The sequence below is a fragment of the Amblyomma mixtum genome, chromosome 7, assembly GCF_055824585.1.
Source record: "Amblyomma mixtum isolate Tamu chromosome 7, ASM5582458v1, whole genome shotgun sequence".
Lineage (NCBI taxonomy): Eukaryota > Metazoa > Arthropoda > Arachnida > Ixodida > Ixodidae > Amblyomma > Amblyomma mixtum.
Genome location: NC_143018.1, coordinates 113,689,739 through 113,761,827, shown reverse-complemented (window position 1 = coordinate 113,761,827; position 72,089 = coordinate 113,689,739). Strand labels below are relative to the sequence as shown.

The 72,089-nt window shown below is 48.5% G+C and overlaps 1 long non-coding RNA gene across 1 annotated transcript; it reads left to right on the top strand.

The window, feature by feature from the left end:
- Positions 1-39,254: 39,254 nt before the first annotated feature.
- Positions 39,255-45,793, top strand: LOC149337253 (uncharacterized). Its single transcript, XR_016284608.1, has 3 exons — positions 39,255-39,467; positions 40,298-40,480; positions 44,800-45,793. It is a non-coding gene; the product is annotated as an uncharacterized LOC149337253 (long non-coding RNA).
- The last annotated feature ends 26,296 nt before the right edge of the window (positions 45,794-72,089 follow it).

Below are 72,089 nucleotides of genomic sequence, written 5' to 3'. Positions count from 1 at the left end.
GGAAAGAAAAAAAAAGAGCCACGGCATGCTTTGAGGGCAAATCTAAAGCGAGGGCCGCAAGCAACGCATACGATATTGGCTGGCGCGCATGATGAAAGCCATTCGACAGGTGCCAGTAAGCAAAATAAAACAACCAAACGCGGTAAATTAAAGAGCTAGGAATTTAGAAGCAAACTCAGGTGACAAGTTAGGTTTTTAAAACGCCAGCTGAACTCAAATCGTGCGAAAAAAAAATAAATAACAAAAGAGAGCAGCGAGGAGGTAGGCAACAAAGAAATAACAAGTTGGAAGGGGGGGGGGAGAGGGAGAGCGTAGAGATAGGCAGTGACTAATTCCGCTTTACGAAAAAGCAGGCATCACACCCTCCACCTACGTCTGTGGGCCCTCCGCAATAAGACTAATCGCCGGACAACGTAATGAAGGCAAAAAGAAAAAAAAAACGTATGCCATCCGGATGAGTGCGAGTGCGGCTACACTCAAGGCCTGTACTATTCGTCACTGGAACTACTTGTTTCACAGGAGCGCATATGCGTGCATTACAGATAAGGAGTTGCATTATCATACATGGGAAAATACGTGGATAGGATGCAGTGCATTTCACTACCAATATGCGGCGTTAGAGCACAGTTACGAGAATGGCAAGCACGTCCACAAGGACACTTAATGTCAGGTCGGAGTTCAAAAATGATACAGTAAAAAGGAAAACGACCATGGGTATGAAATGAACGATGACTTGTGGCGCAGGGAAGGATGATCGAATGTGGGTGACGTCGAGATCAAGCAGTAAACTTAAGCGACAATTTGAGAGGGATGACAATTAGCCCCGAGAGCGAACACTGGCGGCGCTCCGATCGCCGCAGTGGGATGTCACGGCAAGGACTCCGTCAGCCTGACTGCCAGTGTGCCGGTTGTTTTTGTTCTTGTTCACGCGCCTATTCATAATCATGATGAATTACTTCTCAGTGCCGCGGTGCAAATCACAGAAAGAAGACGATGTTGGCTTTCCCTTCTGACCAAAGTTGTCGAAAATGAGGAAAGCCTGAATGGTTAAGTTAAGAATGGGAACGCAGCCGTCAGTTTCGGATCGTGTGTACAGAAAACATTTTGAAGAGGATGACTCTGTGTTCTCGGCTTATAAGATACTAGGTACGTCCTTTATCGGCGCTTTTCCATGCTGTCTTTGGTTTGGTTTATTTGGTTTATTAGAATTTAACGTCCCAAAGCGACTCAGGCTATGAGAGACGCCGTAGTGGAGGGCTCCGGAAATGTAGACCACCTGGGGTTCTTTAACGTGCACTGACATCGCACAGTACACGGGCCTCTAGAATTTCGCCTCCATCGAAATTCGGCCGCCGCGGCCGGGATCGCACCCGCGTATTTAGGGTCAGCAGCCGAGTGCCGTAATCACTGAGCCACCGCGGCGGGGTGTTTTTCAGTAAGTCTATCATAATTATCAGGTTACTAGCACAGGAAGTTGTCGCCGGAAGCTAGTCAATCCGTGAACCTTTCTTTGTATCCCAGCGAACCGCGCCAGCGACTTGTCTCGCACGCATTGTCCACATCAGTTGCTGTTGCTCAGTGGCAGGGCGATTAAATAAACACTGATAAGTTAGTGTTAGTGAGGTTCATTACTACCGTGGGGAAAACACGGTACCTACGGTAACTGCTACCGTACAGCTAATGGGGTCTGGCAAAGCTGGCAACGGTAGTAACGGAAAAGCGCAACCGTATTTGTCGTATAACTGTCCGGCTACGCTGAAGCTGTTTGTTATCACCGTTACAGCGATACGCTTGTGTCGCAGCACGGACAGGCTAACGAAATGCCGGAAAGATTGATCCTTATAAGGTATCATCGATGAAATCCCTGGCCGCCAACGCTTCAAGCACAATTACCCATCCGCGTTGCCTTCGGTAAGTTGTACGCACCTATACTGCGAGCACTTGAAGGCATAGGCTCTCGCTGCGACGTGCTCCGTTTTTCTGCTTTGAAAACGGCAGGGACCGTGACTCAATGAAGTTTTGCTTGTCCGAGGCTCTATCTTTTCTGTCTGTGTGTTTTCTGGGGCTGTAGTGATGAACAACAAACGTGAAAACGAATCTGAACCTACACCAGGAGACGAACCAGCTGGAGAGTTGGCATCGGCTTAGGGGAGCCTTTGCCCTGACGACACATTCGCTGGCAGTGATAGGGTGCCTCTCAAACCTCTCGTAGCTAATTGCCTATGGACAAAAGCTAAAATGGTGGTGCGGACACAATGACATAAGATTGAGGGGAACGCGAAAGTCTGAGGCGTGGAGTTGATGCCACTGGGATGTCCGGAAGTTCATTACCGGCAACACCCGGTGACCCGGGACGGCAGCCAGCTTTTAAAGAAACCATGTTGCGAAGAAAATGGGCTTCGGGGTCATAAGAGAAGTTACCCAACGTTGCACTCATATATCGTTTTCTTGGCGCCATACCGGCGCCACACAGGGAATAGAGAAGCGGGGGCCCCAGCGCAACTTCAAGACCAATTTTGAAACTATATAGATAATACATTTTTCAACCTGCATTAAGGTAATCGCATTTGTAGTTCACCGAAAGTGCATGTGGTGTGTGAAGAAATTCGAGTTATGAAATTCTAGACATTAGTTATAATGGGAATTGTTCCATGAGCTCGTTCAATGAGCACTTAGCTTTGAACAATGGCCCACAGATAAAAACCTTTCCTAAAAAGCAGCATTCAGGGTACATCCAAAGCTACATCGCGCCAAAGACAAATAGAGAAGCATAAGCTTATCTTTCTGAAAAGCACATCTGATCGACACATAACAAGTAGCTCAAATACAAGGAAAGAAATGCATTCAGCAAAAACGTTTTCAAAGTGGCAACAATGTAGAGATAGTAAACTAAATAATCAGAAAATAATAATATTCAGTTTGAGAAACATGCATGCTGACATGTGGAAAAAGTAATACAAACGACAGACGATGAGCTTTACCAAATTTTTTTCCGTCGCACTCTCTAAGCATCGAAGCTATTATTCCGTACAAACTGTGCCGAGAAGTGGAGCGATATGTATAATGAAGACACGCCTGTGGGCGTATGTTTCGCTGTCAGCATCAGCCGCTTGCCTTCTTTCGACTATGATTAATGAGTTCGTTGAGATTTTTGTAACTGAATAAATGTCAAGGCTCAATGTCTCTACATTGTTTTTTCTTTTTACATCGCATCTGTTCATTTGAACTTAACATACCAGCTGCGCACTTGTGTCATGGCTTTGTATTTTAATAAAGAAGGAGCCAAGAACATCATCTGTGCCGCAATTCAGGCGTATTCGAGGAACCCAGTTCCTATCATACAATACAACGTTTTTGGCGACGGCGCTCTCTGAGATGAGAGTATTCGAGATGCCTCATTTTCTCTTTGTTCTTTTGTGGGTTGGGCTTGTGTAGGTATCTCATTTTGTAACAAAGGTCTGATATGTGCTGTGCTTGATTCTTGCGTTATAAAATAATCACTTCATTCTGATTTTTCCTCCAGATGGGCACCCCATCCCCGAATACCGAAAGACGTTAAGGAGAACTTTTGTCCGGGGCAAGTAAGTATATTTCAAACAAATGCAAAATAACTTTGTCAAACCATAGTTCGCTTTAAAGCGGTCATATAAAACAGGGCTCAGATATCTAGTACGGGGAAACCATACCGGATAAGAAGAAGGTGGCTGCTTGAGGCCTTATTTGCCGACGTGGCATGGTATCCTATTAGCCTCCAATGAAGAAGCGATGAATGATTAGTGAAGCAGAAAAGCTTGACGTAAAATACCCACTGTGGTGCAAACACTTCCTTTTTCCCAGACTTCGGAGCTATTTTCCATATAAAACGAATCTGAAACCTAAGCCGGAAAAACGTTTCAACTAATGGCAGCACCATAACATATGGGAATATACCGGGAGCACCATGATATATCGGAATATATCAGAAGCGCCATAATAGATCAGAAGACCGCAGGAACACCTTGACCACCAACTCTTTGTAGCGCAATGCTTCCACAGTAGCCTCCCATGCATGAAAGCATTGAAGCTGGCCGCGTCAGCCCAACGTCTGTTGCGATCAGCTTTAATGCTACCACGCGCTTAACCTCATTGTAAAGTCTTACATGAAGCTCCACGCCCCGTTGTTGCTCTGTGCTCTGCGAGGAAAACTTCGAGTTGCCCTCTGCCCGTATGCCCTCTGCCTTCCTCCGCTTTCGCAGGCACTTCAATTGGGGCACCCTAGTGGCAGGTAAGTTGCGGCGACGTCCGGATATGATGACGCGCGATGCTTCTCCGCAGCGCGTCCGTTGTCGCTGTCATGAAAAGAACATCCTCGCCATCTCCACCGGCTGTTTATTTATTTATTTACATTTCTGCAGGGCCATGAAGCCATAATTCCAGGGGAGAATACATACATACACAATCAATCGTACAGCATGTTCCAATCTCTTGTACAGGACAGGAAAGAATCGATGGCAGATGATGAAAATAGCGCCAACAGAGCATTCGTATCAGTCAATTGTTCAGGAAAAGGCAAAGAGAGAAAACCGGAAAAACAGCAGCTGAGCATGCGTGCACATCACAACTGCCACAACAGTGCGCGCGCGCACGCACGCGCACGCGCACACACACACACACACACACACACACACACACACACACACACACACACACACACACACACACACACGCATGCACACGCACGCACGCACACACACACACACACACACGCACGCACGCACGCACGCGCGCGCACACACACACACACACATTTCTTTTCCTCAAAAACCAATTTTTAATTTTTCTAGCTGACGCAGCGAACGGTCCTCCTTTCAGCACGCTCGAACCTCTCGACGTCGACCCATGCTACTCTCGGTTGCACGTAGGGCACTTTCGGCAATTTTTTTGTTGCTCATAGACCTGCAGTTGCACTGCCAAATTGTTATGGTTTTAGGATTGGCCATTTTGCGGGGGTAGATGGATTGGCGCACGTTGAGCTGACGGGGGAAGCCGAAGTGAAATTTCCTGTAAAATGCTGTCGATTACCCCGAACTTGTGATTCACATCCTGTATGTGTTCTTCGAGTCTTTGTGTTAAATTGCCAACTCTTTGTGTTACGTTATCGAGTTTCTGGCTGTGCTCTTCCACATTTTGTCCCAGTTTCTGGACTCTATCCTCAAATGATGGAGTTCTGACGTCAGCTACTGCTCGCTTTTGCGAAGTGTCTCTTCCTTGCTTGCTACGGTTACCGGGGTTTCGACTGATGCAGTCACAGTAGTTTCCATTTCTGTGACTTCCTGAATTAGGAGTGGTTTTGGAGAAGAGTCCTTAGATTTGGCGGGCGCTTTTAGCTTACTATATTCCTGTTCGAAGTGTTTTATTCGTTTCGTGAGTATTTGAATGTGGTGGAGTGCCTGATCGAGTTTAGACTGCAATGAATGCAGCTTTCTGTGAGAGGCCACTCCTGCCCAGCTCACCTGTTTCGTTCCGAGGCTCTGAGTGCGGCTGCTGGTGCTGCTGCCACCTCGATTTCGGCTACTACTTGCGCTGCGGCTGCTGCTGCGTCCGCTGTCCAAGGGCGGGAACGAGCTCGACCGGTTTTTCCTTTGGGTGGATGTTTTTTGGGCGGGTTTTGATTTTGACTGGGGCTCCGGCGTTTTAGTGTGGGGTCGTTGAAATCTTCCAGCTGTTATCGCTTCTGCGGTGCCCTCCTCTGCAGGCAATGCAGATTGGGTCGCAGATTTCTTCCTTGAGGTGCTGGTTGCCGCAGTACGGGCACCGTTGTTGCGGTGGCTCCGGACATAAGTCTCTTCTGTGTCCGACTCGTCTGCAGTTCGTACACGCCTCTACTTTTGGGAGGAAGGGGTAGACCAGGTACAGGACTCCGAGGTATACGATGCTTTCTCCCAATTCGTCCGCGTCGAAGTGGAGCAGAAGGGACTTTGATGTTCGTCGCATGGTTCGTGCTTGGACGATTTCAGGGTTTCTTTTTCGGAATTCTGTCATCATTTCTTGTTGAGTTTTGCAATCGTAAGCCCGATAGATGATGCCCTGCAAGGCCCTGTCAGGAGGGGTGATGTACGACATTATGACGATTTCTTTGCCTTCCATCTTGATTTGCTTGACTGCGACGTAACACAGTCCGTTTGCCTGCACTGGCGTCGATATGGTGAACACATTCTTTCTAGAGTTAGTTCTAGATTTGTCTTTATCAGGCTCGGTCGCGGTGATGCCGCTCGCCGTTGCGATCGCTTGCCTCATGGACTTCTCAGTGTAGCGCGTGATGTCTTCGCCACCAGTTGGTCGGTAGATGATTTTATAGACCTCCTCCGGGAGTCGGGGATGCGGGTTCTTAGGATAGAGCGGAGGGAGAGGCTTCACCTTCGGCTTTTCGGTCTGCTGATTCGGCTTCTGAGCTGTTAATGTCCCTGCGTAGGGTCCTGATCACGGTAAGAAAAAATCGTTTTCCAATCGGCAGTTTCGAATTCCTCTGGGGAGGCGTTCGTCCCAAGTACAGCGTACTCCATGACTGCCGCCGTCGAGTTCACGCCGCGCTCGGCCTGGCACTCGGGTAAGCTAGGGCACCGCACCGACGCTGACTTTAGACAGTCGGACCTCGGTCGCCCGAGCTTCGATTGGCTTAAATGAGGTCTTGAAATGTGCCTTATAGACTCACGCTTCTTGGCCGGTTGTCGGATCCGAAGTATCCCGGTGTTTTCCCTTGCAGCAGGTGTTCGAACGCGGAGCCCATACGAAGCCCATGCGTCTCCGTTGGCACTGTAAAACACGGCAGAGGAAGCCAACTTATAAAGAAACCAAAACAGGCGCGATGCAACGAGAATAAGCGGAGCTAGCGGCGCGCGCACCTCGCCATTGTCTCGCTATTATGGATCTTTTTCTGTTTTCGCGCGGGACATTAAAATCTTTTGCTTTTTTTTGCATTCGTAAATAGCTTTGAACTGCGGTATTGTGAACACAGAAAGTTTAATAGAACAAACACTTTGCTTGCGTTTTTCTTTGCATTCGTAAATGCCTGTGGACTGCGGTATTGTGAACACAGAAAGTGGAATGAACAAACACGCCAAAATTGTTACTTTTAGAAAGTGGAGCTTTTCGCGATTTTTTCCGCATTTTAAGAGCCGCGTTCGCTCATTAGAGGGTGCAAATGGAGGATATTTGAGATCAATCGTACATACCTGTCACTTCCTGCGGCTTTTTCAGTGGTTGATGTCGATCGGATTTTACATGCTCGCTTAGACGACTGCTGACATGAGGTTCTCGGAGAGGCTTACTCGGCAGTACTTGGAGGCGGCGTGCTTGTTCCCACCTTCGCCGGCACTTTCATAATCATGAAATTCTTAGACAAAGTCCTCAATGGTGTGCTGTTTTCTTCCCAAGCTAACTGATGAGCGCCCGACTCTCGTCTACCCTGGAGCGGTCACAAATGTTCTACGGTTGCTGAGGCTGGGCTTCCGGACGCTGAAGGAAGGAAGAAGAGGCCAAAGGGCGAGGAAGGACTCGCCTCCTTTCCTCTTTTCGCTGTGCTCATGTCCAAACAGTAGACGTCTTTGAATGCGGTGCTGGTCCTGGGTACTCCCGTGTCCTCTTTTCTGCCTTGTTCCAGAAACTTATGCCCGGCCTCAATACTTGAAAACCGGTATGCTGATAAACAAAAGGAAACGGGGCAAAAACTAACTTCTATGGAAAAGAACGACCTTAAGAACAATATGGCTGTGTTCCGGGTTAACGAGAGAAAAAAAGTAATGAGCATTTGTTCACGTGAAACTGCCGTTCTAATTTTTTTAATAGACAGGGCAAATTCGAGGTTTTTTGGTTTTCATCGATTTAGAGAAAACCGCCTCTAGATTTATCTTTGAAGTTTGTTTCGATTTTAGGGGGCTTGACGTCCCAAAGCGGCTCAGGCCTTGAGGGACGCCTTAGTGAATGGCTTCCGAAATTTCAACCACCTGGGGTTCTTTAGCATTCACTAATATCGCACAATACACGGGCATCTAGAATTGAGCATCTAGAATGGTCAACCGCCGCGACAGCAATCAAACCAGCGTCTTTCGGGTCAGCAGACGTATTACGCCATCTTCCTAATGGCGTAATAAGTCTGCTGACCCGAAAGACGCCGTTAATAAGGCGTCCTGCTGCGGTGCGCATTTCTGGGCCGTCCCAAGCGATGGTGACTTTCCTCAACTGCGCAGCATTTGTTCCATTAATCACTGAATAATCGGCCTCTGTGTCGACTCTATGTCGATAGCACCTCTAACTCATATGTCCTGGCTCTTGCGTTGCAGATCGTCCTCGGTTTCGGGTCTCAGCTTTGTCGGGTATGTGAATCATGGGTACAGTGTGTCGTCGAGGCTTTTTCTGGGGGAGGGGGGCTTCGTTCTGAAGTCCGGTCGCTTCGTTATTAAGCTCGTGTTTATGTGCGGCGTCGACGTAGTGGATGCGCTGTCTTCATGTGGCGTGATGAGCGCAGAATCTTCGTCGTTTCGCTGGGGAGCAACCTCACCTACAAAGGTTGCTATGGTTCGTTTCCCCTGCGGGGGCTGGAGATCTTTCGCCAAGAACCGCTGCGTACCTGCGGCGTGGCGCCGCAAAACGCGAGGCTGAAGGCGATGGTGACCGAGAAAGACGGTTCAACGCATACTCCTCTAGACGTAGGTAGTCGTCGATTTGTTGCGGACATTGGCTCGAGCGTGCTCGTGGTGCGTCAACGGCAAATCGACGAAGAAATTTACATTGGTATGGGTAGTGAATAAAAATATGGCCAGCCTCACTGCAATGAAAGCGCAATAACCGGTTGTCAGAAGTCCTCCAGATGTCGCATTTTCTGGGGCTTGAGCGTCGCTCGTAGGCTGGGCAGGCGTGGGCGGGAGGATGATGTTCTGGAACGAGTAGTTCATGTCGGAGAGGACGTAGAGGGCGTCGATGGGGTGGAGGAGTGCGTACGTAGCCAGGGGTTCTGTGGCCGTTGGCGTGCAAAGTGTCTGCTTGTGGATGTGAGGACGATGGCAGCAGTCGTCGTAGCTCCTCGTGGACGATTTCGCGAATAACTTCCCGCAAGCTGTCGCTAATGGTGATAATCGTGTCCAGGCAAATTGCAGAGACCTAATAAGGGCGGCTGTGCTGCCGAGTCCGGACGTCGATGGCCTTCTTGATGGTGCAGGCTTCTTACATGAATTTTTCGATGGTTTTTGGCGGGTGGCGCACGAGCCTGGCAAAGAGTTGTGCTTTTAAGCCACGCAATAAAAACTAAACTTTCTTTTTCTCAATCATATCAGGATCGGCACGACGAATGAGGCACTTCATTTCTTTGATGTACTCGCGTACGGGCTCGTTCGCAAGCTGGATACTGGATTCGAGAAGTCGTTCGGCTCTTTCTTTCCTCACGACAGAATTGAATGTCTTCAAAAGTTCTCTGTTGAAAATCTTTAGGGGAGTCTGGTGGTCTTCATACCCGGTGCGTGCTGAGCCTTCCAAAGAGAAAAAGACGTGCCCTATTTTAGTCGCATCACTCCAACCCTTAACGAAGCGACGCGCTCAAATTGGTTCTATTAGTCTCCAGGGTCCTAAAATGGAGAACCAGTGAGTTTAGAAGAACGTCAATTTGGTCTAGATGGTGCATTATTGTAGACAGAAGTGGTAATAGCGCTACAGCAAGAGGTACACAAGAAAGACTGACACAGGGCCGGTTTTTTGCACATGCCTTAAATTTTCCATATATTTGCTGGCTTTGCAGTAAATGAACTTAGATGAAGTTAGCGCATGTCCTGTGTTAGTCTTTCTTGTGTACGTCTCGTTGTAGCGCTATTGCCATTTCTGTCTCAAAGCAGTGAGTGTTGGCTGCTGCTGCAGGGCGATCGGGGTCGACGTATGTGGCAAGGTCATGGGTGACGTTGCGGCTTTCCGTTGGCGGGTGCGGTCTGGCGGGTCCCGAACTCAGGCTGCGCCCCTCGGGCACATCGGCGGGCTCGGTTAAATGGTGGCTACTCCTCCTGTGCGAAGCGCAGAGAGCTGACGTCACGACTTAAATTCGGTATCAGGTACATGGACAGCAACTCAGAACCTCCTCCAGATGTCAAGCAGTGGTGACTGCAATGCGCAGAGCAGAAAGACATCGAAAATAGCGTCTAAAAAATGTCTTTATTTGGGCGGCCTGTCGCCCACAATGGACTCTATCAGTCGGCGGCAATGTTGCACCGAGCGTGCTCGGCGGTCTTCGAACAGAATGCCCGCCGCTGTCAGCTGTGCTCAATTTAAAGCTGATAGCAAACATTTTTTTTAGCCCTCAAATACTTAGGAAAAAGCCGGAAAAATTCACAAAGGATTTCTGCTTACCACATAGCTATATATATAAGAGAATCACATAGTCAAATTAACGGAAACACGGTTATCTGACCACTGCTGCACGAGAGCCATAAGCTGGACTTAGCACCACCGAAGGCAGGAAAGAACAGCGAAGGCTCCTCATGGTCAGCTTGTTCTTCGTCTTCTGTCTGTAACGATAATGAGTGCTCATGAAAGGAACAGTTGGAACGAGGAAAACTTTATCATGTGCTGCCGCCAAAATACATTTCATGTTTATAGCGGAGTTCACATCAAAGAGAGTATGAATTCATTAAACATTATGAAGTGTTTGGAACTGAGCTGCCAGCCCAAACTCACCTCCTTTTTTTCTTGTTCCAGTGTCTCCCTGGAAGTTGGGGGCGTCAGTGTTGGCCAGGATGTTCATGCCGTCAGCGGCTGTACGGACCACAAGCCCCACTCTTCTGCTTCAGCAACACAGCCTATCTGCCTCTCGGATACGTGTAGCCCAGATCCTGCGCATGTCAACAACAGTGAAATTAACTGAATGAAACTGAAACTTTGAAATCGCGAATATCTCCCAATATCTCAGTAAGGTTGCGCTATATTCAAATATTAACAGTAAAAAAGTGTTCTGACATGACTGAGCGAACACCTTTTTAACCGATAAAATTATGCAGACGTCAGTAATGACGTAACTTAGACAAACATTTGTTTTTCTTGATTGGTAACGATTTCAACTGCGCATGGAGCGTCCAAATGGCTATCTGTGTTGTATGAATATAATGTTTTGTAAACAGCACCTCTAGAACCAAGACATGGGTGACTTCGTTTCGGAATTCTCAGTAGACGCCCCCCAAAGGTGCCGCGGTAGGAAGGGACTTTGGACTGCGTGGGGAGAACGCGTACTCGGCACGCCGAACGACGAGCACCTTGCTTCGCTGACTGTTCGAGTCTTCCGAGGGATGTGCAATTGTTGTACTTTGTAATTAATCCGTAAATACATTCAGTATGTTAAGGTTTCATCCACTGGATCAAGTCTGATCATTTATGATTAGACCATCCAATAGCAGCAGCGACGCACGGTTACAACAACGTAAATGGTGGTGCCACAAGCGACGCCATAGCAACGAGAGAGGGCAAATCTTAAAGCTGTGAACTACTTTTGCGGGGGTGGCTCGGACGAAAACTGGAAATCGCCGGGGTCAGATTCGGAGGTCCCCATCAGGTCGGGCGCAGTCAGCCATGGTTGGACATAGATTTTCCACCAACTCGTGAAGGTAAAGTTTTGGTGGTGGCTCGGGCCAAATTTAGAAATGATTCGGGACAAATTTTGAGGTCGCCATCTGTCGGACACGCTCAGCTATGGTTCGACGTCTATTTTGGTTGAAATCGTCCACGGTAAAATTTTTTGAAGTGACCCGGGCGACATTTGGAGGCCGCCATCGTGCCCGCCACGGCCAATCACGGTTGAACATTGATTTTGGTCTAAATTGCCAAAGGTCAAATTTCGGGTGTAACCTGGGCGAAATTTTTTCAATGACCCGAGCAAGATTTGGAAGGCTCCATTGTGTTCGATACGCTCAGTTATGGCTGGGCATCGATTTCGGTCCAAATCAGCCAGGGTCAAATTTCGGGGGCGGCCCTGGCCAATTACTTGCCGCTTGGTTTCACAGTTGCTCGGGGAAACAGCGGTGCACAAGGGAGATGAACAGGCAAGGTGTATGATGGACAAGCAAGATGAAAATTGGAAATCGGTTTCTGTGGAATGGAAATGGCAAAATAACTGTCTCACATTTCGGTGGACCGGCAAGATTTTTGCGCTTCTCTGACAATCGTATGAGTGGTTCCGAAGTAAAACAGCTCCTGCGACAAATAAGTTCCCGACGTAGACGAACGTGCATTGGCCAACACCACCAGCGCCCGCAGCGCTACGTCGCCGTAAACTAAAGACGCCAGTACAATTAAAGGCCATGGAGACCGAAAGCTCAGAGCTGTCGGATTAACAAGATAACAAAAACCACACCGAAAAGCACAGAGTGTACTCCTTGAACGCCGGACATCAAACCTGAAACGCGATTTCGTACAACTTCAACCCCTTCGGGGGCCCAGTGGTACCAAGGTAGACGCCACCGAGCCACGGGCCTGTACATTGCAAGAAAGTGATTGTGTAGCCCACATCCAGGAGACCCAGGATACGGAGTCACTCCGGAACGCTACACCCGAGAAAGGAGTCGGCCCTGCTAAAAAGGGTGAGTTGTCCGTTCAAGCAGCCACCACTCCTACCTCTTATCCAGCCCCTGACCCCCTATTACACCTCAAGAGGCGGTAAAGCAGTACATACGTTCCGATGAATTTCGCTCAGAAATCAATAGCATAATCAACACTATAGCTGCTGAACAACTCAGAGTGATGCAGCAACAACTCATACTAGCCCAAGCACAGTTGCTACAGTCCATGACTGATAGGATGAAAGCTACGGTTAACACTCGCTTGGAAAAACATGAAGCCGGCAGCAACAAGCTTTTCGAAGTCGTACCTCGTTAGGAATTGCTTCGCAAACAGCGCGCAGTTCAACCCACCACCTGTCCTCATCAAAATATCTTCAGACCAGCAGCATGGCGCAGAACAATAGTACGCGAAAAGTTCGGCGGCGACGCCAATCCACTACACCAACAGAAACAATTATATGGCAACTGAACTGTCGCACCATACGCCGAAAATAAGCACAACTAGCCGCGTATATCGCAAACTCCCCCAATCCCCCCATGCCATTCCTCTGCAAGAGACGGAAACAAATCGCACTCATATTCGCGGTTCTCACACGGCAGCCCTTACACCAAGTACAACAATCCTGACACTCGCATCCATGCCGGTACTAGACCGCACACCGACAAACACGCCTGACAGCAAGGGCACTCAATATACCGCGATAGAGCTCAGCTCACCGGACACACATATGGCCTCAGTATTCTAAACATATACAGCAATCCTAAAGATAAAGGCAGAGTTATTCCGGGAATCTTGGGCTCCTTTCGTTCCTCAAAGCACCTTGTGGTGCGGGATTTTAATGCACGTCACACGCACTGTGGATACACCTCGAATACGCCCAAAGGTAACCTCATTTCTATCGCAATGGCTGATTACAACCTTGGCCTGATCACAAACCCCACCGTACCCACTCGCATTGGCACAAGCGTCACCTGCGACACCACATCCGATCTCACATTGGCCACACCAAACATAATCATTAAATCTCACACGGTGCTCCAAGACAGACTTGGGAGTGACCACTTTCCAGTCTCCACTATTATTGCTTATGATTCCAAGATTTTGAACCCTCGTTCGTAGCTTCTCACTGACTGGGATAGATTGCGCTCATTGTCACGAAGTGCGAGCACGCCACCAATGGGCTCCACACTCTCTGTTACCAATTCTAGGGGAGGAGAGACAAACACCTCCACCCAGGTGCCAGATCTTAAGCAGGACCGAGTGGCTAACCGGCGATAGGTCCACGCCTGACCAGCCGCTGACCGGAGGCACGACACAGGAGTCGGATATGAGAGTGGATAGAATTTAATTAACAAAGAGAACAACACTTCACCAACTCATCAACAATAGCACAGCATAGACACAGGACAGACGGAACAAACTTTAGCTTTGACACACAGTATCAAATATGACAGGCGAGAGGAAATACAAATACAAGGCACTTTTAAAGGAAAGAATTTAGGGTATAGTTCGCAAATGTGGGAGTGGCGGGGGCTTAGCTGTTCGGGTGGTTGAGGTCCGGTCCGAGATAGGCGTCGGGCTGTCGATGTCGGGTCCCCGGAGTCGTTACTCGTTGCCCAGACACTTCGCGACGAGCCGACCACCTCTCGGCTGACACTTCACACACACGCGCGGTTAGCTAGCACACCGCCACATCCAAGATCTCCACCTCGACTGCTCTCCGCCACATTCCACAGTCCCCCCGTAGTGTCCCCCTCTCTCCCTCACCCTCCCCGGACAGCCCGGGGCCCGGGACCGACGAATCAGAGGCGGCGACGAAACGTAAACTATCGCGCCGAAACGTCCCGCGCCGAGCCCCGGCTGGCACCGCAGACGCCCGAGCCGGAATTCCGCGTACCGGAGGTCACTGGCCAGACAACTGCTTTCTCACCGTCGGAGACCAGACAGCGAGAAGTGTGTGCGTGAGGAGGGGGGGGGGGGGGCGTGGGGATGCTTAGGACGGAGTCCCCGCCGCCGGGCTGAACCGCCGCTGGGGAAAATCGCAACTGGCGCGAATTCTGTTTCACCACCCCCGCGTCAAGAATGTTATTGCTGATAACATTCCACACTCCAAAAACAGAAGTCGCGCATGCTTCGCCGTATGCGACACGAGAACATTCGACTGCAATCATAGCACAGACACACTGATATAATACTGAGAAATACAATCATAAACACACTGAGACAATACTGCGGAATACAGGCGCGCACAAGTCATATGTAGACGCACATCGAACTGACTCCATACACAAAATAAAGCGAAAACATCTTGATTCTTAGATATCAGCATGTACTTGTTGGCGAGCGCTGGGCTCTGAAACCCGGCTGAGGTAATCAGCACCAACATTAATTTTTCCATGTATATTCTCGACCGTGACTTTGCTGAAGGGGGTGTCAACGAGAGGCTCCTGCTCAAAGGGAACTTTCCGCACTGTGCTGCGCGCCACGGTTTTCTGGCATATGTCGCACGATGCGACAAACCTGCCCACGTCCCCATGTAGTCCGGGCCAAAAGAAGTCTGCGAGAATGCGATCCGTTGTTTTCTTTCTACCGAGGTGCCCTGCCATCAGCCCCCCATGTGCCAACTGGAGAACCTTCTCGCGGTGCTTCTGGGGCACTACCAGCTGGGTCGTCTTCGCTCCTGTGTCTGGAGTGTACTCTCGGTACAGCAGGCCGTCATGAAGACAGAATTTGAACGAAGCGCCTCCCTTGCACTTTGTCCTCTTTCTCCGCTCGTCCGCCTCGAAGAAAACCAGGAGCCTGCTGTCATCTCGTTGGTCTTGCCTCATTTGGTATGTGCTGACGTCAGGGAGAGCAGTAGGCACCCGTACCTTACGGAATACCTCTTTGGATTGTCGGGCCGCCTGCTGGCGGGTCGTGACCGCCGCCGTTGGCATGGTAACCTGGTCGGGGCCCTTGTCGCATGGATCATGATGCTTACCTGTAGGAGCCTCTGCCCTTTCCGAGTCCTCGGGGTTCCACTCAGTATCTGATGCTCCTGGGCATCGTACTCCTTCAATGTTTCCCAGAACAAGGTCGAAAAGGGGCTCCTCCATGCAACCCGCTATAACTTCCCCCTTGTAGTATGGGGTGTCAATATGAATGCGAGCCTCGGGCAGTAGCCTAGCAGAGCGGTCTACCAAGTAGACGACCCCGTGGTCGCCGGTCATTTCTTCGTCCTTCACGAAGCTGCGGTTGACGATCACCATGTTGCAACCTGTATCCCTCAGCACTCGACCCTTACTTCCACTGATCAGGCCTTCTACGACCGGCCAGTCGGGAGTCCTTGCCAACGCAGTCATATTCACGACTGGGACGCACTGTCCATCCTTTAATTCCAGATAGCCATCCTGGATACATGCAGACATGTTCCTGGAGCTGGGTGGCGTCTGAATCTTCTGCACTGGAGGGCCACGGTTCCCCCTGCACTGGGCCGCAATGTGCCCCGGTCGCGAACAGATGTAGCACCGTGCAAGAACCCCCGGGCCACGCGGCTGTTCGGCCATCTTGCCTGCGACCAGACTCTCCTTCTTGGAGTCTCTTCGGCCGAAGTTGACGGTCCCTCGTGCCATCACGTATTCATCTGCTCGCTGAACCAATTCTTTGAGGTCCGTGGTCCGCTTTTCTCTTATAAACGTGACCATTGCAGGCGCACAGTTTTCTAACAACTGTTCGGCTAAAATTAGCCGCTTCACTCCCTGTATGACTTCTCTGTTTTCGACAATTCTATCCATCTTCCCCAGTAGTTGCCCAGTCGAGATACAAACTGCGAGGGAGTCTCGTGGTCATTAGGCGTTTCGCTCCTAAACTTCTGACGGAATCCCTCTTCTGTCAACCGAAATCTGAGCAAGAGCGCATGCTTGACTTTAACATAGTCATTCGAGTCAGAAGCTGGCATTCGGCCAAACACATTCAGGGCCTCTCCCGTGAGGCAAGTGCTCAGCGCAGTGGCCCACTCCTCCCGTGGCCACTGCTGGGCTTCCGCCACCCGCTCAAACCGCGTCAGATACGCGTCCAGGTCATCACCTTTTTCGTTAAATGGGGCCATCAACTTGTGTGGACGAACTCTGAGTACTCGGGTTGCCATCGTCGACGAGCTCGGTTCGCTGACTGAACTGCCGCTAATATTGGCACTCGCCCTTAACTGAAGGAGTGCCATCTCTTTCTCAATTTCCTGGAGCTTTCGCTCATAGCGCTCTTTCTCCCGCGCATCTCGCTCCTTCTCCCGCGCATCTCGCTCCTTCTCCCGAGCATCTCGCTCTTTCTCCCGCTGGTCTTCCAGCTTACGCCGCTAGCGTTCCGCTGCTCTCTCTTCCCTCAGGAACTCGTGAAGCTCTGCTCCCTCCAAACCCAACTCCTTACCGAGTGCGACTAAACGCTCGGCTTCTGCCATCGTGTCTCACACCGGCAATCAAAATCAGAATGCGCTTATACGGCTGTGTCATTGTCTCGCGGTCAGAGCCAGTCGGGGTTAGCACAGGGTCCTGTCGCGGACGCCAGTTTGTCACGAAGTGCGAGCACGCCACCAATGGGCTCCACACTCTCTGTTACCAATTCTAGGGGAGGAGAGACAAACACCTCCACCCAGGTGCCAGATCTTAAGCAGGACCGAGTGGCTAACCGGCGATATGTCCACGCCTGACCAGCCGCTGACCGGAGGCACGACACAGGAGTCGGATATGAGAGTGGATAGAATTTAATTAACAAAGAGAACAACACTTCACCAACTCATCAACAATAGCACAGCATAGACACAGGACAGACGGAACAAACTTTAGCTTTGACACACAGTATCAAATATGACAGGCGAGAGGAAATACAAATACAAGGCACTTTTAAAGGAAAGAATTTAGGGTATAGTTCGCAAATGTGGGAGTGGCGGGGGCTTAGCTGTTCGGGTGGTTGAGGTCCGGTCCGAGATAGGCGTCGGGCTGTCGATGTCGGGTCCCCGGAGTCGTTACTCGTTGCCCAGACACTTCGCGACGAGCCGACCACCTCTCGGCTGACACTTCACACACACGCGCGGTTAGCTAGCACACCGCCACATCCAAGATCTCCACCTCGACTGCTCTCCGCCACATTCCACAGTCCCCCCGTAGTGTCCCCCTCTCTCCCTCACCCTCCCCGGACAGCCCGGGGCCCGGGACCGACGAATCAGAGGCGGCGACGAAACGTAAACTATCGCGCCGAAACGTCCCGCGCCGAGCCCCGGCTGGCACCGCAGACGCCCGAGCCGGAATTCCGCGTACCGGAGGTCACTGGCCAGACAACTGCTTTCTCACCGTCGGAGACCAGACAGCGAGAAGTGTGTGCGTGAGGAGGGGGGGGGGGGGGTGCGCGTGGGGATGCTTAGGACGGAGTCCCCGCCGCCGGGCTGAACCGCCGCTGGGGAAAATCGCAACTGGCGCGAATTCTGTTTCACTCATACTTGGCAGCTGATTCTTCAGAACCCCGTACTGTTACTGACCGGACAGACCGTCTGGTGAAGGCCTTCTAGACGAACAGTAAAAGCATTAAAAATACCCATACGGCACCGCAGGTTTATCCGCATCTGGCTTATCTATGGAAGGCCCGAAAGTGACTTCTCAAGTGCTGGTGTCACCAGTGACATAATCGTCAATTGAGACTGCGCATAGCCGCTCACACTCGCGTGGCAGAAGAATACGCGAGCACGCTATCCCGCGCAAACTGGGTAATCTTTTGTAACGACCTTAAGGGTACATTAAGCACTAAACGCACGTTGTCCCTCCTACGCGCTCTCTTAGATGCAACAACCACTAAATCTCAGGCACAAGTAAACACACAACGTCTAATACAACGAGAGCTCCAAAAGAGCACTGACGTAATTGGCCAACTGCGGGACACTTATATACCCACACCCCTTCAGTCAGCAGATCCACTCAATCTACCTCCACCTAACCCAGAACTTGATGCCGACATCACCTTAAACGAAGTCCACCGAGCACTCTTTAGTATTCGCCGCTCAACGGCGCCGGGGCCGGATGGCATAACGTACAAGGCACTACTCAATCAGGGCGAAGTCTCCCTATAGGAACTCACGGAGCTCCTGGCAAGCTGGAACGCTCCCATCAGCGTGGACCCATGCCAGCATGCGATTTATACCCAAACCGAGCACTCGCTCTTCAAAATTTTCGCCCCATCTCCTTAACGAGCTGTGTCGCCAAGCTCTTGGAGCATGTCATTATAAATCACCTGCAAACGTTTTTAGAAACAACAGGCTTTCTCTCCAACGTTCAATTGGGAACAAGACGTACTTCTCGCCCTTAAACAGTCCCTCGTTTGCACTAAGCGCCGTACAGCCGGTACGCGAGCCATACTAGCCCTGGATATTTATAAGGCTTTCGACACAATAAAGCCATGACCATGTCCTCACGACATTAGCCACCAAGGGATGCGGCACCCGCACATGACAATATATTCGGGCCTTCCTTCAGGGACGCACGGCAGAACTCCACCTTGGTAATATTGCTTCCCAGCCTTTCCCGTCCACTGTCCTGTCCACTTCTGTGTCGTCCGTGTCCTTTTTGCGCTATGTTTTTGAAGAACTGTTACCAACTAGTCCAAACCAAGCTACTGTTCCTCCTGCCTAACCGGGGCACTCCACAAGGGGCGGTTCTATCGCCTTTAGTTTTTAACATTGCCCTAGCGCCACTGGCAAAGGCCTTTGCTGCTATCCCAGGGCTCCACACAGCCACATACGCAGATGATAAAACCCTCTGGACAACGGGAGGGTCCCTTGGAACAGCCCAGGATATCCTGCAATCTGCCATAGACATCACCACCACTCATTCAGCAAACACAGGCCTCCATTGCTCTCCAAATAAATCGAAACTCCTGCAGCTGAAGCCCCTCCCCAGTGACCCCATATTGAACTGCACATGCATGGAAATCCATTGACCATTGTACCTCAGGTTAAGATTCTCGGCTTTCTCATTACCAACACACTCGATGCAACCGCCACCCTTCAGCTCTTGCAAAGACAGACCAAACAGGTCGCTGCAGTAATCAGGCGGGTGGCAGCACGCAACCATGGGCTGTCTGAGCGCGAGACCCTCAATATCAGAAATGCACTAATCATTAGCCGCACTACATACAACCTCCCATACCACATACTCACTCAGCGCAAACACAACAGGCAGACATCCTAATACTCACGGCTGTCACCTCCGCCCTACATCTTCCACGGACGGTTAGCACGAAACGCCTCCTGGCCACTGCTACCCACAATACAGTAATCTAATTAATAGAGGCTCAACGCACCAACCAAATAGTCCGCCTGAGTCGCACGAGAACAGGACAACGCCTACTGCGCAGCTACGTCTCAATCCACCCATTCCCTCCATAACAAGTACTACACCTTACGTGATTTCTCTGCGCACTCGAGATCACATATATGTTAGCAGCCCCTACCACGCAATATGAGCGCTAGTCTCCATCAGGGTAGGCGGCAGGCACGAGCGAGCTATTGCACGAAAACAAACAGCAACCGCTCGGATATCCTTTGTGTCGACGCGGCAGAAAATTCTAAACCAGGATATTTCACGGCAGTCGCAGCCTATGAAGACGGCACAGTGGAGGCCGCCGCCACTATGCGCCTAATTCGCCTGCAGAAGTGGAAGGAGCCGTCATCGCACTTGCTCTGACCCACTCCACCATTGACAAAACGGTAACCGAAAATTGCACAGATTCCCAGGCCGCGTACCCCCACTACCTAAAGGGCGTGGCGACGCCAGCAACACATCGTATTCTTGCCACGGCCACCGCTCTCGACCGAACGGATGCTCTCTCGTGGGTGTCTGGGCATGCCTCGATCCCCGGCAATGAGCGCGTTCATGCGCTGGCCCGAGAATTCTCCTCCCTGACCCAAGATTCTCAGACGCCCAACCTTGCGCCAAAGGCCCCATCGGTCCTCTCTACATGTCATCAAATCACCACATTCTACAAACTCAGCCGCATAACACTGCCATCACCCCACAGTGCCTCGTCGCCTTTATCCAGCGCCCCATGGCGACAATTATATACAGGCTGCTTTATTTCACCCCACCGTCTCTCATGCTTTCACCCCACCTTTCCTCCTGATTGTAACACCACTGGCGTGCTCGCATCCACACTTTATTACCACCTTTGGGAATGACCTTCCCCAAAGAAAGTATTCCCATCCCCAACCCCACTAATTCTTACTGGGAGGCTGCTATACGGACCGCTCAGCCTACCGGCCAGAAATGGCTGGTGGATCGGGCTTTACGTGAAGCACAAGCCTGTGGACTCCTGGACCAGGAGAGAGAGAGAGAAAAAAAACTTTATTTACACAGGAATTCGGGGCACGCCCCAGGGTCCCCGCACGGCCCCACTGCACTCAAGAGTTTATGTTCCTACGGTCCATAACACTGGCAGCACGGCCGCTGGCGATGGTCTGCACGGCCGGGTCCTTCGAGCGCAGCAGGGTTTCCCAGTCCTCCCAGGTCTTGAGGTTCTCTAGGTCCCGCGGTGGAGGGTCCGCCAGGCAGAGGGAAAGGATGTGGAGGGAAGAGGCGAAGGGTTCTGGGCATAGGGCGCATGCTGGAGTGGGGAAGGAGGGATGATAGTGGGCTAGGTTAAGGGGTGAGAGGAGAGTGTGTGTGTGTAGTCTGCGCCAGAGTGTTGCGTGTTTGTTATCTAGGGAGGGGTGGGGCGGGGGGTAGAGCTGGCGTGAGGCTCTGTATGCCTGGGTCAGCTCACTGAATGTGTGCATGCGCTCCTTCGTAAATCCCCGAATCGAGGCCACCTGAGCCTGGTTTAAAGAACCACGGGCTAAAAGGTTGGCAGCCTCGTTTCCGGGATTCCCGGAGTGCGCTGGCACCCATATCAGCTCCACATGGCGGGGCGGGGGTGCATCGGGCGAGTCCAGTATTCCATAAGCAGGGACATGACTCGGCCTCGAGCAAAATTTAAGATCGCTGTTTTGGAGTCACTTAATATATACCGGGCTTCCGTGCGAGTGATAGCTAGTGCAATGGCGGCTTCCTCTGCAGCCTCTGGGGACGTGTCTGGAGGGAGAGGTAGTGTGAGGAGGGCGGTTAAAGAGGAGTCCACCACAGCTGCTGTCGCTTCAGCAGCCGTGCAGGCAGCGTCCACCCATACGGCGTCCGGCTCGGGGCCGTACGCTCGATGGAGTGCCTTCGCACGGGCTCTGCGGCGCTGCTCATGGTGGGATGGGTGCATATTCCTCGGGAGCGGCCTAATGAGAAGCTCCTGGTGAAGGGGTCGTGGGATGGCGAGGAGGGTTGGGTCGTTGGCCGGTATTCTGATGCCGAGGGAGTCCAGGATATACCGACCTGTAGAAGTTTGTGTGAGCCTGATGTATTGGACCTGTCGGTGGGCCTCCACCAGTTCCCCGATCGTGTTGTGGAGGCCCAGGCCTAGTAATCTTTCTGTGGGTGTGTTGAGGGGAAGATGAAGTGCTACTTTGAATGCCTTGCGAATAAAAGCATCCAAAGCGTTTATGTCATGTCTGGATAGTTGTAAGTATGGGGTAGTGTACAGCACACGGCTGAGGACGAAGGCATGAATGAGGCGACATAGGTCACGCTCCTTCATGCCTCTATGACGTTCCGAAACCCTGCGGATGAGGTGCGATATCGCGCCTACAACCTGCTTGAGTTTGTTGAGGGTAGTGGTGTTTTTGCCATCGTTCTGGATGTGCAGGCCCAATACACGGAGGGTGCCAACCTCAGGTACCGGGTCACCATTCAGTTCAATGACAATGGGGGAGCGGGGACAGCGGCGGTTCTTAGGCCGGATGAGGAGCAGTTCGGACTTCTCTGGGGAGCAAGACAGTCCGATGGTCCGTGCGTAATTTTGGGTGAGGGTGGCTGCTTCCTGTAAGGTGCTCTCTATGTTGCCGTCACTGCCGTGAGTGGTCCACAGGGTGATATCGTCGGCATAAAGAGTGTGCTTCAGGTGGGGAATAGTTGCCAATTTTCGGGCAAGGGGGATGAGGGTAATGTTAAAGAGAAAGGGGGAATGGACGGACCCTTGAGGGGTGCCGATACTCTGAAGCGTGTAGGAGGGAGAAGACAGAGGGCCAAAGTGTATCTCAGCCGTGCGGTCAGTGAGGAATGCTTGAATGTAGGCATACGTGCGCGCACCCACATTCAATGGGGATAGAGCAGTCATGATCGCCGGATGTTCAATGCGATCAAAAGCTTTGAAGAGATCCAAAGCTAAGACTGCCTTGGTACGACCTGGAAGAAGCGGGTCGAAAATGTCGTGTGTGAGTTGCAGCATGGCGTCCTGTGCGGAAAGATGGGGGCGAAATCCCACCATGGTATGCGGGTAAAGATTGTTGTCCGCCGTATGACTTGTGAGTCTCGCTAACACAACATGCTCGAGGAGCTTCCCGAGGCATGAGGTTAGCGAAATCGGGCGAAGATTTTGAAGTGTAAGTGGTTTGTTGGGTTTAGGTATGAATATTACCTTCGCGTGGCGCCAGGACTGAGGGAGGTTACCCTCCCTCCAGCACTGGTTGAAGTATTTCGTAATGTGGGTGATCGATTCGTCATCCAGATTACGGAGCATCGAGTTTGTGATCTGGTCTGCACCAGGTGCGGAGTTGGCGCGGAGAATCAGGAGGGCTGCTCTGACTTCCGTCTCCGTGATGTCGGTGTCGAGAGTGGGATTTGCTTGCCCTGTGTAGTGCGGTAGAGGTATGGGGCCGCCGGGAGATGTGTACGTGGTTTGAAGTGTGTCTAGAAGGGTGTCGGGATCGTCAATGTGTTCATGTGTGAGGCGTGTCACGTGGTGCTGTGTTGCTGATTTGGTGCGTGTGGGGTCAATGAGGTGTCGGAGGAGTTGCCATGCGCGTTTGCTGGACAGGTTTCCGGCCATGCCGTCACATGTCTGTCCCCAGTTGGATCGGCAGATCTCCTCAGAGTGCTGTTGGATTTGTGTCTGCAGCGCGGCCAGCCGCTTTTTAAGCGTTCTGTTGAGTTTGTTGCCTTTTCAGCGTACCAGGATGCTGTGATAAGCCTCCCAGAGGTGGGCTAGGCGTGTGTCAAGGGTAGGTGTTTCGGTTGTAGATTCAATGTGTCGCGTGTTGTGGTGAACGTCATGCTTGGGTGACTGCACCCATGCGTCGATGTCTGCGATGGGAGTGTCTGGGAGGGCAGTGCGTGCAGTGCGAAATGCATCCCAGTTAATGAGTTTGTGTATGGTATTTGCGGGACGGGGTGGTTTATGCGGGACAGTGATTTGTATAATGTAATGATCACTGCCCAGTGTATGTTGTGTTCTGTTCCAGGTAACGCCGCGGATACAGCGGCTCAGCGTCAGGTCCGGACTGGTGTCCATGCTGACACTGTTGCTGATCCGTGTAGGCGTCTGAAACGTGTTGTGCACAGTGAGTTGGAGGTTCTGCAGGAGCAGCCAGAGCCTGCGACCTCGATGTGTCGTGGTTGTGTATCCCCAGTCAGTATGCTGACTGTTGAAGTCCCCACCGATGATTAGGGGATGTTTCCCTGCTAGATGGTGTAGCTTTCGCAGAAGTGATTCTAGCGAGGCCATCGGCTGGGACGGAGGGTGGTATATGTTTGCTATAAATATAGAAGGAAGTGAATGTGTGTGATGTATAAGTTCTGTGATCACGCAGGGTGTCTCAGACGTGATGTGATGAGTTTTGTAGGTGAGGCTGCGGTGGATGAGTGTGGACGCCCTAGGTGTGTTAGTCGTATCCGAGTGTGTAGATGGGTAGCAGGGGAGGGTTGCCTGGTGTGCAGTCTCCTGTAGGAGTAGTATTTGGGGCGTGGGTGTGATGGTGGGAAGGAGAAGTTGCAGAGGCGCGCGCTTTGCCCGGAAGCCGCGGCAGTTCCAAGTTAAAATGAATAGATAATTAGTGTTCCCCCACGCCATATTGGATGGTGGGGGGATTGAGGAGGGTAGTGATACGGGTCTCAATTGGTATGTGTGGCTCAGGAAAGGTGGTTTGTGCTTGCGGAAGTAGGATGGGGGTAGTGGTGGGCATTTGAATTTGGGCGTACTGCTCCGTCGGGCGGGGCTATGTAAGGTGCGACGGTGAACTCCTTGCCTTGGTGTTTTATGGCGGTCACCCGAACCAGAGTGAGCGCGTCATCTTTAAGGGGCGTGCTTATGGTGCATGTGTTATTGAGTGGATGTACCCTGAGTTGGGTACGCGTTGGTTCATGGAGCTGGGACGCCGCTTGGAGGATGGCCTCCCGTAGTAGTCGGGTTGGAAGCAGGTCCAGCTGCAGGCCGCCCCGAGACCTAAAAACGATCTTGTAGTCCACGGCAGGAAGCGGGGGCTGCTGCCGCGAACGCTGCGCAGCTGAGCGCGTTGCTTTCAGGTGCGCCGACTTGTCAAGGCAGGCAGGCTTGTGGGCACCGGTAGTAGAGGCTGCGGACTCCTGGCTTCGGTTTGCTGAACGAACGTCCTTGGAGCGGGCAGCCACACCAAGGATGTGAGTCCAGTCCCTTGGGTCATAGTCTCGGGGGTTAATAACTTCTCCCTGACCTCCATGCTGGCGTTGGTTGCGGAAGCGTCCGTCGGAGTAGGCCTAGCTCCCAGCGGAGTGAGGCCTAGCTCAGGCGAAGCGGTCACAGAGGGAAGAAATGGGGGCCGTGGGTGCCCGAAGAATGGCGTAGTCGGGCCAAAAATTTATGGAGTGCGGCGCTCACCTTAACATGAGGAAACACATGGGGAAAAAAGAAGGTTATGCGTCAGTAAGCCATCTATTTCATTATATGACAGTGAGGTTGCATACCTTGATGCCACGTAGCAACATGGGTTGTGTTTACTAGCTGATAAGTTGGCCACTTTTTCTATAAAATGTACTACTTTCCTTGAATAAAATTTCAGTTGTGAAACAGCGCTTGTCCTGTGTGTTCTTCTACTTTGTCTGCGTCGTTTGCGCTGTTGGCATTCAATATGTACCATCAAATCGCCCGTTTGGCTATAGTGTTTTACAGATCAGTGGGTGGTGAAATCTGGGCCGATGATGCTGGCGACTGGCGAATTCTGTCGTTTTTGCGTGGAGCCGATGTGGGGTGCGTCCATACTCCACGGCCCCCTGGCGGGAAGTCCTCTGGACCAGGAGGAGATCACCCTCTAAGATTTTGTGTGTGTGTAATAAAGTTGTTTTCATTCATCCAACAGGCGTGCGATGCGGCCAACAGGAAAGCGCCCACGTGAAAGGAATGAATGCCCTCCTCGCCTCTCCCGCACTAAACACGGGCGGCTCATACTTGACCGTCTAAACATCAACCCCATAGGCGACGTCCACCGCACGACGCCCATTCCGATAGGGGTCTATAGCCGCCTAGTTATAAAACCAATCCCCAAAAACATGCTACCTGGCCGCCATGATACGCGCCGTCAGCTGAAAGCCCAAGCACTAGATGCCACATACCTTGCCGACGAACACGCAATATACGTAGATGCTGCACGGCAAAGTGCAAACACATACGTGGCTTGTGCAACCACGCCACAATCTACTCTCGTCACCGCCGCCACAGTAGTAGCTCACTCTCCGACAGCGGCAGAAGAAACCGCCATCGCGCTGGCCATCGCTGACCCACGTACGCGCACAGTCCTAAGCGACTCCAAAAGAGCGATACAAAATTACTCGGCAGGTTTTATCTGCCACCCCGCTGCACGCATCCTTCGCGGCTGCACTCTCGGCCATAAGATCAACCTGGTCTGGGTACCCGCCCACGCGGGAAACTCTGGAAACGAAGGGGTTGACCGACTAGCCCGAGGACTAACCAACCGGGCGGCCGGCCACACGGACCCACACGCTCTTGCCGAAGCTCCCCAGACCTTTGCCGAAATTACCAACCTCTACAGAGAGATGACACGCCAGTTCACGCCTCCACACCCCGACTTGAATCGAGCGCAAGCCAGCTTGCTCCGCAGGTTGCAGACGCACTCCATCCTTAGCCATTCTAGACTTTCACTCATCACAGACGGGGAATATGACCCCGTCTGCCAAAATTGTTACCAGGGAGAAATCGCCACCCAGGCACACATCCTCTGGGGTTGCGCGGGAAATCCGCCCCCCCTCGAACCTTACTGCCAGCTCCCTCCGAAGAAGGATGGAACCAACTCCTCAAAAGGCCAGACAAGAGCATCCAACTGGCACTCATTTCGTGGGCCCAGGAAGTCGCCCCCACCTGGGGGCCACACCAAGCCCACCTGCCCTAAATCCCTCCAATCTATGGCAATAAACTTGTCTCTCTCTCTCTCTCTCTCTCTCTCTCAAAAAATGATGCGTGAGCTGCGCGCCAGAAAACACGTGCTACCACGCAGGTGACGGTTACATTACGATAACACTCCATGAGCGCGCAGATCGGGTATACGTACCGTGTTTGCCAAACGTAACCGAGTAGCCGCGTCGGCGGCCGGAGCGCTCCTGTAGCCGAGCGGCGGCGTTGTTGCCTGCGGCGCTCAACGCTGCTATTCGCCTGCGGGTATAAACTGCCTGACGTAGTAAGTCTGCGATCTCGCTCAGTATGATAGCGCTCCGAATGCGGGCAAAAAATTCAGGGAGCACTTTGCCTCTCTAAAGTGCATGAAGGCGAAGCCTTTTTCCGCATCACTTTAACTGCCCCTGTGGGGCTGGTGACGTCACCATTGAATGACGTCGCACATAATCAATGACTAACTACTAATGGCGAATGACTAATTAATGGCTGGCTACTGATTATTGAATAAATTTCAATTAACTGCTTATTAATTACGCTTAAGCTTCGCCTTTAGAAGTGGAACGCGACAGCGTAGCGCTGCCAGGGAGTCCAGGAGCGCCACCACCCGTTGGGCGCGATGCCTTGCCCTTTGAACGCAACGCTTTTTGAGGAAAGGGAATGGCCAAGCAATTCTCTCTCATCTCGGTGGACACCCGAACAGCACCATACAGGAAGGAAGGAAGTGGGAGTGAACGAGGAAAGAGGAGCAGTAATGAAAAAATAAAAATTGTATTTGAGAATATTACGCACTAACTATCTCACATATTTCGATGGACACCTGTCATCCGTTTGTAGAGGAAAGGAGCAAGTAAAAACGAAAGCAAGAGGAGCCGGAGTCAAGGAAATTAAAATTTTATTTCAGGAAAGGAAATTGCGCAGTAACTGTCTCACATATCTAGGTGGACACCCGTGAAAAGCGTGACACCTCTGCTGACAAGCTTGCCCATTATATGGACCACAGTACTGTGTCTGGGAAAACAAAAATGCAACCGCAGATTCATTTTAAAAAAAGGGGAGAGGGGAACGGTTTTAGTCAATGTTCCGCACTATCGACGCCAGCTACATTAATGAAAACGCGCCATTCGTGTACCTCTCACAATGCCTTGCGGGCTTCTTGCCATTATTGAAAGCCCGCACACGGTGAGCCGTTAAAATGCGAAGTTTTCCTCTAGCACCTCATCTATTTTGTTCCCGATGCGGTCAGCATCTCTAATCGCTTTTTTTTTTCAGACAATGCACAAAACCTTTGTTTTCGAAGGATGAATTGCCTATAGCAGAATCTCGGACCAAAATCTTCAGGAAACAAAACACAACGCCTCGTCAAGTGACAATACATTTTAGAGGAAAAGCAGGAATTCGGGGCACGCCCTTAGGCCCCCGCACCACCGCACTGCACTCGTGTCTGTGGTTCATAATACTGACAGCCCGGCCTGTGGCGATGATCTGCACGGCCGGCTCCTCTGAGCTCAAAAATGTCTCCCAGTCCTCCCAGGTCTTGAGATTCCCTAGGCCCCGCGGGGGAGGGTCCGCTGGGCAGAAGGAAGAGGCGAAGCGTTCTGCACATAGGGCGCCACCCTTACAAAAATTTTTAGTAACATTCTTTAGAAAGTCGTTCGACAATTGTTAATAGAACCTATCAACATTGAATAGAAAGTCTTTTAAACGCCTTTGTACATTGTAGTAACAACCTATCAACCGTCTTCCGACAATTGGCCACCGATATCCAAAAGACTCAAGTACATAGAAAGTCTTTATACTTCCTATCATCCCCTTATCGAGTTTCTATACACTTCCTACTGACCCCTTACCGACAATGTCTACCAACACCCTATTAACGGTTTTCCGACAATTGGCCACCGTTATCCAAAAGACTCAAGTACATAGAAAGTCTTTATACTTCCTATCATCCCCTTATCGAGTTTCTATACACTTCCTACTGACCCCTTACCGACAATGTCTACCAACACCCTATTAACGGTTTTCCGACAATTGGCCACCGTTATCCAAAAGACTCAAGTACATAGAAAGTCTTTATACTTCCTATCATCCCCTTATCGAGTTTCTATACACTTCCTACTGACCCCTTACCGACAATGTCTACCAACACCCTATTAACGGTTTTCCGACAATTGGCCACCGTTATCCAAAAGACTCAAGTACATAGAAAGTCTTTACACTTCTTATCAACCACATACCGACAGTGTCTACCAACACCCTATCAACGGTCTTCCGACAATTGGTTGGTTGGTTGGTTTATGGGGTTTAACGTCCCAAAGCGACTGAGGCTATGAGAGACGCCGTAGTGAAGGGCTCCGGAAATTTCGACCACCTGGGGTCCTTTAACGTGCACTGACATCGCACAGTACACGGGCCTCTAGAATTTCTCCTCCAAAGAAATTCCAGCCGCCGCGGCCGGGATCGAACCCGCGTCTTTCGGGTCAGCAGCCGAGCACCATAGCCACTGAGCCACCGCGGCGGCCTCTTCCGACAATTGGGCACCGTTATTCAAAAGACTCAAGTACGAAGAAAGTATAATTCCTACATCAACTTTTGGAAAAGTGTGTGTTAACTACAGAGTACAACACTTTTACCAACATAGTTTTATCACTTCAAAATCATTTTGTGAACACTATCCTGGAGTGCTTAAAGAATAATAGAAGCAAAATGCAAATTATTACATTTATTATGCACAAGTGTAGTACATACGCGCTACAACACATGCATTATGCATCAAAATATTTTATGGAGAACAATAGAGGAACAGAATATTGCCTTCGGCACACTTCCCCTCAGTTCCCTCTTAGTAACAATGACTGACACACAGAAATTGAAAAACATAACAGGTTTTAATTCACGATGTTTCGGCTGGAGGACCAGCCTTTTTCGAGTATAGTATAGCATTCGAAACAAAAGCTGTGTGCTTCAAATGCTGTAGTACACTTGAAAACGGCTGGCCCTCCAACCAAAACGTCGTCAATTAAATCCCGTTAGGTTTTTCTTGCATATATAAGAGGTGTTTCAGCGAAGACTAAGTAATTTTCAAAAAACAGGTATTTTGAGATGAATGTATGGCTTTTTCAGCATAGTATTACCAGTGTTGGCAGGCACCAGAAAACATGTGAAGAGTCTTACGTAGTAAGCTGGTTAGCTAATTTTTATTAATGAACCTTTTCACTTTCAGAAACTTCGTTAAAACATTAAGTTGGGCTAGTTGGTAACGGCTTGAAGGAATCATGTTCTTAGTGGTAAGAACACACACAACACCAAGACACACACACACAGGACACCCGCTAGACTTCAGCTATCTTTACTGGACACTTGTATGACATAAGTATGTATCACTGAGCACACGCAGCTGCCTCGTCATCGGCAACAGGTCTAACTACGCCCTGCCCTCTCCTCCAAGGCATACGGTTGCGCCGATAAACAATCCCTTTTTCTGCCAACGCTAGGGAGGGAGCGCTTACACACGTCACCCGCCTCTTGAATACGAAAGGCCTGGGAGCCGAGAAAAAAGAAAGAGAAATTATCGAAGTCTTTCGTATTCAAGAGGCGGGTGACGTGTGTAAGCACTCCCTCCCTGGCGTTGGCAGAAAAAGAGATTGTTTATCGGCGCAACCTTGCAGGAGAGGGCAGGGCGTAGTTAGACCTGTTGCGGATGACGAGGCACCTGCGTGTGCTCAGTGATACATATTTATGTCGTACAAGTGTCCAGTAAAGATAGTTGAAGTCTAGCAGGTGTCCTGTGTGTGTGTGTCTTGGTGTTATGTGTGTTTCTTACTGCTAAGAATATGATTCCTTCACTATCAGAGTTAGGCGTCTAGTTGCCATTAGAGATTTGTAGCAGTTACATGCACTGGAGGGGTTTCTTTCCCTGTGTGCTTTCAAAAGCGCATGTATTTTCGCACGATGCAGCCAAATTTTGTCGAGCCACAGCGGCGAAAGTAATCATGTTTTGTACATTCCAAAAACTGATATGGCTACTACGAACAACTGGCTAAAAGTCTCTAACTGCAACCAGTTGCAAACCTGTTAGTTAAAATGTTAATTATCAGAAATTAGTTAACCAGCTTACTAAATACACCTCACCGGCATTTTGGTGTCTGCTAATACTGGTAATAATGACACATGCCTTCCTTAGAAGATGAGGAAGAACGCAACGGGCCATTGGAGAAAGACGAAGTGACTCTGCTCCGTCTCGTGCTGACCTGACTGGCTGCCGGTGTTCCTCGGCGCAGGAGACTTCTTTGTAACGTTACGTTACAAATCTGGTGGAGGCAGTGCCGGGTACGCTTCCAGCGCATAATCTACCTCTCACTACGGAGCTTACTCCGGTACATCAGCGCCTCGGCCGCCGCCTACGTGGAGATCCCCCGGAATTTGGACCCCGGATGCCGGATAACCCGGATGCTGCATAACCCGGATGCCGGGTTATGCAGCAAAAGCCATATTTTTGAAAACTACATATTCTTCCCTGAAACATCTGGTGCATATAAATACTGCTCACTTTCCTGTACAACACAGAAATTAAATAATTTCTTCTGTAACATGAAGGTTCCATGAGCCACATAACAAACCCGTGGAAAAAAACTGCATGCATACACACACATCTCTCCAAAACAGCTAAGAAATCCCACACAGTGAAACAATGCTCACACTGTCTTAAGACCAACATTAAAGGCTGCAAACACTAGAGAATTAAAAGTCAAGCAGATGCGAAACATATGCTAAATGTCCCCATGGATGTAGATATCAAGCTATGAGCTGAATTTAATAAAAATGCATCAGCACGGAAATGCTTAAGCGACTTTGTTGGTGCACTATCCTGACACTTGTCCTCAATATCAGGCAGCCTGCTTGTTGTTCATCATCATCATCAGCCTGACTATGCCCACTGCAGGGCAAATGCCTCTCCCATGCCTCTCCAATTAACCCTGTCGTTACTTGTCTGCATCACCAGCGGAAGAGGTAGCGTCCTAGTGATGAGATGTGTGCACGAACAGGTAGCCTCCTCCATGGCAGAATGCAGCAGCAAGAGAACTGCACAAGAAAACATTCAAAGTATACAGTTATAGTAACTTCTAATAGAATCAAACACGGAGAAGCAACAATCAGTTAAATGTGCACTAAAATGCAGCACTCCGAGTGAGTTTGATAAGGCTGCTGAGTAATAGCATAAGCAGCAGTCACAAGACTAGAACTAAATGCAATGCGTCCTTGAACAAGAAAAAGCTATAACATGCTGTTGTGTTCAATTCTGCCCCACATTCGAAGACAATGATATTCACAGGTACTGACATTAACGTGTTACACCTAATTAGGCTACCACAAAGAGATATTTAGCCATTCCAGTCATATGAAGATAACATGCAGGCCATCAAATATGAAAATTATTTTGTGTTTCTGATTTGTCTGCACAAAAAGGCAGGAAACTTTTGTTTTCAAAAGTGATGGCACAAAGACATTGCAATATAATGCACATGTTGCTGTAGATAATGTATCATTTGGAGCCATACCAGGTGTTAGGGGAAAATGTATGAACAAAGAGTACAAAGGTGAGCAAGTTCGTCAGGGCAAGAGTGGCACACTCTAAAGCAAATGAATCAAAATATTAAGGCACACACTGCGTCAGATACAATACTTGTAAGTAAAGCTGCATAGAACTACAAGCGATAAAAGCCTCAGAAACGTGCCCCTAAGGGAGCAGCTGGACTAGTAGTTTTTTATTTGTCCCGCAGCACATCCCTCCAGTGCTGAGGCCTGCTCATATCTGTTTAAGTTAAGAATACAAGGGAAACAAGCAAACAAGTGTTCCAAAGAAGATAAAAATGTGTACTTAGGTTCTTCTTTAGGAAATTACCTGTCACTAATTGCAGCAATAAATACCTCGAGAAAGTAAATTAAGTTATTTACACAGCTTATTACAAACCTTGATGGCACGAGAGAAAGGCAACATCAAATGCATCGGTTCAAGTAAAGCCAGGGGTCTTGTTAAGGTCACAGCAATATTTGTTGACTTAGGCTCAGCTAGTGTAATGCAATCAGTAACTGAACGTCGGCATGAATAGAAATAACAATGCACCAATACTCAATTCCAAATGCATATCAACTGTACAGTGCAGTCAGTTGTGACAAAGGGAGTGTGAAAGAAAACCTCAGCAAGGCTCATGACATATCGAATAAATGCCTTTCTTCTGTACAGCTAAAATATAAGCTTTACAGGGTTTCACGTAATGCAAGGATAACCTGGTAAGGTATCAATTATTGATGCTAGCAACAAATATGCTTCTAAAGCAGAGTGCTCCACTTGAACGCCAATATTCAATTATGCATTGCCCGTTAGGCCATGCCTATCACATCACTGGTTCACTTCAAACATGCCATACCTTGTAAGAGGTAGGTACTGCTGAAGTAAACCTATAAAATTTATTTACTGCTTTTAGACTGCTGTATAAAGGTCGTGAAGCAGATAATTGTTTTAATTTGGTCTATACTGTGGTCAAGATTTCCAAGCACGAGAGGCATGAGGGAAAAAACTATAAAAAGCATTTCACACTATAACAATATGCACTTGACTAGGGGAGTGCTTTCATGATGCCCGCGATATCTTTTCCCTTTCTCTTGGTCCTCTTTTAAAAGAAAAAAAAAACGAAAGAGAGAGGGAGCCTGGACCAGAAGATTTTTGGCAGGCTAAAAAAGACAAGGAAAATATACCCACTTGTCTACCTATCCTTTTACAAGTGGCACATGCTTGATATCCAGTGTCAATGGCTGATAGGCTGAACCAGCAGGTCTTGATGTCATTTGCTTCTGGTTGAGGTAGCATTGGCTCGATGACAGATGAAAGCTGGTGCAAAAGTAGCGTGATGATACCGGTGGAGCAGCTGTACAGGGCTTGACTGCGGGTGCATTTGTAGAAAGGCTGCATTAGAGCCAGCCTTTCATAAACATCATCACAGAAGCCACATCCCATTACAACCTCTAGCTGTTCAGTCCAATGTGTTCATGAGTGGAGGCTAATGATTAATTACCTATGCCTCCAATAGTTAGCAAAAAAATGGTTTACAAAGCTTGTGATACTTTTCTTAAAGCTATTATTCGCGAAATACGTCATACTTTTATCGCTTCAGACTGAAAATGGGGGAATGACATAAATGTAGTGAACGTAAAAAAATAAAATGACAACAAACCTTCCATTGTGCGATTACCTCAGCTGCACTGTAATGGGATGGTTCTGCTATTTTTAATCGTCGTTTTGTTGACCAGAACTATCAAGAAACACAGCACTTGATGTGACTGCGACGTAGAACGGGCAATCCCTTACAAAAATGGATATCAACTTTCTTTAGAATTTGTATTAACATTCTATTGCCTCAAGTAACCTTGTAGTAACTTTTACATTCCATCAACATTTGTTCATACAACGTTGATAGAAGTTACTTCTTTGTATATACTCCTGTCAATAGAAAGTTACTAGAAAATAATTTTTACATTCTATGTACCTTTGTCAATACAATGTTGGTAGACTGTTACTTCTTTGTATTTACTCCTGTCAATAGAAAGTTACTAGAAAAGCTGGGTGCAGTTTGACACGTTGAGAAAAGTAAATGAACAAACTGCATGGTGTTCGAGGTGATTAACGCTATCTTGTTCGCATAATCGTGACGACATCTTACCTGATTGCATGGTGGAATCTGTTGCAGCTGGTCAACAATTTCACTATATCGAAAAGCGACCAACATTATTCGCAGCAAATGCGTTTGGAATGTAATCAGGATATGGGAAAACGTTTTAAAACAGAAGATATATTCCATTTTAATACTTTATGTTCTTTACGGACTGCTGTGAGCAGAAATACTCTAGAAAGTGACAGAACATTTTTGGTCACGCGAATAGATGCCTCAAATCATGTACTGTAGGCGAACACTTCAAAGCTATGAAAACAACCATGAACACGAAACAAACATTACACTCACATTCCCTTAGCCAAGCATATTCTATTAACATTCGTTGATAGGAAGTTCATACAATTCCCTTACTGCTTTCTATGTACTGCTGTCAGTAGAAACATACTATAGACACCGACAGAACGTTTTATAATGAGAATAAATGCCTAAATTAATTAAGTACTCTAGCCTAACATGTCAATGCAACAAAATCAACCTTGAACACGAAACAAACATTTGCAGTCACATTTTCTTAGGGCATATTTTATCAACATTTGTTGATAGAAAGTTCATACAATTTTCTTACTGCTTATATACTGCTGTCAATAGAAATATACTACGAACCGAGAAAGCATTTTGGTGATGCGAATAAACAAATAAAAGCCAAAAATAATCAAGTACTGTAGCCGGCAACTTCAAACCGGCAACTTAACTAACCTTGAAGACGAAACAAAAATTTGCAATCACATTCCCATAGCCGAGCACGCTGTGGATTTTTAGAAATTTCAGTTCAATTTTCTCAATACTAGATTTACTGCTTTCGCATTTTCGAGTGCGGGGAAAAGGGCAAAGTTCATAACAGAACATTTATCCCGAAATTCAGAAACGTGCCTTGAATTGAAGACATTTAGTGACAATTTTTGATTGTATAAAGTCTACGAAAAAAGTTACCAGCAAACGAAATAATTTTGGTACAAAGTGAATGAATTCATAGAATACTCAAGTATTATTGCCTTGCACTTCAAGGAAATTAAAAGAACTTTAAGAAAAAATAGGAGCTAGTGACATATTGTGTTACATAAGCGCAATGATGACTTCGTTACAGCGAATCAGTTTCGCTGATGGTTCATTCTACACGAAAACAATGCTTTCTGCTGCGTATTCGTCCTTAAATTCTGTACTCAGGCAGTCATTAAACAGATTTAACATTTCAGAACTAACAAAGAATTTCAGCAGAGCTGTACAACAACTCTGCCAATTCGAAACACGTTGGTGTTGATATTGTTGTAATTCTTGATAGGTCATATTTTAACGTGCAGTTGAACAGTGATGTACCGTACGACGGTGCTAAAACACACTAGCATTAAGAGCGTTTCGCTCTGAGGTTTCAGAGGGATTATTGTTGCGAGCTACAAAAAAATTCAAGTTTAGCATTGCACCGATGTGTTTCCACACTCATTGAATGACACGTTCTCGCTAGCCCAAATGGCGCCCAAATTATATCACCAGCTTCCTGAACCTGCACCGCAAGCACACTTTCCCTGCACACTGCCCGCCATGCAAAAGTTCCCGGTACACTATGCCACTCCACGTGGGAGCGCCCAATTTAAACCCTCGCACTACCCTCCTCCTCGAGCGACCAGCAATGGCTGATGGCACGGGACTGAAAAACCCCGCGCGAAAAGGGCCGCACCGCTTCGCGCTCTGAGTAAATTCTGTGTAACGTGTGCAGGCTTACAGCTTCGAGAACTCAAGTTGCTTCGTTCCTCAGCGACTGTACATGCGAAATTTCAGGCAAGGCAATATTAATTTTTATTCATGTTCGGCGGCCGATACTATAAAGAGAAGTATAGAGAAACAAAACAGGTAACAGCGGCCCGCTGTACTCAACTGCGGTAACAAGGGCTTTGCATGAGGAAGGTGCACGGCAATTGGAGCACTATAAGCCCTCATTCTTGACTTGTTACATTTTTCGGTAGTACTGAGCCACAGAGGAGCTTCCAGTATGGAAAAAGCTAGGGTGAGAGCAGCCCCCACTTTGAGCACCGCTAAAACACAGGCGCAGTGCCTCTTCCGCATCTTCACTTGCTTCTCCTTCAACGCAAACACGGTACGAAGCTGTGGCGAGGGAAAACGTGGTGAGAGCTGTATTTTCTATCTTCCCGTAATGCAATGACTAAGGAATCCTGGAATAAAGTGTTGGGTTTTAACGTAGTCATACGGAGTAGACGCGCGAAAGCATGTGTTCAGTCTTCGCCTTTTCTTACTGCCATCAGCGGACGTGAGGCCGAGCCGAGGACCGCATAAGGCAGAGGCAAAAAGCAATCAAGGAAGCACACAAAAAGGCTACGGTAGCGCGACTGTCGGCGGGGCTCGCTCGAGCAAAGAGCGTGCAAGGTGTCCAATGACGTGATATAAACACACACAAAACAGAGGCGATGCTGCAGCGCAGCCTTGAAAGTTTCGCGCGTCACGCTAGAGCAGCGTGCGAACGCTCGTGTTCCCTAGGTACACACACGTACACTAAATCGCATGAGCCAAGCTGTGTAGAGTACGCTAAGCCACACAATATGCGAAAATAAAAACCGAAACCAGTAGCGTTTGGCAACATCATCATCATCATTCCTTATTCTGCGTTACGGGGAGCTGAGTTATAGACCAGATTTTTGAGCTTCTCCTGGGCGCGGCCATTTTGCACCGACTGGCGCGCCGCGGTGCGGGCGTTTCTTTGGGGACTGCGGGGCTGCGGCAGTTCCGCGGCCGCGCCTGCATATAGCCGCGCTTCGGGCGCTAAAAAAACATTGTCGAGCATACTTCCGCTGCGTGGCTGTGTTCCAGGAAGTATTTACGTTATGAAAGCGATAACATTGACGCGTTTTAATGACATTTAGTTTGACATTCAGGTTAATTGTGCCGGCGCTTAGAACGCGCTCGTGCTTAATCGAATTCCGTCTTGGTGCTCCACCGCAAAGAAACTTTTTATTCAATATCAAGAATTAGGTGTGCGGCTAGTATGCAGTTCCAATTCCCATGCACTCTTATTCCTTCCTGCCAACCATAAAGCCCCCCCCCCCCCTTCCACAAACGGCTTTCTTGTCGCCGCGCCAGTTTATCAACAAATTACCGCTGTGAGCTCAACTGAGTCGCAGCGCCAACAGAAAACAAATTTTTTCATGGTTTATGCAACCTTGTGCATAAAAACGTACTTTCGCTTAATTTATAAAAGCTTGAATAGATATGAGCAGCTAATCCAGCTTTCACTAATTCTGAGGTCCGAAGTCGCGTTATTTTATTCAGGAGCTCTCGCCGCGTGTGAGAGCGTTGCGTAGCCGTTTGGCTAAGTGTGGAAAATGTAATGAAATCGCGCATAGTATTTTCCTATGAATAAGGTAGATACCGCACCGCTGCGGTGGCTCAGTGCTGACGGCTCTCGGCTCTGGCCCAAAAGACGCGGGTTCGATCCCGGCCGCGGCGGCCGAATTTCGAAGGAGGCGAAATTCTAGAGGCCCGTGTACTGTGCGATGTCAGTGCACGTTAAAGAACCCCAGGTGGTCGAAATTTCCGGAGCCCTTCACTACGGCGTCCCTCATAGCCTGAGTCGCTTTGGAACGTAAAACCGTAATAAACCAAACCAAGCTAAGGCAGATACCAACAGCAGAAAGATACTATGATAAACCTTTACCCCCCAGATACCTCTGACATGTGTGCGGAAAAAGCAGCTGAAATCGGTAGCGGTCGTGCTTACAATCCTGTGCATGAAATGTTCTGAATGGGAACAAGAGCAAGCTCAGCGCAAGGATGCTGAACACGTACTGGTGATCGAAAACACGCGCTCCGTCGGGACAACCTTCAGTCTGCAGCTCGCCTATCCAGTTACTACTCCACTGAGTCAAGTCAATAGATCTACATTCTAATGCATAATACTATCATAGATGATATCGCACGTAAAAGGCGACAACAAACGACACGACAGCGCAGAAATCTGCTTCGAAGTGCCGGTTTCCAGTCCGTACACTACCTGGTCGACTACCCTCGGATGTCACGTTAACGAGTAACTGCGCACAAGATAACCGCAGCACTGTCTGGAAGAGGGCAAATGTGAGTAGTGACGCACAGCACACACCCTCATACGTTAGCTGATGGAGCACAAAACGGCAGAAGCGAACACGTAAACATGCGTTCTATGCGCGGCGCCGGCGCGACCCGCAGTCCCTCGGGCCGCGCGCGCCGACAGATGGCGACTGGCGTCGAGAGTAGGCGCGCGTCCGCAGCCTGCGTGCGAGGGTAAAAAAATCTGGTCTATAGCCTTAGAACTAGGCAGACAGTGCAGCCGTGCAGCGGCTACGGCTTTCCTGGCCCCAGATGCGTCGCCTGTAGCTGCCCGGCATGCTGCCCGGTTTTCCAAGCTTTCGTTCGCAGCGCCGCCAGAAACAGATGCTTGTGAGTAGTCGCATTTTTTCACCGCAATCATTCCAATTTGCTGACTTTGTAATTGAAACAAAATATTTTGTCGTTTAATGCAACAAGTTTATGGCAAAAAGGGCTTTATCAATTCTTTTTTTAACGCGTGTAAAGTTAGGCGACATTAGCGCCACCTTTCCGTTCGCTGGCGGCGGATTGCGAGTCTCATGTTGGCCGCGCGCTACACTATCTTTTTTAGGACGCTGAAACGACTCTTTGTTGGCGGGGTGCGACGGTTGTGATATAGTTGTGATGTCGGTGCGTTTCTTCAGTTTGTTTGTGTTAAATGTGCGGCCTCGTTAGTGTTGTGGTAGTGTGACTGAACTCGGAAGGTGACAGATGGCTCCAGTGCTGCGGAAGACGTTCTTACGCGCACGCAGTCCTCAAAAACTGCTCTGACGTACTGCACGCAACCCCGCCGAGAGCGGCCGGCGCCCGATGCCCGATAGAAGAAACGGCTTGCCGTGAACGTTGACAAATGTAAGTACAGAACTGGAAAATGACTTCTGCGATGTGTCGGGGGTATGATTGAGGGCTGCGAATGCATTTGGGTTGGTCTTCACGTCTTGTTCGCAGTGAGGTGCAAAATGCGGGCACCACGCGATCGTTTGCAGAGAGAAGGTGTTCTGACACGCTCGCTTGCCAACTATGCAACTTTTAACCCGCCGCCTCACGCAACTCTTAACCCGCCGCCTCACGCTGTTTGCGTCAGCTCCTCGGCGCAGGAGTTATGTGATAGAATTTGGTTGCACGCCGAGAACTATGGGGTGCTGCTTGATTCGTTATTCCGACTGAACAGGAGCAGCGCGTGAAAAGGAGACCAGAAGAACGAAAAGTGCTTGTAGCGGCGTGCGTCTTTTGATTCTGCTGCCTGAGTGTTTACTGGATAAGGAGCATTGCCCGTTCTACGTCGCAGTCACATCAAGTGCTGTGTTTCTTGATAGTTCTGGTCAACGAAACGACGATTAAAAATAGCAGAACCATTCCATTGCAGTGCAGCTGAGGTAATCGCACAATGGAAGGTTTGTTGTCATTTTATTTTTTTACGTTCACTACATTTATGTCATTCCCCCATTTTCAGTCTGAAGCGACAAAAGTATAACGTGATTCGCGAATAATAGCTTTAAGAAAAGTATGACAAGCTTTGTAAACCATTTTTTTGCTAACTATTGGAGGCATAGGTAATTAATAATTAGCCTCCACTCATGAACACATTGGACTGAACAGCTAGAGGTTTTAATGGGATGTGGCTTCTGTGATGTTTATGAAAGCATGGCTCTAATGCAGCCTTTCTTCAAATGCACCCGCAGTCAAGCCCTGTACAGCTGCTCCACCGGTATCATCACGCTACTTTTGCACCAGCTTTCATCTGTCATCGAGCCAATGCTACCTCAACCAGAGGCAAATGACATCAAGACCTGCTGGTTCAGCCTATATCAGCCATTGACACTGGATATCAAGCATGTGCCACTTGTAAAAGGATAGGTAGACAAGTGGGTATATTTTCCTTGTCTTTTTTAGCCTGCCAAAAATCTTCTGGTCCAGGCTCCCTCTCTCTTTCGTTTATTTTTTCTTTTAAGAGAGGACCAAGAGAAAGGGAAAAGATATTGCGGGCGTCATGAAAGCACTTCCCTAGTCAAGTGCATTGTGTTATAGTGTGAAATGCTTTCTATAGTTTTTTGCCTCATGCCTCTCGTGCTTGGAAATCTTGACCACTGTATAGACCAAATTAAAACAATTACCTGCTTCATGACCTTTATACAGCAGTCTAAAAGCAGCAAATAAATTTTATAGGTTTACTTCAGTAGTACCTACCTCTTACAAGGTATGGCATGTTTGAAGTGAACCAGTGATGTGATAGGCATGGCCTAACGGGCAATGCATAATTGAATATTGGCGTTCAAGTGGAGCACTCTGCTTTAGAAGCATATTTGTTGCTATCATCAATAATTGATACCTTACCAGGTTATCCTTCCATTACATGAAACCCTGCAAAGCTTATATTTTAGCTGTACAGAAGAAAGATGCTTATTCGATGTCATGTGCATTGCTGAGGTTTTCTTTCACACTCCGTTTGTCACAACTTACTGCACTGTACAGTTGAAATGCATTTGGAATTGAGTATTGGTGCACTGTTTTTTTTATTCATGCCGACGTTCAGTTACTGATTGCATTACACTAGCTGAGCCTAAGTCAACAAATATTGCTGTGACCTTAACAAGACCCCTGGCTTTACTTGAACCGATGCATTTGATGTTGCCTTTCTCCCGTGCCATCAAGGTTTGTAATAAGCTGTGTAAATAACTTATTTTCTTTCTCGAGGTATTTATTGCTGCAATTAGTGACAGGTAATTTCCTAAAGAACAACCTAAGTGCACATTTTTATCTTCTTTGGAACACTTGTTTGCTTGTTTCCCTTGTATTCTTAACTTAAACAGATATGAGCAGGCCTCAGCACTAGAGGGATGTGCTGCGGGACAAATAAAAAACTACCAGTCCAGCTGCTCCCTTAGGGGCACGTTTCTGAGGCTTTTATCGCTTGTAGTTCTATGCAGCTTTACTTACAAGTATTGTATCTGACGCAGTGTGTGCCTTAATATTTTGATTCATTTGCTTTAGAGTGTGCCACTCTTGCCCTGACGAACTTGCTCACCTTTGTACTCTTTGTTCATACATTTTCCCCTAACACCTGGTATAGCTCCAAATGATACATTATCTACAGCAACATGTGCATTATATTGCAATGTCTTTGTGCCATCACTTTTGAAAACAAAAGCTGCCTGAATTTTTGTGCAGACAAATCAGAAACACAAAATAATTTTTATATTTTATGGCCTGCATGTTATCTTCATATGACTGGAATGGCTAAATATCTCTTCGTGGTAGCCTAATTTGGTCATCATCATCATCAGCCTGACTACACCCACTGCAGGGCAAAGGCCTCTCCCATGTCTCTCCAATTAACCCTGTCAAGCTTTGTCACTTGCCGCCACTGTATCCCCGCAAACTTCTTAATCTCATCCGACCACCTAACTTTCTGCCGTCCCCTGCTGCGTTTGCTTTCTCTTGGAATCCACTCCGTTACCCTTAAGGACCAGCGGTTATCTTGCCTTCGCATTACATGCCCTGCCCAAGCCCATTTCTTCTTCTTGATTTCAACTAAGATTTCATTAACCCGCGTTTGTTCCCTCACCCACTCCACCCTCTTCCGATCTCTTAACGTTACACCTATCATTTTCCTTTCCATAGCTCGCTGCGTTGTTCTTAACTTAAGCTGAACCCTCTTTGTTAGCCTTCACGTTTCTGCCCCATAGGTGAGTACCGGTAGGATACAGCTGTTGTATACTTTTCTCTTCAGGGATATTGGTAAGCTACCAATCATGATCTGAGAGAATCTGCTATATGCGCTCCACCCCATTCTTATTCTTCTAGTTATTTCCCTCTCATGATCCGGATCTGCGGTCACTACCTGCCCTAAGTAGACATATTCTCTTACTACTTCCAGCACCTCGCTACCAATTGCAAACTGCTGTTCCCTTGCTAGGCTGTTGAACATTACTTTGGTTTTCTGCATGTTAATTCTTAGCCCCACCGTTCTGCTCTGCCTGTCTAACTGGTTGATCATGCTTTGCAGTTCTTGTCCTGAGTGGCTTAGCAAGGCAATGTCATCAGCGAATCGCAAGTTACTCAGGTATTCTCCATTAACTCTTATCCCTAACTGTTCCCATTCCAGTCCCCGGAATACCTCCTGTAAGCAGGCATTGAAGAGCATTGGCGAGATCATGTCTCCCTGCCTGACACCTTTCCGTATTGGTTTGGTTTGGTTTGGTTTATGGGGTTTAACGTCCCAAAGCGACTAAGGCTATGAGAGACGCCGTAGTGGAGGGCTCCGGAAATTTCGACCACCTGGGGTTCTTTAACGTGCACTGACATCGCACAGTACACGGGCCTCTAGAATTTCTCCTCCAAAGAAATTCTAGCCGCCGCGGCCGGGATCGAACCCGCATCTTTTGGGTCAGCAGCCGAGCACCATAACCGCTGAGCCACCGCGGCGGCTTTCCGTATTGGAATTTTATTGCTGACTTTATGGAGAACTATAGTAGCTGTGCAATCGTTATAAATATCTTCCAATATTTTCACATAACACTCTTCCACACCCTGATTCCGCAATGCCTGCATGACAGCTGAGGTTTCAACTGAGTCAAATGCTTTCTCGTAATCAATGAAGGCTATATATAGGGGTTGGTTATATTCCGCGCATTTTTCTATCACCTGATTGGTAGTGTGAATGTGGTCTATTGTCGAGTATCCTTTACGAAAGCCTGCCTGATCATTTGGTTGACTAAAGTCCAAGGTTTTCCTGACTCTATTAGCGATTACCTTAGTAAATACCTTGTAGGCAACGGACAATAAGCTGATTGGTCTGTAATTCTTCAAGTCCTTGACGTCTCCTTTCTTATGAATTAAGATAATGTTAGCGTTCTTCCAAGCTTCTGGTACTCTCGAGGTCACAAGGCACTGCGTATACAGGGTGGCTAGTTTTTGTAGCACAATCTCTCCTCCATACTTCAACAAATCTGCTGTTACCTGATCCTCACCAGCTGCTTTCCCTCTTTGCATTGCTCCTAAGGCTTTCTTTACTTCCTCCTTCGATACTGGCAGGATGTCCCATTGCTGTGCTCGACTGCCTCCCTCACTAACTTGATGATTACATTCGCTACTGTATAGATTTGTGTAGAATTCTTCGGCTAATTCAACTATCTTATCCATATTGCTGATGACATTGCCCTGTTTGTCTTTTAGCGCATACATCTGGTTTTTACCTATGCCCAGTTTTCTCCTCACTGATTTTAGGCTACCTCCGTTCCTTAGAGCATGCTCGATTTTCTCCACGTTAAACTTTCTTATGTCGGCTACCTTGCGCTTATTTATTAACTTCGATAGATCTGCTAGTTCTATCCTGTCTGTGGAGTTAGAAGTCCTCATGCTTTGGCGTTTCTTAATCAGATCTTTAGTCTCCTGAGATAGCTTGCTGGTATCCTGTCGAACCATCCTACCACCTACTTCTGCGGCGCACTCTGTAACGATAGCTGTTAGATTATCATTCATTGTTTCAACACTGCGGTCGTCTTCTTCAGTTAAAGCGGAAAATCTGTTTTGCAGCGACAGTCTGAATTCCTCTACCTTCCCTCTTAATGCTAACTCGTTAATAGCCTTTCGCTTCACCAGTTTCCTCCGTTCCCTCTTCAAATCTAAGCTAACACGAGATCTTACCACTCTGTGGTCGCTACAACGGACCTTACCGAGGACCTCCACATCCTCTACGATGCCAGGGTGTGCACACAGTATGAAGTCTATTTCATGTTTAGTCTCACCATTGGGGCTCTTCCACGTCCACTTCCTGTTTGCTCGTTTGCGGAAGAAGGTATTCATAATCCGTAAACTATTTCTATCTGCGAACTCTACTAATAACTCTCCCCTACTGTTCCTAGAACCTATAGTCACCTACCGCCTTGTCTCGAGCCTGCCTAATTAGGTGTAACACGTTAATGTCAGTTCCTGTGAATATCATTCAGTCTTCGAATGTGGGGGCAGAATTGAACACAACAGCATGTTATAGCTTTTTCTTGTTCAAGGACGCATTACATTTAGTTCTAGTCTTGTGATTGCTGCTTATGCTATTACTCAGCAGCCTTATCAAACTCACTCAGAGTGCTGCATTTTAGTGCACATTTAACTGATTGTTGCTTCTCCGTGTTTGATTCTATTAGAAGTTACTATAACTGTATACTTTGAATGTTTTCTTGTGCAGTTCTCTTGCTGCTGCATTCTGCCATGGAGGAGGCTACCTGTTCGTGCACACGTCTCATCACTAGGACGCTACCTCTTCCGCTGGTGATGCAGACAAGTAACGACAGGGTTAATTGGAGAGGCATGGGAGAGGCCTTTGCCCTGCAGTGGGCATAGTCAGGCTGATGATGATGATTAACAACAAGCAGGCTGCCTGATATTGAGGACAAGTGTCAGGATAGTGCACCAACAAAGTCGCTTAAACATTTCTGTGCTGATGCATTTTTATTAAAATCAGCTCATAGCTTAATATCTACATCCATGGGGACATTTAGCATATGTTTGGCATCTGTTTGACTTTTAATTCGCTAGTGTTTGCAGCCTTTAATGTTGGTCTTAAGACAGTGTAAGCATTGTTTCACAGTGTGGGATTTCTTAGCTGTTTTGGAGAGATGTGTGTGTATGCATGCAGTTTTTTTCCACGTTTTGTTATGTGGCTCATGGAACTTTCATGTTACAGAAGAAATTATTTCGTTTCTGTGTTGTACAGGAAAGTGAGCAGTATTTATATGCACCCGGTGTTTCAGGGAAGAATAAGTAGTTTTCAAAAATATGGCTTTTGCTGCATAATATTACCAGTGTTAGCAGACACCAGAAAGCCGGTGAGGTGTATTTAGTAAGCTGGTTACCTAATTTCTGATAATTAACTTTTTAACTAACACAGGTTTGCAACTGGTTGCAGTTAGAGACTTTTAGCCAGTTCTTCGCAGTAGCCATATCAGTTTCTGGAATGTACAAAACATGATTACTTTCGTCGCTGTGGCTCGACAAAATTTGGCTGCATCGTGCGAAAATACATGCGCTTTTGAAAGCACACAGGGAAAGAAACCCCTCCAGTGCATGTAACTGCTACAAATCTCTAATGGCAACTAGACGCCTAACTCTGATAGTGAAGGAATCATATTCTTAGCAGTAAGAAACACACACAACACCAAGACGCACACACACACAGGACACCCGCTAGACTTCAACTATCTTTACTGGACACTTGTACAACATAAATATGTATCACTGAGCACACGCAGGTGCCTCGTCATCCGCAACAGGTCTAACTACGCCCTGCCCTCTCCTGCAAGGCATACGGTTGCGCCGATAAACAATCTCTTTTTCTGCCAACACCAGGGAGGGAGTGCTTACACATGTCACCCGCCTCTTGAATACGAAAGACTTCGATAATTTTTCTTTCTTTTTTCTCGGCTCCCTGGCCTTTCGTATTCAAGAGGCGGGTGACGTGTGTAAGCACTCCCTCCCTGGCATTGGCAGAAAAAGGGATTGTTTATCGGCGCAACCGTATGCCTTGGAGGAGAGGGGAGGGCGTAGTTAGACCTGATGCCGATGACGAGGCACCTGCGTGTGCTCAGTGATACATATTTATGTCGTACAAGTGTCCAGTAAAGATAGTTGAAGTCTAGCGGGTGTCCTGTGTGTGTGTGTCTTGGTGTTGTGTGTGTTCTTACCGCTAAGAGTATGATTCCTTCAAGCCGTTACCAACTAGCCCAACTTAATGTTTTAACAAAGTTTCTGATAGTGAAAAGGTTCATTAATAAAAATTAGCTAACCAGCTTATTACGTAAGACTATTCACAAGTTTTCTGGTGCCTGCCAACACTGGTAATACTATGCTGAAAAAGCCATACATTCATCTCAAAATACCTGTTTTTTGAAAATTACTTAGTCTTCCCTGAAACACCTCGTATATATGTAAGAAAAACCTAACGGGATTTAATTGACGATGTTTTGGTTGGAGGGCCAGTCGTTTTCAAGTGTACTACAGCATTTGAAGCGCACAGCTTTTGTTTCGAATGCTATACTATACTCGAAAAAGGCTGGTCCTCCAGCCGAAACATCGTGAATTAAAACCTGTTATGTTTTTCAATTGCTGTGTGTCAGTCATTGTTACTCAGAGGTAACTGAGGGGAAGCGTGCCGAAGGCAATATTCTGTTCCTCTATTGTTCTCCATAAAATATTTTGATGCATCATGCATGTGTTGTAGCGCGTATGTACACTTGTGCACAATAAATGTAATAATTTGCATTTTGCTTCTATTATTCTTTAAGCACTCCAGGATAGTGTTCACAAAATGATTTTGAAGTGATAAAACTATGTTGGTAAAAGTGTTGTACTGTGTAGTTAACGTACACTTTTCCAAAAGTTGATGTAGGAATTATACTTTCTTCGTACTTGAGTCTTTTGAATAACGGTGGCCAATTGTCGGAAGACCGTTGATAGGGCGTTGGTAGACATTGTCGGTATGTGGTTGATAAGAAGTGTAAAGACTTTCTATGTACTTGAGTCTTTTGGATAACGGTGGCCAATTGTCGGAAGACCGTCAATAGGGTGTTGGTAGACATTGTCGGTAAGGGGTCAGTAGGAAGTGTATACAAACTCGATAAGGGGATGATAGGAAGTATAAAGACTTTCTATGTACTTGAGTCTTTTGGATAACGGTGGCCAATTGTCGGAAGACCGTTAATAGGGTGTTGGTAGACATTGTCGGTAAGGGGTCAGTAGGAAGTGTATACAAACTCGATAAGGGGATGATAGGAAGTATAAAGACTTTCTATGTACTTGAGTCTTTTGGATATCGGTGGCCAATTGTCGGAAGACGGTTGATAGGTCGTTACTACAATGTACAAAGGCGTTTAAAAGACTTTCTATTCAATGTTGATAGGTTCTATTAACAATTGTAGAAAGACTTTCTAAAGAATGTTACTAAAAATTTTTGTAAGGGATGCTCCTTATCCAGTAAACACTCAGGCAGCAGAATCAAAAGACGCACGCCGCTACAAGCACTTTTCGTTCTTATGGTCTCCTTTTCACACGCTGCTCCTGTTCAGTCGGAATAACGAATCAAGCAGCACCCCATAGTTCTCGGCGTGCAACCAAATTCTATCACATAACTCCTGCGCCGAGGAGCTGACGCAAAGAGCGTGAGGCGGCGGGTTAAAAGTTGCATAGTTGGCAAGCGAGCGTGTCAGAACACCTTCTCTCTGCAAAGGATCGCGGGGTGCCCGCATTTTGCACCTCACTGCGAACGAGACGTGAAGACCAACCCAAATGCATTCGCAGCCCTCAATCATACCCCCGACACATCGCAGAAGTCACTTTCCAGTTCTGTACTTACATTTGTCAACGTTCACGGCAAGCCGTTTCTTCTATCGGGCAACCAGCGCCGGCCGCTCTCGGCGTGGTTGCGTGCAGTACGTCAGAGCAGTTTTTGAGCACTGCGTGCGCGTAAGAACGTCTTCCGCAGCACTGGAGCCATCTGTCACCTTCCGAGTTCAGTCACACTACCACAACACTAACGAGGCCGCACATTTAACACAAACAAATTGAAGAAACGCATCCACAACTTCACAACCGTCGCACCCCGTCAACAAAGAGTCGTTTCAGCGTCCTAAAAAAGGTAGTGTAGCGCGCGGACAACATGAGACTCGCCATCCGCCGCCAGCGAACGGAAAGATGGCGCTAATGTCGCCTAATTTTACACGCGTTAAAAAAAAGAATTGATAAAGCCTTTTTTGCCACAAACTTGTTGCATTAAACGACAAAATATTTTGTTTCAATTACAAAGTCAGCAAATTGGAATGATTGAGGTGAAAAAATGCGACTACTCACAACCATCTGTTTCTGGCGGCGCTGCGAACGAAAGCTTGGAAAACCGGACAGCATGCCGGGAAGCTACAGGCGACGCATCTGGGGCCAGGAAAGCCGCAGCCGCTGCACGGCTGCACTGTGTGCCTAGTTCTAAGGCTATAACTCAGCTCCCCGTAACGCAGAATAAGGAATGACGATGATGTTGCCAAACGCTACTGGTTTCGGTTTTTATTTTCGCATATTGTGTGGCTTAGCGTACTCTACACAGCTTGGCTCATGCGATTTAGTGTACGTGTGTGTACCTAGGGACCACGAGCGTTCGCACGCCGCTCTAGCGTGACGCGCGAAACTTTCAAGGCCGCGCTGCAGCATCGCCTCTGTTTTGTGTGTGTTTATATCACATCATTGGACACCTTGCAGGCTCTTTGCTCGAGCGAGCCCCGCCGAAAGTCGCGCTACCGTAGCCTTTTTGTGTGCTTCCTTGATTGATTTTTGCCTCTGCCTGATGCGGTCCTCGGCTCGGCCTCACGTCCGCTGAAGGCAGTAAGAAAAGGCGAAGAATGAACACATGCTTTCGTGCGTCTACTCCGTATGACTACGTTAAAACCCAACACTTTATTCCAGGATTCCTTAGTCATTGCATTACGGGAAGATAGAAAATACAGCTATCACCACGTTTTCCCTCGCCACAGATTCGTACCGTGTTTGCGTTGAAGGAGATGCAAGTGAAGATGCGGAAGAGGCACTGCGCCTGTGCTTTAGCGGTGCTCAAATTGGGGGCTGCTCGCACCCTAGCTTTTTCCATACTGGAAGCTCCTCTGTGGCTCAGTACTAGTGAAAAATGTAACAAGTCAAGAATGAGGGCTTATAGTGCTCCAATTGCTGTGCACCTTCCTCATGCAAAGCCCTTGTTACCGCAGTTGAGTACAGCGGGCTGCTGTTACCTGTTTTGTTTCTCTATACTTCTCTTTATTATCGGCCGCCGAACATGAATAAAAATTAATATTGCCTTGCCTGAAATTTCGCATGTACAGTCGCTGAGGAACGAAGCAACTTGAGTTCTCGAAGCTGTAAGCCTGCACACGTTACACAGAATTTACTCAGAGCGCGAAGCGGTGCGGCCCTTTTCGCGCGGGGTTTTCAGTCCCGTGCGATCAGCCATTGCTGGTCGCTCGAGTAGGAGGGTAGTGCGAGGGTTTAAATTGGGCGCTCCCACGTGGAGTGGCATAAAGTGTACCGGGCACTTTTCCATGGCGGGCAGCGTGCAGGGAAAGTGTGCTTGCGGTGGAGGTTCAGGAAGCTGGTGCTATAATTTGGGCGCCTTTTGAGCTAGCGAGAACGTGTCATTCAATGAGTGTGGAAACACATCGGTGCAATGCTAAACTTGAATTTTTTTGTAGCTCGCAACAATAATCCCTCTGAAACCTCAGAGCGAAACGCTCTTAATGCTAGTGCGTTTTAGCACCGTCGTACGGTACATCACTGTTCAACTGCACGTTAAAATATGACCTATCAAGAATTACAACAATAGCAACACCAACGTGTTTCGAATTGGTAGAGTTGTTGTACAGCTCTGCTGAAATTCTTTGTTAGTTCTGAAATGTTAAATCTGTTTAATGACTGCCTGAGTACAGAATTTAAGGCCAAATACGCAGCAGAAAGCATTGTTTTCGTGTAGAATGAGCCATCAGCGAAACTGATTCGCTGTAACGAAGTCATCATTGCGCTTATGTAACCTTACCTTTATGTAATCTTACCTTTCATTTTAACGTTTGGTGGTCTTTTCTGGTAGGCTTTTTCAACAAGCATGAACTGACACTTCTCAGAGTTAAAAGTCAAACCCTGGTCGTCAGCCCACTGTGAGACTTGGTTAAGTGCCTGTTCGCAATGTTGTTCCAGATCAAGCCTAGATTTACCATTTACTAGAATAGTAATGTCATCAGCAAAAGCCTGAATTTCAAAGTGAGCAGGTGTATCTAATTTCAGGAGTCACTAAGTCCTATTTTTTCTTAAAGTTCTTTTAATTTCCTTGAAGTGCGAGGCAATAATACTTGAGTATTCTGTGAATTCATTCACTTTGTACCAAAATTATTTCGTTTGCTGGTAACTTTTTTCGTACACTTCATACAATCAAAAATTGTCACGAAATGTCTTCAATTCAAGGCACGTTTCTGAATGTCGGGATAAATATTTTGTTATGAACTTTGCCCTTTTCCCCGCACTCGAAAATGCGAAAGCAGTAAAGCTAGTATTGAGAAAATTGAACTGAAATTTCTAAAAAACCACAGCGTGCTCGGCTATGGGAATGTGATTGCAAATTTTTGTTTCGTCTTCAAGGTTAGTTAAGTTGCCGCTTTGAAGTTGTCGGCTACAGTACTTGATTATTTTAGGCTTTTATCTGTTCATTCGCATCGGCAAAATGCTTTCTCGGTTCGTAGTATATTTCTATTGACAGCAGTATATAAGCAGTAAGAAAATTGTATGAACTTTCTATCAACAAATGTTGATAAAATATGCCCTAAGAAAATGTGACTGCAAATGTTTGTTTCGTGTTCAAGGCTGCTTTAGTTGCATTGACATGTTAGGCTAGAGTACTTAATTAATTTAGGCATTTATTGTCATTATAAAACGTTCTGTCGGTGTCTAGTATGTTTCTACTGACAGCAGTACATAGAAAGCAGTAAGGAAATTGTATGAACTTCCTATCAACGAATGTTAATACAATATGCTCGGCTAAGGGAATGTGAGTGTAATGTTTGTTTCGTGTTCAAGGTTGTTTTAATAGCTTTGAAGTGTTCGCCTACATGATTTCAGGCATCTATTCGCATGACCAAAAATGTTTTGTCACTTTCTAGAGTATTTCTGCTCACAGCAGTCCCTAAAGTACATAAAGTATTAAAATGGAATATATCTTCTGTTTTAAAACGTTTTCCCATATCCTGATTACATTCTAAACGCATTTGCTGCGAATTATGTTGGTCGCTTTTCGATCTAGTGAAATTGTTGACTAGCTGCAACAGATTCCACCATGCAATCAGGTAAGATGTCGTCACGATTATGCGAACAAGATAGTGCTAATCACCTCGAACACCATGCAGTTTGTTCATTTACTTCTCTCAACGTGTGAAACTGCGCCCAGATTTTCTAGTAACTTTCTATTGACAGGAGTAAATACAAAGAAGTAACAGTCTACCAACTTTGTATTGACAAAGGTGCATAGAATGTAAAAATTATTTTCTAGTAACTTTCTATTGACAGGAGTAGATACAAAGAAGTAACTTCTACCAACGTTGTATGAACAATTGTTGATAGAATGTAAAAGTTACTACAAGGTTACTAGAGTCAATAGAATGTTAATACAAATTCTAAAGAAAGTTGATATCCATTTTTGTAAGGGCATCAGGAGTGAGAGTTGGCGCTTTGTAGCAAAATATGCATTCGCCACGAACTTGCGCTTTTGCTGAGGCAGTGCTCCGAAGATGCACACAGACCGACATTTGCCCGTTGCCTAGCAACTGCCACAGTTGACAGACGCCGCGCGCTCACCGCACCATCTGGCATGACGTCACACCACGCGCCTCGCTGCGCCATGGGCAGGCACCCCGGAAAGCACCATCGTCGGGGCAGCTCGCGCTCCAACAGCAGAGGGCGCTCCGGATCCAGAGGGCCTACGCCACCTCCTAGAGGCCGTTCGAGCTCCCGTGGCAGAAGGCGATCCGCATCCAGGTCCGGAGCCAGGGCCAGTTCCAGTTCGAGCTCCCGTGGCAGAGAACGATCCGGATCCAGGTCCGGAGCCAGGGCCAGTTCCAGCTCCAGGGACGCGAGGAACACGTGGGCCTCCCGGAAGAGAAGCCCGAGGGGGGACCGTAAAATCGGAAGTTTCAGCAGCGCGGCCTCCCAGGCGAAAGATGAGAAAGATAGAGAAATAGAAAATTTGAAAAAGGAAGTCGGTAAACTTAAGAAGATCATTAAAAAACTCACTCAGGACCTTCACCGACCTCAACCACAAACATGCGCGGGGTCCCTCCCGTCTCAGCAAGCGTTTCCTTCAGGACAAGTCGCTAAATCCGCTCCCCCACCTCCGGCGTCAAACGTACTCACACCAAACGCGCCGCCGGCGACGGAGGAGGAAAAGATGGTCACTGAGCCGATTAGACCTACCCCGCAGAAACGGAGGGGTGGGGAGACAGATCCGATTGTCGCATTAGAACAAAGGTTAGACGCGAAGTACCAGGCGAGATTCGAGAGGATCGAGACTGGCATGATCGAAATTATGGGTCTCCTAAATAAGATTCAGGAACAACTTACAGTTGCTGCCGGGAACGCAGCCTCTGGCGCTCTCACGGGGACGCAGCCAGTACTTCACCAATCCGAATATGGCCAGAACTCTATCAAAGAATGATTCGACTGTGTGGCAGTGGAACTGCCGAGGGTTCCCGCGTAAGCGAGCGCTCGTGCAACAGTACCTCGAGCAGGAAAATGAGAAACCTTTAGCCATAGCGCTGCGAGAAACGGGCAAGGGCGCGGTTAAACTTACCGGATATCAAGCGTTTGCTAGCGACCGCGGGGAAAAATCTCGAGTTACTACATTCGTCAAAAGGAACGTAGCGGCAATCGCACACGAAATCAGTTCTCGTGACATTGAGGCGGTTCTCGTTGAAATTCTCACGGGTAGGAAGGTGGAGCCCAGTATTTTCCTCTTAAACATTTACAGCACCCCCAAGCAGCGTAAAGTTAGGTTCAGGGCCCTCTTTCGCAAAGCCATCAAGGCGGCAGGAACAAACCCGCTGATAATTGCAGGCGACTTTAACGCGGCCCATCAAGAGTGGGGATACAATAGGCACGACCCGAAGGGAAGGCAGCTGTGGGAAGACTTTCACGAATTGGGCCTCACACTGCAGACGGACCCGGGCTGTCCGACCAGGGTGGGAAACAGCGTGACCGTCGACACTACCCCAGATCTAACCTTCACCAGAAACGTTGCAGAGATTACCTGGAGAAACACCGACATCAACTTTGGGAGCGATCACTACATTCTCGCAGTAACCCTTAAACGGGGAGCCAAAGTAAGAAGCAGCAGAAACCCCAGTGTAACTCAATGGGATAAATTCAGACAGCTCAGAGAAAGCTCCGACGTAGAGCAGAACATCCAGGATATCGACGAATGGGTGGAAGCCCTCATGCGCCAAGTTAAGGCCGCTACCACGACCCTACAGGAGGAAGACGCACCGACAACCGCCGACAGCAAACTCTTCCACATGTGGGAAGCTAAACGAGGCATGGAAAAGCGTCTCCGCACACAGAGATGGAACAGAAATTTGAGGCGAAGAATAGCCAGGCATAAAAGGAAATTGAGGAATACGCAATTAAACTTTCTGAGGAAAACTGGTGTAGTAAATGTGATGAAATGGAAGGCAATATGAGCCTTTCCAATACGTGGGGTCTGCTGCGACATCTCCTTGACCCTGATAGCTCAAAAACACAATCGGGCACTAGATTGGCGAAGGCCAGGCACGCGTTCGAGGGGACGGACGCGGAGCTCGTGGCAAAATTAGTAAACACCTACATCGGCGACACAGAATCCCTCCCCCTCCCGCAGTACAAGGGCCCTCCTAACGAGACTCTCGATGCGCCCATAACAGAGGCGGAGGTTAGGGCCGAAATTTTGACTTTAAAGACGCGATCGGCCCCCGGCCCAGACGGTGTTACGAACAAATTATTAAGGAATCTGGACGACAGGTCCATAACGGCGCTCACGAAATATATGCAGGAGGTATGGAGTAGCGGCCGTCTCCCTCAGCAATGGAAAACTGCAAACGTGGTGCTAATCCCTAAGCCGGGTAAACCGCCCGGATTAGAAAATCTCAGACCAATTTCCCTAACCTCGTGCATAGGAAAGCTTATGGAACGCGTCATCCAGGCTAGACTGACACGCTTCATGGAGCAGAACGACCTGTGGCCGCACGAGATGGTCGGGTTCCGGCCGGGCTTGTGTACGCAGGACGTGATGCTTCGCTTGCAACATGACATTATAAATTCGAGATCCAAAGACGCGAAGGTGATTTTAGGTTTAGATCTAACCAAAGCCTTCGACAATGTTAAGCATGCGGCCGTCCTTGCGGGGCTTCAGGACATAGGTTTCGGCGAAAGGACGTATAATTACATCAAGGATTTCCTGTCGCACAGGACGATAAAACTAAAATTTCAGGACTTAGAATTCCCCAAGGTTTACCTGGGAAGTAAGGGAACGCCACAGGGATCGGTGCTCTCCCCTTTCCTTTTTAACGTGGCAATGAGAGGCCTTCCCGCCGCACTCAGGAACATAGACGGCATAAAATTTAGCTTCTACGCAGATGACATCAACATATGGTTGAACAGTGGTAGTGACGGTAGCATAGAAGAGCGGCTGCAGGCAGCGGCAGACACTGTAGTGTCCTACGCGGCCGAAAGGGGCCTTGTGTGTTCGCCGCAGAAATCAGAACTTTTTGTTTACAATCCGAAAGCGCTCCGGTGCAAGCGCGACTGGAATTTTGAAATTAAGGTAGAGGGCAAAGCTGTACCGAAAGTTAATCACATCAGGATCCTCGGACTTTTTATCCAAGAGGACGGTTACAATGAAGGAACTATCAAGAAGCTCAGCAACTACGCTGCGCAAGTAACAGGGATCTTCAGGAGGGTCGCGCTGAAGGGCAGGGGCCTCAAAGAAAGCAGCCTCTTGAAACTGACGCAGGCCTATATTATTAGCCGAATATGCTATGCCACGCCATTCCTCGATATTAGGGTAAACGAGAGAGAGAAGATCGACGCAATTATTCGGCGTTGCGTCAAGAGGGCGCTGGGCGTACCTATCTCCACCTCTACAGACCGCCTGTTGGAAATGGGGGTGCATAATACTTGGATTGAACTCGCCGAGGCGGTGCGAATCGCCCAGCTCGAAAGACTGAGTACAACAAATACGGGCCGGACCATCTTAGAGTGGGTCGGCCGAAAAGTAGATAGGGGCATATGCGACAAGGTCGCCCTACCGCCACAATGTCGCGACAATATCATCGTTCCCCCCCTCCCCCGCAACATGCACCCAGAACATCACCGGGAAAGACGGGAGAAGAGGGCGGAGGCGCTGGTTAAAAGGGCCGGAAATTTCAGGGCAAATGAGGTTGCCTACGTGGACGCAGCGAGTGGCAGGTCGGGGGCGGCGGTCGCCTCAGTAGTCGACGGCCGAGGTGCACCAGTCGCTGCCGCCTCCATTAGGAGTAGAAACATAGATACGGCCGAGGAGGTCGCAATAGCGCTTGCTTCCGCCGGAACCAAGGCTAGTTTGATTCTTAGTGACAGCAAAACAGCAATCTGCAACATCGGAAAGGGCAGGGTCTCGCCAGAAACGGCTCGAATTCTGTCCGCAGCCAAAATTGATCGCAAGATCACCTTAATTTGGGTCCCAGCACACACATCCGTCCCCGGTAACGAGGCGGCCCACATGTTAGCCCGAGATCTCTACTTCCGGGTAACTTTAGAGCCGCCCGACCCCCACGGGATGGACGAACGTTTGCAAACGTACGCGGAAATCTCCGTGCACTACAGGTTAGGCAGGCGTCTAATGCCACCACCAGATCAAAACTTAACCAATACAGAGGCCATCGCCTGGCGACGATTACAGGCCGGAAATTTCGTTAACCCTGTCTGGTTATTTCAAACCACGTTAGACGATAAAAAAGGTGACAAATGTAAAACCTGCGGAGCGAGAGGGACCCTCGATCATATAATTTGGCAATGCCCTGGATCCCCGGGTGCTGAGGACAATATTAAGAGCAGAGAAGCCTGGGAGGCCCTTCTGCGAAGCGAGGTCCCCGCCGACCAGAAACGACCTGTCCGCCTGGCGGCTGAAGCCGCGAAGAGACAATGTATCTTCGCCAGTCTTTAGTCGCGGAGGTCCCGTCCCCCGTCCCCTAGGCCTGCGTGCCAGGGACGGGGAGTAGGGGGCCTCCTACATCGGTGGAAATAAAAGTTGTTATCAATCAATCGCTGCGGGAATTATTCGTCTCTAAGCCGAAGTCACTCCGATGCAAGCACAACTGGGAATTTGACATTAAAGTAGAGGGGAAACCAGTTACAAAGGTAGATAATATCAGAATCTTAGGCCTATTCATTCAGGACAATGCATATGATGGGGCAATCAAAAGGCTAGAGGGGTGTGCCACGCAAGCCCTTGGCATATTAAGAAGGATCGCGCTGAAAGGACGAGGCCTGAAGAAAAGAAGCTGGCTTAAACTAACCCAAGCATACGTAATAAGCCGCGTGAGCTATTCCACGCCTTTTTTAAACATTACGGCTGAGGAGAGGAAGAAACTAAACTCGCTCATTCGACGGTACATAAAGAGGGCCCTGGGCTTACCAATAATTAGCACCTCCACAGAGAAGCTCTTCTCTATGGAATGCACAATACCTGAGACGAAATAGTGGAGGCTGATAGAATTTCACAGCTCGAAAGATTAAGCCGAACAACCACGGGCAGAGTCATCCTTGAAATGGTAGCCCTGCAAGCAGATAGTGGACTACGAGTCAAATCGAGCATTCTGCAAGAATGACGAGAAAAAACTAACCGTTCCCCCACTCCCTCGTAAAATGCAGCCCATATTCAACACTGAGAGGAGGGAGAAGAGAGCAGAAGCACTAATCGGACGCTTCGACCCGATGAACAGCCAGTCGTGTACGGCGGTCGCCGCAGTGGTCGACGGCCGCGGTGCCTCCGCATCGGCAGCCACCATTAGATGCCGCAACACGGAAACAGCTGAAGTTGCGATAGCACTCGCTTGCGTTGAAACGGAAGCAAAATTCATAATTAGCGATAGCAAAACGGCCATCTGTAATTTTTAAAACGGCAGGATCTCGCCGGAAGCGGCAAGGATTCTGGCCAGTAGACGGCTAAACAGAAAAATTTGCCTAATTTGAACCCCCGCACACGCGTCCGTTCCTGGCAACGACGCGACCCACGAGTTTGCCCGAGCTCTCTAATTGCGAGTAGCTGTGGAGCCCCCCAACTTCCGGAACATGGACGAGCGTCTGCAAAATTATACCGAGATTGTCGAAAACTATAGGATACAGAGGAGACTAGTGCCACCACCGATTAATAGTCTAAACAAAGGGAGACAATCGCATGGCGGCGCCTCTAAGCTGGAAATTGCGTAAACCCGGCCTGGGCATATCATGTTCACAGAGATGATAAAAAACACGATGAGTGCAAGTACTGTGGGACGAGAGGGACCGTCGACCACATAGTCTGGGAATGTGCCAGCACCCCAGGGTCTAAATCCAATATAAATTGTAGAGAAACCTGGAAAGCCCTGCTGTGGAGCGAGGCCCTTGCTTCACAGCAACAAGCCAGCCGCCTGGCGGAAGAAGCCGTGAGGGATCAAGACCTCTTTGCCTGCTTCTAATAGCGAAGGACTCGGCCCCCATCACCCAGGTCTGCGTTCCGGGGACGGGGAGTATGGGGACTCCTTATGTGCTGGAAAATAAAGTTGGTATCATCATCATCCTCTCGCCGCGGAGCCGCCACCGCCGTTTGGTTGACGTCACACTCCTTGCCTCGTCATGGCGCTCGCCTCCGCTTTTGTTACGCTTATTCTGGCATAGCCGAGCTAAGCCACTGCCAATTTTTTAGAGCGCATCTCTTGGGCGCCCGTTCTGTATTAGCCCCAGACAGGCTGATAAGAAACAGACAGTCGGTGATGAATCCGGGAGTGGCAATGCTGCGGCTGGATTTATTAGCAGCGCTTATATAGACCGTTTAAAGCGCGCAGTTCTTCCGTTTCAGACCAGATGGCGCCACAGGTGCGCTCGGAACACGGCCCCTGGTAAGTCGGCGGCGTGTTTGCTTCGACGCAGCAGTGGAAATGTCGCGGGTGGCTGCCGAATGTCTTCTTCCTACAAAGATGTGAAAAGGCAGAGAAATACATGGTTGAAAAACAGCGCACAAACGACTAGAGACAAGAGTAAAGGCAACGACAGGACAAGCGCTGAACTCACAACTAAGGCTTTATTGCGAAAACTTGGGTACATAAGAAACGCATAATACATGAAAACAAAATTAAACAAACAAAACTAGGGCAATGATAAAACTAGCGCGCGCCCGAAGCCCAAAATCTGCCAAGAAACGTGATCTCGTTATCACTTAAAGCAACCGAAGGTTCGCTAACGCAGCCCCGTTGCTCCGTTGCGATGAAGTATGCTTCTGCTACTTCCGCGTGGTTTGGTCTCTGTGGGTATACAACACCTTTGTTTGACTTAACAAAGCAGTGCACTTTTTCTTCTTGTTTTTCATCCCTGCGCACCCCTTACAATGGGTAAGAAGATAAGATTGGTAATTTCCTTTATCTAAATTGTTATTGTGTTCTTGCAAACGCTTGTTCAAGCAACGGCCGGTATGTCCGATGTAGCGGGCTCCGCAGGAAAGGGGAAAGCTGTAGACGACATACGTGCGGCAGTTGACGAACGGATCCGTGTGCGCGACACCGCAACCTTTTTTGTTTTTCCACACTTTCTTCCTTTCTATCGCAGCACACACTTGTTTAAGCTTGACAGGAGCAGACAGCAATACATCAACGTTGAACCTTTTTCCTACATTTTTCAGTCCGTAGGCGACCTGGTGCAAATATGGCACAACTGAGGGGCGTTTCTTTTCTATTTCCGGACTCTTGAGCGGTGCGTTCAGGGCCATTTGTCGCTTGAAGCACTTAAGTAATCTTGAGCAATCCTCGTTCACCATTGCATCTTGGTCGCCGGTATTCTTTATCCTCATGAGTTGTGATCGGAAACTGTCAGCAACATCGTGGTGGCAGGATTTTATCAATGTATACCTCAGGCAAGAACTTACGATGCAATTCTTCACCAATTTTGAGTGCCCCGATTGAGAACTCAGCAACGGTTCAGCAACGGCAAAGCTGGAGCATGCATTGGGTCCAGCGTTGCTTCCGTGTTGAGTGAAATTTTCCTGATGTATGTGGACAGGGACCTTGAAAAAAACTTGACAGGACTGCTTCACACCACCGTTAGGTATGTGGACGATTATCTGGTTTTCACTGAACGCGGTCGGTTCGATGCGAGTGTGGTTGACATCGTCAAAGTGTTTCAAGAGTGCGGGTCTGGATTGCTGTTCACTTTCGAGTTGCCCGTAAGCGATGAACTACAGTATTTAGATTTGCAACTGCGGTTCGCCCGTGAGCATGTCTGCTGGAAATACAACCGAAGGTCTGTAAAGCCCTTGCTGAGTTCTCAATCGGGGCACTCAAAATTGGTGAAGAATTGCATTGTAAGTTCTTGCCTGAGGTATGCATTGATAAAATCCTGCCAGCACGATGTTGCTGACAGTTTCCGATCACAACTCATGAGGATAAAGAATGCCGGCTACCAAGATGCAATGGTGAACGAGGCTTGCTCAAGATTACTTAAGTGCTTCAAGCGGCAGATGGCCCTGAACGCACCACTCAACAGTCCGGAAAAAGAAACGAAACGCACCTCAGTTTAGCCATATTTGCACCAGGTCTCCCACGGACTGAAAAATGTAGGGAAAAGTTCAACTTTGATGTACTGCTGTCTGCTCCTGTCAAGCTTAAACAAGTGTGTGCTGCGATAGAAAGGAAGAAAGTGTAGAAAAAGAAAAAAGGTTGCGGTGTCACGCACACGGATCCGTTCGTCAACTGCCGCACGTGTGTCGTCTACAGCTTTCCCCTTTCCTGCGGAGCGCGCTACATCGGACATACCGGCTGTTGCTTGAAGAAGCGTTTGCAAGAACACAATAACAATTTAGATAAAGGCAATGACCAATCTTATCTTGTTACCCATTGTAAGGGGTGCGCAGTGATGTAAAACAAGAAGAAAAAGTGCACTGCTTTATTAAGTCAAACAAAGGTGTTGTATACTCACAGTGACCAAACCACGAGGGAAGTAGCAGAAGCATACTTCATCGCAACGGAGCAACGGGGCTGCGTTAGCAAACCTTCGGTTGCTTTAAGTGATAACGAGAGCACGTTTCTTGGCAGATTTTGGGCTTCGGGCGCACGCTAGTTTTATCATTGCCCTAGTTTTGTTTGTTTATTTTTTTTTCATGTATTATGCCTTTCTTATGTACCCAGGTTTTCGCAATAAAGCCTTAGTTGTGACTTCAGCGCTTGTCCTGTCGTTGCCTTTACTCTTGTGTCTAGTCGTTTGTGCGCTGTTTTTCAATCATGAACCCATACCAACTCGCCCGACTTAAAGTTCTACTAAGAGAAAATACGTGCTTTGCTGTGGATTGCAAGAATTGCGACGGAGTTAAAGATGCGGAATGCGATCACTAGCGAGCTTCACGGAACCGCTCTGCACAAGGAAGTACTGCCCCTGTTGACGCCCGTTCGCCACCCACCCTTTCCGAACGGGCGAACGCAACAAACATGTTCACCAGCGCTAGATAGCCTATATAGAGAGAAAGACTTCCATCTTAAAAAATCTGCGAGGGTAAGTGCACAACATAGCAGCATGAACAAGCTGTTCCGCCACTGAAACCGTCACTTTCTGTTTTCATTTGCTGTGCAGTGTGCTGAGACTCGATTTCTCGTAAGTTAAGGTGTGCGGCCATTCATGAAAGGAGCGCCCGAGGCCGAATCAGGAACGAAAAAAAAGACAACCTACGCTACTGCATATTGTGCAGTGCATAGCCGTGCGAGTGTACAACGCTTGCCGTCACTTCGTGTACTACCCGCTGTCTTGGTGCAACTCTTGAACTTCACTTCAAGTAGTGCGGTTTCCGTGGACCACAATCGGAAAAAACCATTTGTGTTACGGCTGCTGTACTCGGTGGTTGTCACTTCCTTGCAGTCCATGCGAGACAGTCACTAAGACTCCGGCTGATTACTTACAATCAATGAGACCTCGATCATTTTCATGCCCGCACATCGAGCACGGAGGGTACCACAATTTTATATGCGAGACTGACATAAATGTGAACGCGTTTCTATGAGCGCGTTATAACAATTATATCGCGGAATCATTAGAAACTATAGCATGCAGCTTGTGAAGGCTGCTTGATGCATGGTACTGCTTACATGATTAGGTACAGTTTGTGTGTATATTTATTTTGTCACCTTTCTGGGTTTATTAAAGTAGTAGGAAATTTTTTAGGTTTCCTAAGCAGCATTAACAGGTTGTAAACAAATGCGTACAATGTGAATGTGAGTGTTTTAAACCGCTGTCTGCATTTATCTAGACAATATAGCAACGACCTGTGCTGCCGCAGGAGCATTAAACCTTGCCGTTCTAAATACGAACGATACAAAAACATTAAGCAAAGCCTTCAGCGCATCCAAATACAAGCATTCATGCGATGCACCCGTTGCTTCGATGAGGTGGAGAACTCAGAGGCTCCCCGCGACATGAAGCCCATTCACGTTTTCACGCCTCAAGTGATAAAATGAGGGTTCTCATACGTCCTTCGAAGCTTTGGACAAACCACAGTGTCGTCTTCCCGCTCATTTGCAACCGTATCAGCCGAAACACTGCCTGTCGGAACCGAGCCATCAGACGCAGCAGCCGTCGCGACGAGGCGCGCGCCGAGCGGTCAGAACGCGTGTAATGGCGGCGTGAACACGTGAATAAAGATGGCATTTCTCATGATACGGCGCTGTAAAGCCTCTATAGGCCGTTGTCGGTTGATGCGTCACCCGGTGCGCAGCACGTGCCACGGTCGGCATGACCCAACACGATACATCTTCCTATTTTGTTTTTTTTTTTTTTGAACGGCACATCAAGGAAAGCGCAATGCGACAAGCAGTAGAATGCTTGTCGCATTGTGCTGCTACATGATTTGTTCAAAGTTGGGGCCGTAGTCCGTGACGATCTTCTAAGTGCACAGCGTAGTCGCATGAGGTGAGCTCTGATGCGGAGGCTCTTAGGTATCAGCGTCTCCCACGTCACTGTCACTGTCGTCGCTGTAGCAGGAGTGCCCGAATGCCTCCGAGGTGACCAGCAGATGCTGACGGTTACACCGCAGCGTTCAGCCCTCTACTGTTGCAATATTGTAGGACCTAGGGGATTCTTTTTCAAGTACTTTCGCCTTTTGTGACCAGGCCCGGCTTCTTGCGCGAACAATCTGTCCTGGTTGCAGTGAGTGCAGCGGCGTCCCCGACGACTGCTGCTGGCGCTTCTTTACGGGTGATTTGGGATCCTGGCTGAAGTCGGGCAATCTGGTGCGTAGTCGCCTGCCCTGCAGAAGTTCCGCCGGTGACCGACCATCCAGCAAGGGTATCCGAGCAAACCTAACCAAAAATCATGTGCGTTTGATAATCTTGCGTTTGATAAGCCGCTTGATAATCTGAACACCTTTTCTGCAAGCCCGTTGAAACGCTGAAACTCGGGGCTCGAAGTTATGTGTTAGAAATCATACCGTCTCGCGAAAGCGGTGAATTGGTGGCATAAAACCTTGGGGCGGTTCTCCGTGCAGACATCTACCGGAATTCTGTACCTTGCAAAGATGGCTGCCAAGTTGTCGATCATCGCAGCTGCAGACGTGTCTCCGTGTTTTTTGACCTCTGGAAAATTCGAAAAATTCAGGGGGCACTTTGAATGTCTAAAGTGGGTAGAGGCGGAAGCGTTTTCCGCACCACCTTCGCTGTTTCTGTGGCACTGGTGGCGTCACATATAATTGAGGACTAATTACTAAGTGATGGCAAATCACTAATTAATTGCTAATTACTGATTAATGTCTAATTAATGACGCTTAAGCTCCGCCTTTAGGAGTGGAACGCGACAGCGCGTTGTAGCGCTGCCAGGGAGTCCACCTAACGCCACCACCCGTTCGGCGCGATTCCTTGCCCTTTGAACGGAACGCTTTTCGAGGAAAGGAAATGGCGCAGTAATTCTCTGTCATCTCGGTGGACACCTGAACCGCACCGTAGAGGAAGGGAGGAAGTGGGAGTGAAAGAAGATAAAGAGGAGCCATAATAAAGAAAATGAAAATTGTATTTGAGGAAAGGAAATTACGCAGTAACTGTCTCACATATCTCGGTGGACACCCGTCAAAATTCAGGGGGGCACTTTTTTGACCTAAAGTTTGGTCACTGATGTGTGGTTAAGATGTTAAGCTTCGCCCCTAAGAGTGGAACGCGACAGCGTCTTGCAACGCTGCCAAGGAGTCCATAGAACGCCATCGCCCATTCGGTTCTACGCCTCGCTCGTCGGTAAATTGGTTTTTGAGGAAAGGAAATGTATCTGTCTCTCATTTGTCGGTGGACACCTAAACCTTGCCGGAAGGGAATGGAGGAGGATGAGAGTGAGTGAAGACACCGTATTCACTAGACGCGCCTTTGTTCATACCAAACCATCGAGCTGGCATGGCTGAGTGGATAGCATGCTCGTCTCTCACGCCGAAGACCGGGGTTCGATTCCTGAGCTCGACCAATTTCTTAATCGGTTTTATTTATTTATATGGCCTGACTAGTAAAGCTAATTAGGCTAATTGGGTAATTAAGCAATTAACTAAGCTCAGTCCCACTTACTTGGAGCATCACTATGTACGATCCCTTCAATTGGTTGCATGGTTACTAGCCAAAGTGCAATTGGCCCCGTTTGAAATTCGCGCACTGTGACGTCACGACCGTTTCCACCAATTGAAAAGCGTGACATTTTCTGTCGACAACTGCTGCTTACAACGATGAGACATTAAAGGCTTCCGCCTTAATAAGCGTCGAAGACTGCAATATGCATGGATCCAGGCTAATAGAAGAGATCTATGCCGACTCGGTACCAAGGGTGATCAGGCGGGGCTCGTAGCAGGAGAGGCTAGTTCCGCTGTTTGTATGCATAGGTTTTACAAACCGCACATATGTGTAAAATGTCTATTGTGTAACAATATTCACAAAACAAAAAATTCGCCCGCACATGCATGCACTCTCAAACTCAATGGCGAATGCCAAAATGCATACACCAATGCAATGATGTTTCCACATACATAAAAATATGCAATGTTTACAATGCACTTCTAAACACGCCGCGATTGGGCAGTACATTAACACAACATTGCAAACATGGAGCAAACAAGTAGAAGGCATTCTTTCGCCTGTCTACACAGAGGCCTCGAAACACGGTTATTTCATTCAATCTTTCAGCGCGCTTTTAATTCTTTTTTGCAATCGACTGTGGCTTTTCTTTCTGTTGCGGGTTCCACTCTACTTCCGCCTTCTACTGAGCCTTCTCTTCCGAACGCTGTTGTGGCCCAGCTTCCTACTCGTACTGCTGTCTGGTTTGCTGTCTGGTCTGCTGTCTACTCGTACTGCTGTCTGGCACTTCCTCTCCTCCTGTGGTTAGCGCGTCTGTTGAGAAGAAATCTAACGCCCGTTCGAACATGACGGCTTCGCTTCTCGTGTCTTCTTTCTTCTCTGTGTGCGCTCTTCTGTTTGCGTTTGCACCTCCAGACCGAGTCCTTGCTGAACACTCGGCTCGTTCGTCTGAACTTCTTTCTCACTTTGCTGCGATGTTAGTGCAGCTCGCTTGCGTCCGACTCAGATGTCTTCAGCTTAGTTGTCTTTCTGTCCATTTTCTTCCTGAATTTTCTCCAGGGCCCGTCCTGTTCGATTCCACCCATATCGGTGGTGCTCGATTCGCTTCTCTTTCTTTTTACTTTCTTGCGAATTCTACATCGGGGAAAGCCCGATTCACATGCGTCATCCGAGATGTGTTCTCGCGATGAAGCAAATAATTGAGTCCTTTTCGGTTCTTCTTTGGCTGAAATTCCTGATCCTTCCGATATTGTTTTCTTTCTCCTCTTTCTGACTCTTGCTCGAGCACAGTGCTCGGAGCATGGCTCAGGACTCATCTACCAACCATTCTCCTCACTTTTCAATTCTCCTTTGCCAATTCCTTGTTTCAGTTGGTCACTTTCAGTGCAGCCGTAAAAAGACTTTCTTTCTACGGCCCCGACTCCTTCCTCAGAGGCAAAAATTTCCTCGCCTTCATCATAGGCACAAATTTCCTCGCTTTCCTCATTCGGAAAGCCCTCGTCATTGCTCTAAGGCTCTCTCGGAACGGTTTCCCAGTTTTCTCAGAGTGTGCTATCCTGAGCTGCAATGACGTCGGAGATTTCGCACTCTGTTACATTCGACCTCTCTTCCTCACGGTCCCTGCTGTAACTCTCAGGTGTGCAGCACTGTGATTTGTCGCTGGAGCTCCAACTTCTTCCGTCGTCTTCAGGCGCCTTCTTTAAGGTGCACTCTGACTGAAGCGTCAGGTTCGCCTTCTCTCCAGTGTCTACTGCCTCGGTAGTAGCTACACTTTCACTTTCTAGAGGAATTGACACTCCGGTGCTGTCTTCACTCACAGCTGTAGGAACCGGCTGTTCCACAACCCCACTCTCACTAGTGGAGCTAGTTACAACCTCTTCTGTGGTTGCCATCGAATCAGTCTCGTTATTACTGCACATGTTTTTGATAGAGGCTAACAAATGACACTCCATATTTTCAGCCTTCGCTTGTGCTACCTACCGCCTGCCTACCTTTCTTCCGTATGTGGAGCGAAATTCTCGTCAACCACACCGGTGGCCCATATTTCTGGGTCGTTCCGCGATCTCGCGCCCTTGATGTTACCCAGGATGATGTCATACAGCAGGCGTTCCATGCACAGCGCTGTCACTTCTCCGTTGAAGTACGGAGTGTTCACGTTCACTCTGCCTTCACGTAACATCTGAGCGGAACCATCCAAGAAATACACAGGGCAGATCTCTCCAGTAAGTTCTTCATCGCTAACCAATTTCCATTTGATGAAAACTCCAGTGCTTCCTGTGCTTCTCAGGACGGAAACCGACTTTCCTCGAGTTTTGCCGGGAAGAACCGGCATTCCATCAGTTAGAGACCCTGGTCTGACTCACGTAACTGTGCATAAGAATGGAGGTTTCTTCCTATACGCCTGTTCTACGCAGTCGGCCCTAAAGTCCTCCTCGCCGTCATATGGAGTGCCACAGGGTTGCGATACCTGTGGGACTGGCTTTTCGAGACTTGGGCACGCCGCTGCTTTTTGCCCCTTATCTCCACTCTGGAAACAAACAGGCATTTTCTTGCCCACTAAGTTGCTACGCCAATCCGAGGCATATCTTTTCGATAGCTTTTCTGCGAGGGCTCTGGCACTCTACCACGCTTGCCCCTTCTTTTGCTTTGAGCTCTGAGCTGAAGCTGGCTCTTCTTCCTCACTTCATCTATAATGAGAATCTCATTCTATAGATGAACTTCTAGTTTCACCTCTGATTTCTCTGCCACGATTTGAGCACTTTTGCTTTCTCTCTGCGCTTCTTGTCGCGCTTTCTTAGTGGCTCTTCGAGCCATTTCTCTCTCTCTCTCGGCGGCTTCTCTAGCCACCTCTCTTTGCCTCTTCTCGTTTTCTTTTCGTTCTGTCTCTCTTTCTTCTATTTCTTGGTTCACCCAGTCCGCAATCTCGGGCTCTTCCAGGCCCAGCTGACGAACCAACTTCCCGATATCTTTTAGATCCATTTTGGAGTCCCAGCTGTTCAAGCCTCGACCAGAGCTCAGCGCGGGGAACCGAGCGCGGCACCTCACATACGCTCTGCTGCTACCACTTGTTTGCGACCTCTTCGTAAATTCCTTCCGGCTCTTTCTCCGTTCTTTGCGCTTGCAATCACCAAACCTCCTGTCGCGGACGCCAGAATATTTGTCACCCAACTTCACGTGCTTTTGCGTGGCGTTACCCGGCACCCTTAGAGCGTGTGGGGATAGCGGTCTCGGACACAAAGGAGATGCCCTCGACTCAGCGTGGCAAGCTCAGCGGAGACCAGCTACCAAGTGACAAGATGTTTTTGGTCGTTTGGTGCCGAGCTTTCGCCGGTCGCAAGCCAGAGATTGGGTCGGAGCCGAAGATTCACAAACAAAACAAACTATATGCAGCAATGAGACGATACAGATGATTTCGCAATCTCTAGTACAAACACGTAAAAAGTGATTAACGAAACAATGCAACTCGTGCAAAGTTAAACTCGAGAGAGAATACAATACAAAATGGATCTTGCACCTAAAGAGTACTAACACGAGAGAGAGGCAAATGAACAAAACACGATTTGTTCACCGAGCACTGCGACAGTCCGACGACCAGAGGTCCACGACGATGCCGTCCCGCTCATCGGCGCATGCTGCCTCGTTGGTCCGTGGCTGAGCGAGTGGTGTTCTCCCGGGGGTCGACAGGGCGCACTTCTCCGAAGCTTAAACGGTGGCTCGGACTAAACTGACAGCGGTCAACGCCCTTCGTATATAGCCTTGGTCCGCGTCTGTTTGTTCTGCGCGCCAAAGTAGGCGCGCACATGCACACAGTGTCGGCTGCACAGTCTCTTTTTCTTCTCGCGCCGGCCGCGTGTCCTCATTGGTCAAAAGGCGGGAGTCGCCTCGAGAAGCTTCTCGTAATTTCTGGCGTGGCGCCGCCGCCGACGTGCCAATGAAGAGGAGGAGGACATGTCTTAGCGCACGCAAGGCTACGCCCTTTCCATCAACATCGCGTAGAAACGACTCTGATGTTCTATAGAATCCGACGCCGTGGCTGACTAATTCCCTCCAGCGAACGGTAGTGGAGGGGGCGGCCACACGAACACAAGGCTAGTCGCTCTCAAGGCGTTTCCTTCACTCCCGTTTTAAGACCGCTCTGGCGAAATGCGTCCGCGCGGCGCTGATTTTCTTTGTTTCAAAAATGCGCCGAATTTTATGACAGGAGTCAGGCAGGGAGATACGATCTCACCAATGCCTTTCACCGCCTGTTTAAAGGACATTCCGAGGCCTGGATAGGGACCAGTTGGGGCTAAAAGGAAATGAAGAGAAGCTAAGTGATTTGCAATTTGCTGATTGCATTGCCTTCCTAAGCCACAGAGGAGATGAGCTGCAAAGCATGAACAATAAGTTAGACAGGCTGAGCAGAACGTTGTGGTATAAAAATTAACATGCAGGAAACCAAAGTAATGTTAAACAGTCTCTCAAGAGAAGAGCAGTTCGCAATTGGTACTGAGATGCTGGAGGTGGTAAGGGAATACCTCTACATAGGGAAGGTAGTGGCCCCTGATCCGGAGCATGGGAAGGAAATAACGAGAAGAATAACAAGGGGTGAAGATCATATAGCGGCTTTCTCAGATTATGAATGAAAGCTTACCAATATCCCTCAACAGGAAAGTATATAACAGCTTTATCTCACCGGTACACACCTATGGGGCAGGAACAGGGAGGCTAACAAAAAGGGTTCAGCTTAAGTTAACGACAACGCAGCGATATATGGAAAGAAAAATGCTAGGTGTAACGTTAAGAGACAGCGAGCGGGCACCGTGGGTGAGAGAAAAAACGCGGATTTATTACATATTAATCGAATTCAAGAGGAAGAAAGGGCTTGGGTAGTGCACGTAATGCGAAGGCAAGATAACCGCTGGTCCTCAAGGGTAATGGAGAGGATTTCAAGAGAAGACAAAGTCCACTATCTTAAAGGGGTAGAGACACCAAATTTTTGTGTTGTATCTCTGGGTTGTAAATAATGCGTAGCAATTCAGTGAGCATGGAACACCATCTTAGAAGCATGAACTCGCATTATATAATTAATAATCGTATTATTTGTACCCAGCAGTTTCGGTTTCGGTTCGTAGTTGCCAGGTTTTGCCAGGCTCTTTCATGACGTCAAAAACCAGACAATGCGTTGCCACGTGGGTCCGGAAAGCCGTGACGTCGTGTAGGCATGTCGTCTGCTTGACACGCACGTGGTGCGCGTAAGCACGGAGAGCCGGGCGGAGGGCAAGTCGAACAGCTCCGAGTCGGAAAGAAGAGTTTTATTTCGGCGAAGACACCGATTATGAGGAATCGCGGGATGACGCAGACGAGGAAGAAGACGCCGCGGTTCGAACCCCGACAATCACTTCATTTTTGTTTGATCCGCTGGCCAGCGATTCCGAAGAGGAGGCAGGCGTCAGGCCCGACGCAGCTCAGATTGTGCCAGCGAACGCCGAGCGTGTAGGCAACGTCAAATGGTAAAGGCGCGTTCACACTACGCCGACGATCGGCCGATTTCAGTCTGGCGATGGTCGGCGGCAGCGATTTTCGTGCCGTCCGCGCGTCTGTCACACTGCGCAGACGCCGACCGAGCACCGGTCATCGCCTGACGAGCGCGTCGCCGTCGCGTCGCCGAGATAGCAGCCGTCGGCCGACCCGTGTGTCACACTCTGCCGACAACAGCGCCGACCTCACGCCGACGTTGTCCCATCCCGACAGCTCGACGCTGCTTCTTCGTGCGCGCTGCTCGTCTGCTAGCTCCGTTGATGAAGGCGTCGTGGAAATCGAACTTATCTTCTATTATGGGACGAGTTCGCACTAAAGCGATGTGAAGAGTAGGCCTTTTATTATAGCACAGTCGACTTCCAAAGCGCCGTCAACTGCGGAAGCGAGACCACTTAGGCCTAGCGACGACTAGGGCAGCCTGGGACCAGCGCGCAGTTCAGGCGCGTTCACACTAGGCCGACGGGACCCCGAGGTCGACGCGACAGCGACGCCGACGGTCGCGTCGGCCAACCTGGTCGTTCCCCGACTAGCCAGTCACACTGCACCGACGACGACGACGACGCCCCAACGACCAAGCGTCGTCCTAGTGTGACAACGCCGCCGACCAAAACGAGACCCGTTGGCCGACGTGCCTTGGGCATATCGGTGGCCGAGCGAAAACATTCGCCGACCAAAAACAAGTAGCGAGCTCAGAGCGCGAAGTGCAATCATTATTTAGACAAATAATGCACGCGCAGCAACATTCATCAAGCCATATGGCCACTTGGCCGACGCGCCGCACTGATCGTCGCTTGCGAACTGCCGCCCCACTGCAAGCAGGGACACGGAGCGGTGAGCATCCCTGCGCCGCTCTACCCAAGCTCCGCCCGCAACCGGTGTCGCACTTCGCCGCCGTACAGCAGTCCCTCAGAAAGACTGCTCGAGCAGCGACAAAGCATGCCTACTTATGTTTCGAGCTTTCGGCAACGGCATCGCTCGCGGGCGCTCCGGGCGACGAGCTCTTCTGCTGCCTGGTTGCCGTGGTCGTCGCTAGGCCTATAGCCTCTTCCGCATCGAAGTCGCAGCGGCCGGCGCTTCGGAAGTCGCCTGCGCTATAATAAAAGGCCTACTCTACACATCCCTTTACTGTCAACAGCATCATCTCACAATAAAATAATAGTATGGTAAATCTCCACGACGTCTTCAGCAGCGAAGCGAGCGGGCGCCAGGCGAGCCGGACCGCAACGTCGGGCCAGCGGCAGCTGCGAGGCGGTTGTGGCAAAAAGTTTGCTCGTATCACAGTCGTTACCTTTGCCAGCAGCTCAGTATTCGTCAGCGATCCTCAAAAATGGCACATTTTTCACATTTCTTATCCCAGGGTTTATTATTTACACACTTTAGCTCCTTTTTATGACGCCGCATGACGGGATCCAGGCTGGCCGGCCGGCCGGCATGCTCGGCGTACTTCACGTTCGCACAAGAAAATACATAACATCCATGATACTAGAGAATGCTTCCTACATTAGAGCACGGGCAATATGCCTCTGCAAAAGTGGATCTTTCGGCAACGACATCGCCTGCGGCAACGCCGGGCGTAAAGCACCATCGCACTCGCGAGCGTGCAGAAAAAAAAAAGACTCGTGAGCACTCGTAACCAAGGTTCCTAGGCCTCGAAACCGCAAAACTTGGTCCCGTACGTCAGAAAACTGTGCAATGACGTAGGAAATACTTGCTTGTGTTTTCTTCTCTGTTCCTACGTCACATTGATGCACTAGCGATGGCTCAGACTTCAAGAGTGAGCATTTTCACAAACTTTAAAATGAAATTAAAATATGTTCTAGACCTCCCTTAAATTTAATACCTCGCTCTTATGGTCCTCAAATACAAAAGGAAACGTTTGGCAGTCTTTTGTACAACCTTGGAATTTGATGTCTCTACCGCTTTAAGAATAATTTGCTGAGGTTATTCAGTTCCCTAAATGAAATAGGCAATCATATCCGTAATATGAACTACCCTTCGGAATTTATGGTTTTCTTAGGCTCCAATACTTAATTGTGACTGCATTAAGAGCAATAGGTTTTCCCTTCGCCATATTTGCATTATTTTCTCCTACAAGAAGAAACCTGTGCAAATTTAATGTTCATTGCTTCCATGTTCAACTTATTATTATTTGGACATGGAACACTGCGAAAGTGTCAGAGTGTACTTTGCATTACGTGTTTATACAAGCTGCTCTATGTTAAACGGGTCCAGAGCCTCTGAAACGGCTTACTAGCAGCTGTTATCTGGCCCAGTGCCTTTGAAAATAACCCAGCTGCTGTGTGTGAAACGGGTCGAGGGCCTCTCAAGCTGCGTACTAGCAGCTCTTATCTGGGCCATTGCCACTGAAAATAACGGAGTAGGCCAAGATAACACCTGCTACCTCTCAGCTTGAGAGTACCTCGACCCGCTTTACATACAGCAGGTCAGATAAGCAAGGCATGCAAAGCACATTCTGACACTTTCACAAAGAAGGGTCATGCGCAATCAGTGATAAGTAGGGGTGTGCGAATATTTGAAATTTTCGAATATAATTCGAATGCTATATTTTTAGTATTCGAATTCGATTCGAAATCCAGGTATTCGTGTT